The sequence below is a fragment of the Citrus clementina genome, unplaced genomic scaffold (assembly GCF_000493195.1).
Source record: "Citrus clementina cultivar Clemenules unplaced genomic scaffold, Citrus_clementina_v1.0 scaffold_8, whole genome shotgun sequence".
NCBI classification, from domain to species: Eukaryota; Viridiplantae; Streptophyta; class Magnoliopsida; order Sapindales; family Rutaceae; genus Citrus; species Citrus x clementina.
In genome coordinates, this window is record NW_006262022.1 from 15,363,228 (window position 1) to 15,430,779 (window position 67,552).

Genomic DNA, 67,552 nt, shown 5'->3' on the forward strand with positions numbered 1-67,552 from the left:
TTTGTAAATTCTGTGATCTTATGTTGACAGGCATAAGTGCAGGTGAATTTGACCAGTGGTGGTTTGCTTTAGTTGATGAGTTTAAGCTACACGAACATGGTTGGGTTAAAAAAATGTATGCAAAGCGACATAAATGGGCCAAAGCTTTTCTTAAAGGAACATTTTTTGCTGGTATGCAAAGCACTCAATGGTGTAAAAGTATTCATTGTTATCTCAATCGTTTTCTGCAGTACATGTTAAAATTATATGAATTTGTGCTATAAATTGATTGCGCACTCCGTAACATTCGGACCACCGAAGTTGAAGATGAGTTTAAAATAAAATTTAGTACTCCTGTGTTGACCACACACTTACGCAGCCTAGAAAAGCATGCTACAAATGTTTTCTCAATTAGCATATTTCATTGGATTAGGGAAGAAATTCGTAAGAAGCCACTTTAATTCAGTTTGAAGCCTTGAACCGCACTGATACTAACTACTACACGCTGACACAATTTGGGAACGTAGACATAAAGTGGACAGTGGTCTATAATAAACCCACTAACAAAATTGATTGCTCTTGTCAAATGATGGATTCTGCTGGAATCTCATGTCGACACATGTTTCATGTCATGAAAGTGGAACAATTTAGAAATATTCCTGATAATATGATTCTTCATCGATGGACAAAAAAGGTGAAGGATTATACATCGTGCAGCTTAGCCCGATCACAAGTTGATAGTGAGATTTCTAATGTTGCCAGATTCAGTTCTTTGAGCACTGCAACTAACAAAATGTATTTCTATGCGGCAAAAAATGAGCACTCGTATAAAGAAGCTTTAGCTGCGATCAATCAATTGACATCAAAATTTCAAGAACTGTTTGGAGGACAGAGAACTTGCCCTCAAAGTTCTGTATACAATCCACTAACAAAATCCATGGTACTAGATCCAGTTGTGGTGAGGACAAAAGGTGCTGCGACAAGGTTAAAAAAATCCCCTTTAAATAACATGAAGTAGAGCGTTTGTAGACAACCTGGCCATACAGCAAGAAGCTTTCCTATTGCTAGTAATAGCGCGAGGTATTTAATATGTTTTTATGTTTGTCTTTGACTATTTGATCCATTTATGGTCTCAGTATTAAGTTTTATTCACGATTGATTATTTGAAGGAGTAGCGAAGCCAATGTTGCTAACAACAACAGTTGGGGTACATCTATATTAGCTGGCTCGAGTGAACATTTTTTATTCTACAACAGTGAAGCCTCGTATGAAATTGAAACTCAAAATGAATGTGGGAGTAGTTCTCAACCATGCTCTGAATCCACATATCACTTGTGGAATAATTCATCAATGCCACCATCGATGGGAAGGAATACCTTTACATTTATTCCATATCCCACCATGCATTCTGATATGTGGCCTGGAGACAATTCTTTTCACTAATTGGAAAACATGTAATGTATGTAATTGAAGCTTTTCACTATTCGAAAGACATTTATTTAATTGAAGCTTTTTTTAACGATATATTTAATTGTAATGGCAAAATGTTTTCCACAGATAAATCGGTATACCACTTCTAATCACATGCAAAGCTGTTTATCGTATAGATTTATCAAACCGGTTAGCCAGTTTCGAGCAAGAGAGCTCTGGAACAAAATCGGCTAACCAATTTGATGCAATCTGGCAAGTCGGATTTGTTCCAGAGAGCTCTGGAACGAAACCGGCAAACCGGTTGACCAAAATCGGTAGGTCAGATTCATTCCAGAGAGTTCTGGAATGCAACTGGCTAACCGGGAGCTCTGGAACGAAACCGGCAAACCGATTGGCCAAAATCGGTAGGTCAGATTCATTCCAGAGAGTTCTGGAACGCAACTGGCTAACCGGTTGGCGCGATCTGGCAAGTCGGATTCGTTCCAGAGCTTTCACGCCTATTTTATATGTGTTTGCCTTCTACGTAGACAATATGGCCCTTGCCTGGGCAGTATGCTCAGCAAATGTGACATTTGCTTGAGCAAGCAATCCAGCTCGTTCTTCATTAAAGGCCGAGTCGATAAGTTGAACTGCTAGTCTTCCACGAACATCTTGGGAATCATGCTACGCATGAAAAATATTTTGGAATAAGTTATTTTACTTGATCAATACAATAAGGAGACAATGAGTTAACATGTCTCTATTAAAATTTTTAATTGTTACCATATATGATTTGTTAGGAATGAGCCCTGAAGTCTCCATGAATTTGATGATATAGATTCCACAATAAAACCCATTTGGTTGTTTCGGAACCCCCTCACCATACCGAATAGGGAACCAAATGAACCGTGTTGATGGCTTGGCATTTGGAGGTAACTTAGAATGAAAAATGGAATCAAGAGAATGTAACTGCGAAGTTCAAATCAAAATGGCAAATTATATTATTGAATAATAAAAACCTACACCAAATTGAGGAACGACATACACACACGTAACATACTATGCTTTCAGCTTGTTGCTCGCGTTTTCGATTACTTCGATCATCAGGAAGAGGGTCCCAAACCTCACCATAGCCTTCTTTGACATTCACGATGAACAGGAACCAATGAAAGGCATCATCGTTAATTGAAACATAAATCTAATAAAAAAAATTAGTCACCATCGATAATTGGAACATAAATCTAACAAACAAAAATATGTATCTTTCTCATAGAAGATGTTTTACAAAAAGTAAAATTATAATCAGTTGAGAGTGTAGAAAGTAACCTTTTGGCACCTTTGAAAGTCTGGCATGAAAGGTTTTCCGACACTTGCTGCTTGTGCAAAACCATCAACGTCAGCTCCAACGGTAAGTCCTGATTGCTATAAAAGAACAATAAGTAAACAAGTGATATGTCAATAAATGCACAAGTATTGAAAAAAAATCTTATTGTACAGAGCAATGTTTGAAAAATTATTATAGATAAACAACAACTTCAATTCACATAGAAATAATAGTGATGGATACTTACTGTATATATTGTTGGTAAATATCAGTTTATTGGTGCATCACTGCGTCTAACCCGTTCACATAGTGTGAGGTGATTGTTGTGCAAATTTTATTGAACTCGCAAGTGCACAAATCTATTGTAGAATAGATTAATGGTGACGAGTGTCGATCCCACGAGGAGGTGGATTTTAATTATATGTAGAATTAATTTTGTATGAGGGTGGTTGGATTTATGGTGAAAGTGACTTATATTATCTTAAGATTGGAATTGAAATGGCGAGAATAAATTGAAGAGAAATCTATTGAAATGACGTACTTGGGTATCTGGATCTGTATCAACATGCACCATGGGCTAAATTTCCTTATTAATGCCAATTAAATCATGAGGGGGGAATCCACACCTCATGAACCACACTCTAATAAATATGGTGCTAAGGGCTTATCGTGCCAAATAATAATAACCTTGTACTAGGGAGCCAGTGAAACCAGAGCGGTATCTAGACAAGATTATAAATTTACCAAACTAGTGAAACAGCCAGTGAAACTAGTGAAACATCCACAAAAACTAGAGGAGAAGAGAAAATAAATTTACCAAATAAAGCCCATGACACATTTTGAGACTTCACCTTCAACCCAAGCTTGAAAGAAAATTAGGTACTCATAATTGAACTAGGGGCAAAATGGAAATTTATTAAAATACGTAGAAAATACAAGATGGAAAAGGAATTACAGAAAATGGAGCCCAAAAATGAATTCAGAGATATCAAATTAGGGGGAAAACCCCCTTTTTATAGATACATTCAGTAAATCATGGCCATCAGATTAAAAACAGTTTGGACGCTTAGGATTGTGCCACGTCATCAGTCAACAGTACGCGGTTTGACCACTCGGTTTGAATAGTGACACGGTTTGACCACGCGGTTTGAACAATCAACCAGCTTGAATAGTGACGCGGTTTGGTTGAAAATAATCTTGTGTATATGCATGTATTGTACGCGCGATTTTTAGTCCACTAACATACTGCCACGTCACCGATCAACAGTGCATATAAATTTTATCCAATAGAATCGTGACACCTCATCAGTCAATGCCACATCATCGGTCAATGCCACGTCATCGTTCCGTATGTGTGAACAATGTCGTGAACAATATTATGGACAATAACATGGATAATAGCGTACATGTGAATAGTGCCGTACATGTGAACAATGACATTTTCCTTTTATTCTCCTCTTAAGGTTTTTTACTGTCCTGAGTTCAAAGTGATGTCTGTTTTGCCGTCTGATTTCTTGTTCATTGTAAAATGATCATTATGCCCCTAAAATACATAAAATACATAATTAAAATAAAACACACATAATTAAATCACAAGAACCTTGAATACATAAAAGTAAGGTTGTTAGTAAGACTTGAAATATAAAATGATGATTTTCTCCTTTATAAATATATATTTTCTAACACTCAACACACCCTCCAACCAGCTTATTGCTAGTCCCTAGCAAATAAAACGAAAACAAAATTCAAACCCAAAATATTTTTTTTTAAACAATCTTGTTTATTCAATCAGACTAATGATAGCAATCAAATAAAAGTATAAGCATTATCTCCAGTCTAAAGAAACATCACACCCACATAAAAAATCCCTATGAATCAGCCCAGTAGACTTTGTCACAGCTGTTTTCAAGAATGACATGTCAAACCCCAAAATCTCACTGGAAGTAGTGACACTCTCGCTAGGAAATTAAACCCAATAAAAATAGTCACTTTAATGAATGCTGAATTTGAGAGAAAATAATAAAGAAGTAATGTCACACGCTCTCACCAAGATGAAAGAAATATGCCACCAGCTCAGAAATAATACGATTTCAAGTCAAACAAAAATGCTAGTCAACCCAATTTATTTATTTATTTATTTATTTTTATTTTTTATTATGCACCACTACATCTTTTTAGCCCATATAACTAGCTTCTACTTCAGACTATAACTCCCTAAAATCAGGAAGGATTTTTATTAGGACGTAACGTAGGCTAGGGTCATGGCTAACAAAGGAGGGAAAATAAGGAAACAAAAATGTATGTTTGAAAAATAGGGGACTTTTGGAGACTACAAGGTGCTTTATAATTTTTTTTTTTGGTATTTTCTTTTCTTTTCTTTCTTTTTTTTTATTGTATTTATTTATATATATATACATATCCTTTTTTTTAGTACCATTATTAAGAATACATAATTATCCATATTTTCAAACATAATTGGGTGGTGGAAAACGTAAAACATAAGGTGATACTCCACATTGGAGTGGGAAAAGATGATAGGTTACCAAAGAAAAATGTTTTTTTTTAATATATAGGCTCAAAGGGGTTAACTATGGATACTTTATAATAGGGTTGGCTAGAAATGCTCAAACGGATCAAAGATGACCTTTCTATAGTCTTTTAGGGTTCTAAATAATCTTCCATATCTACTAGTTAAATGGACTTCCAAATGTAGCAACACACACACACACACACACACACACACACACACACACATATATATTAGAGGGTTGACTCTAAAGAAATTTAGAGATCATATATAAAATAATAAACTGCTAAGCTGTATGAAGAATGGGCAAAAAAGGTTACTCTCTAAGAAAAATGACAGGCTCAAAAACTCACTTGGAATCTATCATGACATGTGCATTCCTTCAAGCAACTCATATTTGTCTCCAACATTAACATGTAGAGTAGCAAACATGGCGTAACATCACTTAAGACAAAAAATAATACAAATACTAAAATTTGAAATTCATCATGTCATCCAATATTAAAACAAATCACACAATTTTTTTTAAAACAACATTCTACCCCCCAACCTATTCTAAACATGAAAGGAAAATATGCATGCAGAAATGTGAAAATAATGCGGAAAAACTAATTAGAAAAGTTACACTTAAAATGATAGAAAAAGAAAATGGTTTTTTTTTTAACTAAGAAGATGCGTTTCTAGAGGCACTACACTCCATATTCAGTCATCTTCGACTCAAAAATTTGAAAATTATATTTATAAAGGATAAATTAAAAAGAAGTAAAAAAAATGAATATCAAAGCTTAATAAAGAAAAAGAAAATGTCTGAAATTTTTTTTTTTTTTTTTTAACGAAGAAGATGCGTTTTTAGAGTAACTACACTCCATATTCAGCCATCTTCAACACAAAAAGTTAGTAACAATTAGTTTCTACAACAAAAAATTAGTAAAAACTTAACCAAAATTCCACAATTGTCGATTTCCACAATTGTCGACTATTCCCTCCCCCCAACCAGAACGAAACATTGTCCTCAATGTTTTAAAGGAAAGAAGTAGAGTTTAGAAAACATCACCTAGGTGGTGCAACACAAAAGAAAATATTTACAAGTGGAGAGTTAAATCTAATTTATATTTCTTACTGCGGCTACTGTTACTATCATTATTTGGACGCTCCAACACAAAGGTCCATGGGTCTGGCTCTGGTTTATAAGCTTGTAACAGATCAAGTAGCTCATTAGTAGTGTGAGCACAAATAAAAAGTTTTTTCGTTGTGGAAGGAATGAAATAATTTTTTATTGCATGGTTAAGAAATGCGATGAAGCCATCATAAAAGTTATTGACATTTAACAAACCGATGGGTTTCTGGTGAATGTGCAGATGGGCCCAAGATCCTAATGTGATAAGTGCCTGTAGAGTTGCAAGATATCTTGGTAGGAAAATAAAAGCATCAACATGATTAAGCATTTCAGTTATTCTTTCTTGCATACTTGAGACGACTAACTCTTCTCCAGTCGGTGAGTCAGACAAACTGTCCAAAGTTTTTAGGGCCCTTGGAATGATGCCTAACACTTGGCTTCCTCTGACAAAAGCAGCTTCTGAGACCAATTTTGATAACCCTCGGTTACCTCCTCCATACACCAAGTGTAATTTTCTCTCTGCTATACTTCGACCAAGATCTATGGCTGCCTCAACGAACTCTTTATGTTTGCAATAGTTAAATCCAGAAAGCACACAAATGTTCTTGAATTGTCTATTGGGAGTAGCTGCCATTGGGATACTTCTCAAAATAATTTGTGAGTGCTTGACAAAAAATCATATTTAATAATCTTGGTGATAGTGGGTGATAACTCTAGGAAATGAGATTTATTACATCCATTCTAGACTTGAATAAAAGTCATTTAGAAAGCAAATAATGTGTTTTGATTACATTTGGTGACCTTTTGCATAAACATTCATTTTAGTTGAGTCTTAACAAGTTTTGCTTGAATTATAGTAATTTGTGCTAAAAACAGGTTTTAATTTGTAGGTTTTAAATTCATGAAAGGATGTGGAGACATTAGATGAGAAAGAGGAGGAAAGAAAATGGCCACAAAAGAAGAAAAGCACAATCGGAAATAATATAGTATTGTTGCGGATGTTAGAGCAGCCAGTGCTGCAACAATCTGGGAGCAACGCGGGAGAAAATATAGGCGCGGGTCAGCAATTAAATCACGATCTGCATGTTTCCTAATTTAAACACATGCACGTTCATGGGCTTTGGCTTTAACTTAATTTGCAATATATAAAGGAGGCATGTGCCACATAGAAAGCGGCGGAAGGAATTATCATCCAAAAACAATTACAAAGGCAAGAAGAAGAAAAAGATCAAGATTAAGGAGTGTTGTTCGACATCATTGAAGAACCGAGGAGGATCATTAGTCTTTCATTATGCTCAACTCATATTATCTTTCTTCCTTTAATTGATTGGATGTATTCTGTGATCAGTATATTTATGTTTACTTTTCTCATTCAGAATATGAACTGAATTTACTTGTAATTGAATGACAATTAATCCAATGGGTTCTTGACTGTTCTTATATGTGGTTATGATAATGTTGTAGCATTATACTCTAATAGTTTTTATGAACATAACTGTTATTTCGGTTGACCACCCATTTAATAGTTTCAGTTAAGATAGAGCAGCAAAAGGGCATGTCTTAGCAGATATTATTAGAGTATTACTTGTTCTTAAATCGAGTTTCCTGAATTAAGTTAACTTAAATCCCATAAGGGCGATACTTGAAATTAAGTTTTGTGATATCCTAGACATAGGTGTTCACCTTGTAGGGTAGAGAGATTAAAGATCATAAAGCCATACCTTAATTTATGAGCAACTGGTCATTGTTAGTAGATTTAAGGGTATGAGATTTCCAACATGCGATAGCTGCGGATGCAGATTTGTTCTGCCCAGTGCTGCACCACTTATTATAACAACTGGTGCTAATTCGGTAATCAACAGTCACCCTATTAGGAGAGTTTGATCATTCAACTATTATATTCTCAATTGAATATTAGACACATTTAACTTAGTTTATTTTATTACGGTATTGTTTTATTTCCATTCTCTCGCAATTATTAGTTACGATAAAATTATTTGGCAATTGATTGTTTCGGTCTTTAGTTGACTTGCATTATTGTGATTGCTTTAGCATTTTGAGTAACATCAATCCCTGTGGAGACGATCTTGAACACTCATCACTTTATTACTTGTTGTGTATACTTGCACATTGGCGTTGATAATAATTGATTATATAAATCAACCAACAGTGGGTCACAGCTGTGTATGAGGTAGCATGTCAGTGTCAATTAACGTGTAAAGCACATGGCTTGAGAGTAAAAAAGCAAACAGTAAAAAGAAAAAAAATGATAAAATAAAATTATTAAAGACAATAATGCAAATGATAAAACAACAGTAAAATAAAACAACAGTGAAGTAAAATGATATTTACAGGTAGTTGCGACTGTGGCTCACATCTTCCTCTGGTTTTACGTCCAGAAACGGCTTGAACGTCCTCTATGGGTCAAGGATAGGCTTCCCATCCAGTTTTCTTATAAACTGGCAAACAGGGTCGTTTATAGTTAGATTCCCGAGACTATATCGTGCATGCTCTTTCTGGAATAATGGCGATAACTGGAGAATCGCTCATTGCATATATCCACTAGGATGCGTTTCAAGAGACAAAAGGATATCATCCAATGACTCCTTATTCAAGTCATCCCTAATGAATTGAATCTTATCTCCCCTGTTATCAAACACCATTCCAAAATAACATGGTTTTTTATCGCAACTCATTCTGGCACACTTATGACAAGCAACTGAAATTCTTCGAGCTCTTCATTTTCTTGCATAATTTCATTTACCACAACCAGGCATGTATGCAATAAATTTTAAAGGTAACTCACCTGCCAATCGTACTTTAGCCTTGATTAACCAACGGATGTCAGTAGGTATGTTATTCCTCATGAGCAATCGCATGCATTCGAACCGAGCTTTATGGATTGTAAGGAGGGTATTCTGAGGAAGTGAAGGGAATCGATTGTGAAGCTTTGCTAAAATCTCATTTTTGTCCATACCTTCGCCTCAGAATATAAGTTATTACGGGAAACTGAAGTAATCGACTTGATTGTCATGGAGTACTGTTATCCGCCACTTCATCGGGGTAACAAACTAAAGCACACAAACAAAGAAAAACAAACTAAAACACATAAAGAAAATTACAATCGTCCTCTTATTGAATTTACCTCAAGCTCCATTTGGATGTTGTAAACACTTCTTTCAATGTCTTTGAGTTGGCTTTCTAAATCCTCAACATAGAATACTAACTCTGGTGGTTGCAGAGCCCAAATACGATGTGTTTTATAAAATCGAATCTGTCTTTTGAGATGAGATTTTACACGTTAAAGTGGTCTAAAAATGTCCAAGAGGATCTGTTTAGCTATGGCACTCAGGATTAACAATGATAAGAGAAAACTTAATGGTTAAACAAACACACTTATGCAAAAATAATTTCAATTAGCAAAACAATAATAAAAAGAAAAAAAATAAAATAAAATCACCGAAAAGAAAAAAAAAACTCAATTCAAATCTGGTGGGTCACTCAAATTTATTTCGGTGTCCTCTCCATGTGGTTAGTACTCTAGATATGGTTTTAATATTTTACCATTAACTTTAAACGTGACACCATTTTTTGGGTCCTTAATTTCAATTGCCCCATGTGGAAAAAACAGTATGAACAATAAAAGGTCTAGACCATCGAGAGCGTAACTTACCTGGGAATAGGTGCAAGCGAGAATTGAATAAAAGCACTTTCTGACATGGAGTGAAAGGTTTTCTCATAATTTGCTTGTCATGAAAGACTTTCATTCGTTGCTTGTAAATTTTGGCATTTTCGTATGCATCATTGCAAATTTCTTCAAGTTCTGCCAGTTGTAATATTCTTTCTGAGCTAGCTTGCTGCATGTCAAAGTTGAATTTCTTGATGGCCCAATATGCACGATGCTCGAGTTCCACAGGTAGGTGGCAAGCTTTTCCATATACTAGCTTGCAGGGTGACATCCTAATTGGGGTCTTGAAAGTCGTTCTATATGCTCATAATGCATCATCAAGTCTTAATGACCAATCTTTTTTGTCTAGCATCACCATCTTTTCTAATATGTGCTTTATTTCTCGATTGGAGATCTCAATTTGGCCACTAGTTTGTGGATGATATGGGGTTGCCACTTTGTGAGTGATTGAATACTTTGTCAAAAGAGCTTTGAATGCTTTGTTACAAAAGTGGGTACCACCATCATTGATTATCGCTCGAGGGAATTCAAAGCGTGAAACAATGTTGCTTTTCAAAAATCCTATCACCACCTTGTGATCATTGGTTTTGCATGGAATTACTTATACCCATTTCGATACGTAGTTAATAGCAACCAATATGTATTGATGGCCAAAAGAAGTGGGAAAGGGTCCCATGAACTTGATACCCCATACGTCAAAAATCTCAACCACTAAAATTAGATTTAGTTGCATCATGTTCCTTCGTGTAATGCTCCCCATTCGTTGACACTTATCACATGAAGAACAGAAAGTGTAAGCGTCTCGAAATATAATTGGCCAATAGAAACCACATTGTAAAACTTTAGTTGTTGTTTTCTTAGCACTGAAATAGCCTCCACAAGCTTGTTTATGGCAGAATGAAATAATATTCTGAATTTCATTTTCTGGGACACATCGTCTAACAATTTGATCAGCACAATACTTGAACAAATAAGGGTCATCCTAAAAGAAATTCTTTATTTCTACAAAAAATTTGGGTTTGTCTTGCTTGGTCCAATGCTCTGAAAGTTGACCTGTAACAAGATAATTAATGATATCAGCATACTACGATAATACTTCTACACTCATCAATTGTTCATCTGGAAATGACTCATTCAATGGTAATGATTCCATAATTGTGTCAAAATAGAGACGAGAGAGATGGTCAACCACAACATTTTCTGTGCCTTTCTTATATTTAAATTTCAAGTCGAATTCCTATAAAAGTAACACCCAACAAATTAGTCTAGCTTTTGCATCTTTCTTTGTGAGAAGATATTTAAGAGCAGCATGATCCGTGAATACAATTATTTTACAACCAATGAAATAAGATCGAAATTTCTCTAATGCAAACACTACTGCTAGCATTTCTTTTTCAGTAGTTGAATAGTTTAACTGTGCATCATTCAATGTCATACTAACATAGTAAATAACATAGGGAATTTGATCAACTCTTTGTCCTAATACTGCTCCTACTGCATAATCAGATGCATCACACATGAGCTCAAATGGTAAGCTCCAGTTTGGGGGCTGAATGATGGGTGATGATGTCAACAACTGCTTTAAGTTTTCAAATGCCACAAGACATGAATAATCAAAGACAAAAGGTATATCCTTAGCAAGTAGATTGCATAAGAGTCTAGAAACTTTGCTAAAATCTTTAATGAAACGTCTATAAAAACCAGCATGCCTAAGGAAATATCTTACTTCTCTGACTGTTTTAGGTGGAGGAAGATTGGAAATGAGATCCACATTTACTTTGTCAACCTCAATACCTTTGCTCGAAATGATGTGACCGAGAACAATACCTTGTTTTACCATAAAATGGCACTTCTCCCAATTTAAGACTAAGTTCTTCTCGATATATCTCTGCAAAACTAGTGTTAGATGATGTAAACATTGATCAAACGAGTAATTAAAAAGAGAAAAGTCATCCATAAAGATTTCAAGGAATCGTTCAACCATATAAGAAAAAATGCTTAACATGTATCGTTGAAATGTAGCAGATGCATTACGTAATCCAAATGGCATCCTCCTATATGCAAAAGTGCCAAAAGGGCAAGTGAAAGTGGTATTCTCTTGATCTTTTGGTGCTATGGAATCTGATTATATCCTGAGTAGCCATCTAGAAAGCAATAAAATTCATGGCCTGCTAATCTATCAAGCATTTGATCGATAAATGGTAAAGGAAAATGGTATTTACGTGTGATAGAATTCAACTTTCTATAATCAATGCATACACGTCATCCTGTAGTCACTCTAGTGGGTATCAATTCATTATCAGCATTGGTAACTATTGTGACTCCTGACTTTTTTGGGACAACTTGCATAGGACTAACCCATGAACTATCAGAAATTGGGTAAATGATACATGAGTCTAATAGCTTAAGAACTTCAGTTCTAACAACTTCTTTCATGTTAGGATTTAACTGACGTTGCATTTCCCTAGTAGATTTAGCATTTTCATCAAGGTGAATGTAATGCGTGCAGTCTATTGGGTTTATATCTTTGATGTCTGCTATGGTCCATCCTAATGCTCCTTTGTGCTCTTTTAAAACATCCAACAACTTACCTTTTTGTTCGTCATTTAGGGATGCTAAGATGATTACTGATAAAGTACTTTCTTCTCCCAAAAATGCATATTCCAAAGTGTTGGGTAATGGTTTGAGCTCAAGTTTCGGTGGTGATTCTAATGATGAGATGAGTTTCTTCTCTGATGGTGCTAGTTGTTCAACTCTTGACTTCCATTTATTAGTGTCCATAGATGATGCTGAGTCAAGTAGAGCATTGACATCATCGACTGATCTGTCAATATCAAAATCCAAACCAAAGTGAGTTAAACATGTTTGTAAAGGATCATCACTAAGGTTTGAAATAAAAGTATTATCAACCAATGCTTCTATTAAATCCACATCAACAATTCCATCATCTGCATTGTGACGTTGTTTGACAATGTTGAAGATGTTTAACTCCATAGTCATGTTGCCAAAGGACAACTGCATATTTCCAGTTCTGCATTAAATGTGAGCATCGACAGTTGCCAAGAAAGGTTGGCCTAGGATAATGGGGATGTGCTTCCTTGAATCCTAGATTGGTTGAGTGTCAATTACAATGAATCAACAGAAAAATAAAATTGTCTACCTAGATAAGCACATCCTCTACAATACCACGAGGTATTTTTATTGACCTATCTGCAAACTATAACACCACTGGAGTTGGGTGTAATTCTCCAAATCCAAGTTTCACAAATACTGAATAAGGCAACAGATTTACACTAGCTCCTAAATCCAACAAAGCATTCTCAATTGTGTGGTTCCTTATGCTACATGAGATAGTGGGGGAGCTTGGGTCTTTACATTTTAGAGGAATTTTGTGTTGGAGTATAGAACTAACGTTTTCTGTTAAAAATGTATTTTTTTGAATATGAATGTTTCTCTTTTTAGTACAAAGGTCTTTAAGAAACTTGGCATCAGATGACACTTGTTTTATAGCATCAAGCAAAGGGATGTTAACACTTACCTGTTTAAAGATTTCAAGAATCTCACCTGTGGATTTTCCTTTCTTCCCCTTAGCTAACCTCTGAGGAAATGGAGCTTTGGGAACGTATTCTCGTGGGTTGGTTTCTTCTTTCTCCTCCGATGGTGAGTTATCAACATTCACAAGTACAATTTGATTTGCTTTTGTAACCGGCATCTCCACTTTGTTGTCGCCGTCTTTCCCTTTTCGTAAGGTCATGACGGCTTTGACCTCTCCAGGCTGTTGTGGTGAACTGGTACTTACTTCATACACTCCTTTAGGATTAGGCACTGGTTGACTTGGGAACTTGCCTTTCTCAACAGTCATTGTCAAGGTTTGAACTGAAGAAGCAAGTTGTCCCACCATCTTCTCAAGGCTTGACACTGATTGGGCTTGTGAGTTGAAGCCTGCTCTCATCTCATTTCGTAGTTCATCGACAATGCGGTTCTGTTGCTCAATCGCGGAGTGAGTAACATTCTTGTAATTCTGGAATGAATCCTCCCATGGTCTGGGTTGAGAGTAATTTTGGTTTTGATTGTATGGTCTAAATGGTGGCTGAGAGGCTTGAAGAACTTGGGGAATTGGTTGCATTGGTGGAGCTGGAGCTGCTGGTCCATTCTGTTTGAATTCTTAAGACCATGAAAAATTGGGGTGGTCTCTCCATCTAGGGTTATATGTGTTGGAGTATGGGTTGTAATTTGATGGTTTTTTCATTACACCTATGACATTGGCTTGACCTGAGTATGAGTCATGCTCATGTGGTTATGTTGATTTAGCAGCCATTAACGATCAATATGAACCTCATTCACTCCCTTAATTTTTTTAGTATTCCTAAGTGATCGACTCTATTGTTGGGAATTATCCACTTGTCGCTAGAAGAATTCCTAAATCTCTGATGCACTTTTTGACATTAGCTCTCCTCCACTTGTTGACATTAGTCATTCTTGCACATGCGATAATAATCCATTTAAAAAGTATTGGCATTGATACCATTTCTCGTACCCATGATGTGGACACTTCAAGAGTAGCCCATTGAATCGCTCCCATGTTTCGAAAAACTGCTCGTCTTCTCTCTGAGTAAACTCTAAAATTTCCTTGCGAATAGCATTGGTTTTATGTACTGGGAAATATTTATTTAAAAATTTTGTAACCATTTGTTCTCATGATGTAATGCTATTAGCAGGCAATATATTGAGCCATGAACGAGCTCTATCCTTTAAAGAAAATGGGAATAGTCTAAGTTTAACATCATCATCCGAAAAATTCTTATATTTAAATGTTTGATAAACAGTATGAAAATAATTCAAATGATTATATAGGTCCTCATTTTCTAGGCTATAGAATGTTGGGAGACAATTTAGCACACTAGGTTTTAATTCAAAACTCCTAACAGCTGCATTTGGGTATCTTATACATGATGTGCTCAAATTAGTTAAGGGACTGAAATAATCCTTAAATGACCTCTCTGGTGGTGCTTGTTGTTGTTGCAAATCCATTTCACTTTTATTTTTAATTACAACGTATTTGTGTGTGTGAAGTGTTTTTTTAAGTTCAAGGTCTATAGACTCAAGATTAGGTAATAATGATCTTCGACCATGCATGCAACGAATACAAAAAAAATGAGAGCAAAATTAACAAAAATAAACAAGAAGGAGAAATTACGGTACTAACCTTATCACGCTGTTACAACTTTTCTATAAAAAAACACACTTAAAAAAAATACGTGAAATAAATTAACTAAAAATAAATTAATAAGATAAACAAAAAATTACAAAGAAAAATAAATTGAAAATTAAATTACATAGTTTTAAAGAAGAGAAAAAGAAAAGAAATTCTTATCTCTAAATGTAGATTCACTTTTTTTTTCTTTTTTTTTCTTTTTTTTTTTATAAAAAAATTATAAGAAAACAATTAGAAGAAATTATTCAAAAAAATTAATTTTACGAATTAAAATAACTTACCTCCCCGGCAACGGCACCAAAAACTTGTTGTGCAAATTTTATTGAACTCGCAAGTGCACGAATCTATTGTAGAATAGATTAATGGTGACGAATGTCGATCCCACGAGGAGGTGGATTTTAATTATATGTAGAATTAATTTTGTATGAGGGTGGTTGGATTTATGGTGAAAGTGACTTAGATTATCCTAAAATTGGAATTGAAATAGCGAGAATAAATTGAAGAGAAATCTATTGAAATGACGTACTTGGGTATTTGGATCCGTATCAACATGCACCATGGGCTAAATATTCCTTATTAATGCCAATTAAATCATGAGAGGGGAATCCACACCTCATGAACCACACTCTAATCAATATGGTGCTAAGGGCTTATCGTGCCAAATAATAATAACCTTGTACTAGGGGGTCGGTGAAACAAGGGCGGTATCTGGATAAGATTATTATTATTTGTCGACGAGAAGTCAAAACATCCACAAAAACTAGAGGGGAAGAGAAAATAAATTTACTAAATAAAGCTCATGACACATGTTGAGACTTCACCTTCAATCCAATCTTGAAAGAAAATTAACTACTCATAATTGAACTAGGGGCAAAATAGAAATTTATTAAAATACGTAGAAAATACAAGACGGAGAAGGAATTACAGAAAATGGAGCCCAAAAATGGATTTAGAGATATCAAATTAGGGGGGGAGGCCCCCTTTTTATAGATACATTGAGTAAATCATGGCCATCGGATTAAAAACAGTTTGGACGCTCAGGATTACGCCACGTCATTAGTCAACAGTACGCGGTTTGACCACGCGGTTTGAATAGTGACACGGTTTGACCACGCTGTTTGAATAGGGACACGGTTTGACCACGCGGTTTGAATAGGGACACGGTTTGACCATGCGGTTTGAACAGTCAACTGGCTTGAACAGTGACGCGGTTTGGTTGAAAATAATCTTGTGTATATGCATGTACCGTACGCGCGATTTTTTGTTCACTAACATGCTGCCACATCACTGATCAACAGTGTATATAAATTTTGTCCAATAAAATCGTAACACCTCATCAATCAATACCACATCATCGGTCAATGCCACGTCATCGTTCCGTATGTGTAAATAGTGTCATGAACAGTGTTATAGACAGTATCATAAATGTGAATAGTGACGTACATGTGAACAATGACATTTTTCCTTTTATGCTCCTCCTAAGGTTTTCGACTGTCCTGAGTTTAAAAGTAATGTCCGTTTTGCCATCTAATTTCTCGTTCATTGTGAAATGACCATGATGTCCCTAAAATACATAAAATACTTAATTAAAATAAAACACATGTAATTAAATCACAAGAACCTTAAATACATAAAAGTAAGGGTGTTAGTAAGACTTGAAATGTAAAATAACGATTTTCTCCTTTATAAATATACATTTTCTAACACTCAACAGTGATATGCTATCATGGTGAGAATCTAAAACAGTGGTCAATAAGTGACAACTTAGTATTCAATTTTGCAATAAGCCATCCAAACATATAGTACGATAATGTGAGTGCCAATACACCACAAACTCTCCACTCAGAGTCGTGTTAGGCAAAAGGCTCATGAAATTATGCCTGAAGATAAATTGATCATCAGTAGAGACAATGATTTCGCTGAAAACACAAACAAGTAATAAAGTGTTAGCTAATCAATATATATGTACAGGGGAATAAAAAATACAAAGCCCTATAAACCACAAGTACCTTCCGTTACCACCTTTATCAAATGCATATTGAATGAGCTTCAATTGGTCAAGAGAAAGGGGGTTATTTACATAGAAAGAACCAGCTTTAAACTTAGCCTTCGCTCTCTGAGACACTTTATCACAAGGAGAGAGTTGGTATCGTCCCAGCCTTCTGTTCCGTGCTGGTCGTGTTGTTGGTACGCTCATGCTGGTGAAGGTCTGGAACTCTTTCTTAGTGTCAAGTGGTTCAGCTATATTCTATATATATCTAGGGTCAAAATTAATTAATTATCATTAAAACTAAATTACAACTAAAGATAGCTTAGACAAACCTCTCCCTCCTCTCGAGGTATTGGCGTTAGATCGAGATGATGTCCTTTATCAATTTGAAATGAATCGAACGGAGTTTTACTAGTATGTGCAGTAGTCCCAATACAACCCAGCATAACATCAAAGGCTCATAAACTTGCTTTCACTCTACGATCCACGGTGTCGTCATTACTGACCAAAATCATTTTCCTTCAGTTTTTGACATTGTTTTTCCATCCGGAGATGTACGATTTTGACTTTTCAAACTTGAAGGTGGATCAGGAGCAACTGGTTGTTTGCTTGATCCTCCGTGATACTTTGATGTCAACTCTCCCAATATTTTCTCTATGTTTTCCAATCTTCGTTCAATGGTTTGGAACAACTCTTTGTTTTGGGCAACGAATGGCCCAAACCTTTCCATTAGTAACTGAAAAGCATCATTATTCGCATTGTTCCACCCAAGAGGTTCTGCTTGTTGAGGCTTATGAAGCCGATCATAGTCACGCATCGAAACCTAAAATAATTCATAAAATAATAACAATTTAGTCCAAAAATATGGTAAATTGATTTCATTAAAATAGTATACATGTATTCTATACCTTATTGCTTTTGATGCCACCAAGCTTTTTTTGCCATTTCAAGAATCGTCGAATCTCATCATTATTCCACACACTGATAGGACACATTATTCTATCAATAAAAGGTCGATCATATACAACAGAGGAAAAGTAGAACAATTGTCCATCAATGGCAAAGTACGTATGTTATGGACTGAAATAACCAAAATACAAGAAACAAGAAACAATATATTTTTTCTTAATTAAATATGAACCTTTAAGAAAAGAACGCAGTCGCTAACGGAGCTAACTTTATTCTCTTTAAACTTTTGCACACCTTCCCATAAAAAGGTAAAGCACCAACTAGCCCAATTTTTTTCTCTAATTGAATTTGTATCTTTCAATGCATGAAGATACAACGGATTAATGTATATTGCACTTGTGGGACATAATATGGTTCCCAACGCAAAAGGACTAAAAAGTATCTTAAATTCATCATCAGAAGTTGAACTATTCATTAGCCTTTTTTTCACCTCTGCTATATGAATTCCTCTAGGTCCACTACTATACACTACATGCAAATTAGTTATATCAACTACTTGGTCATTGAAGTCCACGCGTGTGCCTCCATCTCTAACCCCCATTATAGTTGCAAACGTTGTAGGGCTTAAATTGTATTCTTTCCCATGTAGAATTATACTTTGCGTACCTACATCACATTGTTCAATTAGTGCTGCACATAACTCTTGTCTTAAGCGTCCACATTTTAGGTCAAGTAGACTTCCTAAGCCGGTTTCATTTACTGCTACTTGTTGGTCACTTGAAAAAGATGAAACCACATCGGAGAATGAGGCTACACGACATCGAGATAGAAGGTTGCCACCATCAGTCTTCTCCTCATCAGATTCCTCAATATTTTTACTCGTACCACTATTTTCACCACTATTTGAGCTAGATATCTCATTCATATTACTAACCATCCATTGATGCCTCTCCTCGGGGGTTAGTTTCTTCCAATTTTGTGCAATATCAACTCTAACCTACAACAATGATAATATATATACGATCAGTGGCATATCATTTTAGGCAAGAGAAAATTGAATATCCAGCAGGTCATTGTTTTTGCTATATACCGTTGTATCCACCTTTTCTACCCCTAATAGCCTTAGTCGTTTTGCTTCTGCCTTACTGTGATCAATATTTTAAGTTACATTAATTAAAAAAATTGAACCTTTTAACATAATGGGTACATAAATGCATATAAATTATACTTACAAATAGTATATCCATGTTTTTTTTTTACTGCTTGCTTTTCCTGCCATAATGATTTTTCTTTCGATTTTTTCCTCTTACCATCAACAGATTCCATGTCTTCTTGTAAAAGCTACAAGAAAGCAGTTAATAAACAACAATTACTGCCTCTCGCACACGTGTTAGGTGCGACGGTGCCTATCGCACCAAAACACACCTCACACGTGCGATGGGCATTAACTGAAGTGCATCTTGCATCAAACGAATGCATACGTCAAACTATCACACAAAGCTACCACACTCGAATGGCCAAGTCTAATTTTTTTCATCATCGAATTATTATAAAAAAAATTTGAAAACACGGCTACAACATTTTGTCAACAAAAAAAAAATTAACTTATTATCTTAAAAGATGACAAATAGTTCTATAGTTCTTTGTGGCATTTTGTCAAATATTATGTAAGCATTATATTTCTACACTATATCATTAACAAATCGTTTTCCCCAAATATAACAAATTACATATCTAAATCACTTTAATAAATACAAGGCTAAGTTAAAAGTTGAGTAACCTTGATGAGAAGAGTGAAAGTCAGAGCCGGGAGCTACAGTGAAAGTGAGAGCAAGTTCGGGCGTGAGTATGAGTTGGAAGAAAGGCCAAGACCAACAACAACGAGAATGAGAGCCTGAGTGTGAGCAAGAGCGAAAGCGGAAGTGTGAGCTGGGGTGGGAGAGTGACCAAGAACGAGACCGTGATAGTGTGGGGAACGACAAAGATCTGCTCAATGTTCGGGGGGGGGGCGAGAAAAGAGAAAGAGAGGGAGGGAGGAGAAAATGCTTTTGATTCAACTGGTTGCCTTATTTTTTTTTTCTGTTTTTATTTATTTTCTCTTTTTTTAAATTAAAACCATAACCGTTGGATTCAAACAAATTGAATCCAACAGCTCAAGTTTGGCCCCTGTACCATACAGGAATTTTATGCGCTGCATGGTAGCTGTGTCCCCCAAAAAATGTCAATTTGCTTTCCGTAGAATAAAAAAGAAAATATAAAATAACACCCCACTTGGCATAACCAACGTTCCCACATGGAAGCGATCACGTGCTAGTCAGAAGACAAATTCTCGCTCAAGTTGTGTCCTTCCACGCGTCGATATACCAGAACCTACTATGTACGTGGACCAATCCTATTTGAGAAACTGATCGGATCTCATCTCTTTCTCTCGTCCACGAATTTTGATTTCAACCAGTCTACCACTTCCAATGTTTTGATCTCCTCGCCACGTGTCATCATGTACGTGACTCTCTTTTTACTTGCCATAAAAAATGAACAATATTTTGTAAAATCATTAAAAAAAATAACAAATTTGAAGTGCTTGGTTGAGAGAGAGAACTCTAGAACCTACGAGAAAGGATTTGCTTTGGAGGTCAGCGGCGTCGTGTTGTCGGCCGTGTAGTTATCGCTCCTGTCTGAGATCTTCAAATTCACCGGAGAACCTTTTTTTGTGGCAAAATTTTGACTTTGTTTGAGAGTTTCAAGTTTCAGGTGAGTTTTTCAAAAGACTTTGATGGAGATAAAATGTAAGAAATGGAAGAGATTTAGGAGTTTATCTACTATTTACTACCGAATATAGTCAGAAGAATAAAAAAAATTAATAAAATTGAAACTTATATTAGAAATAATTAATACTATGTAGATTTATTCTTAACGCTGTGACTAGTAAGAATGAAATTTTATTGACCAGATAAGATTTGAAAATTACTCTCGTTTGCATATCGTGGGATTAAAGTTTGGGATATTTGTAGAGTATTAGGTTGAGGCTTGAATTGCTGAAAAAAAAGTCCATGATCTGCCGTTTAATTAGGGTTTATTTGGTGGTAAGAAATTTGTACTAATCTCAAGTGGTTCTAACATGCTTGAATAGATTAATGGTGGAGCAAAGGATAATATTTTGGGTTTTTAGCTAAATAAGGCAAGAAAAGGCACAGAATTTGTTTCTATTCTGGTAGCTGTAAACATCAATACATGAACAGCAATAGTGTTTGAGTTTTCTTTTACACTTCTAGAGATTTGAGTGGTTGAATAATGGGATGAGGGTGTAAGAGTTTAGCTATTAGAAAATAACAAACTAGCTACGAATCAATTGAAAGAAGAGAGTCAAGATTAGCAACAACATAAAGAAAGAGAAGAATTGGAGAGGGAAGAAAAAAATGGAGGGAAAGTTTGCAAGCATTCACACCTTCAATAGATTAAGTAACTTGTACCTCATTATTAAAATCTACTTTTTACAAAAAGTACATGTGCATTTGTTACTAGGATTAGTAGAGTTCAAAATTGAAAATTGGGACCTAATATGGAGATAAAGGACTCACATGGACTCTAATCAAACGGCCTCCTAGAGCTAGAGTACTGAAGTTGATCTTTCAAAATTTTGGAAATACCCTAATAGGCAGGAACACATGAAATTATGGTTCTGCTGCTAATTGGATAAATATCAATGATTCTTGAACCTCAAATCGAAGAATAAATGGAATAAACTCTAGAGCAATTATGATTTGACATTGAAAATCTTCCAAAGTGTTATCCTTGGATTGGTGCATAATGGCTGCATGTAATGTTATGAGGTATCATTGCTAGAATTATATTGAAAAAGCAGACAGAATTCATCTTTTTGGTTACGTTGAATTAAATCTTGACTGTTAAAAGTATTGAAATGAATCCTTTTGATTGTTCTGAGGAATAGGTGATATTGCCTATGGTTAATGAGGATTAAAATTGATCTTTCAAAACCATTGGTCCTTGAACATAAATTGTTTTACATTATTAATTAATTAAGAATTTGATTCATGATCTGCTATTTGATTGGCAAATTTGTGGAATGCGGTCGTTGAATTAGGTTGTTTCACAATGCCTTAAAGCATTATATTCTTGATGAATGAAAAAAATTCTCCTAAAGTGGATCTGATGATTTCACTTAAGTTAATTGAGTTCAGCTCTTTTTTTTATTACTATGGTATGTAAACAGCTTAATATATGATATTTCTAATTTTCTTTTCCTTTCTGCTTTTTTCTGCTAAATTCTTAATTTTTGCTTATCATTAAATAGACTTTAGGCCTTTTCCAGTCCAGAAATCATAGTGCGGGATAGATTTTCTGGCATAAACATGATGTTGGATCAGGCAATTGCATGCAACTTTAGTGGTGGGTAGAGATCTTGGAGGAATGTCTGACTTGTGCATTTATGAGGTAGGATTTCCCTTTTCCCTGTGGAACTATTAAACTATCCTATCACTAATGTTGCAAAGTAGTGCACCGATCTTCTTTTTTATTTTTATTTAATATTGTGTTTCTTCAGCACTATACAAACTTTGTATATCACTTTTTTGTCACAGACCTAGGCAAAATTCATTAACAATTTCTTCCAATGGAGATTGTTGTAGGACACTGGTTTCTTCTGTATTGGGGTGGACTGTACGTGCTTCTTGTTGAGTTTGCGATGTTTTTTTATGAAGACGGTAGTTAGGTCTTGGGGTTAGAAATTGTGAACGAGGTCCGTGGTCTGGTAGTGCATGGGTACTGGGAGAAGTTCTGGGACTGTAAAGGTGGCCAAAATCAGTAATGTTGCTCTGATGATGCTTTTGGGTGTGAGGTCAAGTAGTTTCCTGTAATTTGGTTGGTCTAATGAGATGCTATTTGAGGAATTGTAAATCAGATAAAGAAAATAAGTTAGAGAAATGATAGACAGAATCACAGAGAGAGAAAATGTAGTGGAAAGATAGAGAAGAGATGATATGCTACTTAGGTTCTCCTTGTTTTTTACTTTAGACCCTGAACATAGCATCGGATAGCTTTAAATTTGCCTTTAGCTCTGTTGGTTTAAAGTTTTAGATGTATGACACCATTTGATTTAACAACTCCAATTGGTACCATTTGATTTAACAACTCCAATTGGTGCCTAGCTTGTCAGATTTATGATATCTTTATCTCTAGTCAATCTAAAATACATATTGTTTTGAAAAACATCTTGTAGGTCAGTAATTCTACCCCCTTTTTATTTTAGTAAATTCAATACTTCTACCATGTCGACATGCAGAAAGTCATTGTATATATTTGTGCCTCATTGGGTTTGTCCGGATCGTATGATTCTACATCACTGTCTTTAAATCTAGAAAAAGGTCTGCGTAGTCTTTAGTAAATTAGGTATGTACATTTAATCAGTCTTTTTTTCACTCTGTTGTTTTGGTTCTTCATCTTTACTAGGAAAATTATTTTATTATAGAACTCAGTTCCAAAAAACTTCCAATTATTCCAGGATCTCAGGAGAAAGATGATAACTTGAGGACATATTGTGGATAGCTCTATTATCTTGGTTGTGGATAACAAGTTTGCGTTACTGCTCATTGTTCTGTTGTTTCTGGAAAATTGATGTGTTCATCATTACAATTTGCAATTCCCATGGTAGAACGTCATTTCCATCAATTGGTTTGTCATTCTTCTATAAGTCTGGTGCTTGTTAATTCGGAAAATAGTAAATTGCTGTGTTCCTCATGCTAGCATCTGAAGTCTTGTCCTTATGGTGGTTCACAACTATTGGTCATGTTCTTGTTTGGTCGGTATTTGATTGTTTGAATCCTTTGTAAACACATCGGTGAAATCCTTGCAGTTTATTACTTTTAGTATTGAGTTTGCATGTTAATGTAATAGATTCATCTTACTGTAAAATACTATTTATTGCATATCGATTGTTTCATAACTTCATATCTTCCATAATCTTGTTAGAAGTTAATACTTCCATTCAGGCCATCTCTCCATATGTATGCCTGTCTTGAGTTATGCTGTAAATTTTCTAGGAATGATCTCACGTAGTTTGCATGCCATGTTGTAGTCCATCAATCATCAAAGCTCATACACCAGAATGCTTGATATTATTAAGCATGGCTGTCTTGGGTAATGCTTTATATTTTCTAGGAATGATCTTGTGCAGTCTGTATGCCATGTAATAATTCATGAATTATTGCAGCACATACACCAGAACTCCACGATAAGATTAAGCATGCTGATAATGGTTATCTGAAATTTGTTGAGTGTAGGTTAAGTTGAATTTGTATGGAATGTTTTTGGAATATGCATATGATTATATTATTTACTTTGTTGTTTAAGTGTACGTTTAATGAGAATTCGCTGGCTTTTTCCATACCACTTTTTATGTGAAGATTTTTGTTAGACTGCACTTTATTTGATATCATAGACATGCTTTCTGGTGAAGCAGGGGATTGGGGGATATTGTTTAATCATCAGTTTTACCAAGCTAAATGCTTTTGCTTTATTTATTGTCCCTTGTCATTTTAGGTTGGCACCTTTTTGAGTAATTATATCTTTTTTTCTTTAGAATCAATGATCATTGGGTTTGACAAGGGGTATTTTTGTCTGGTTTTGTGGTAGCTGTTCTATCTCTTCAGCCATTGTGCCTAATATGTTTTGTCAACCTCAATGACATGAATATTGTCCAAAGTTTAGGCTGTGCTAATTGTCTGCCATTAGGAAATGCATGCTTAATTTTGTATGTGGTATTATTATGATCGTTGAAATGTCTTCCTCTTCCTTATTGAAGGATGTGGGCTTGTATGTGTTTATATTAGCAATCTTTGGTAGTTTTACAAGGTTAACAGCAGTAATGGGTTTTCCTCTGTTTATTGTCTGTTTCTTGTTCCTACCTCATGTGAAAGAAGCCTTTGTTTGTTCTTCTCTTTGAAGATTTTGAATGCTAACCTTGGTTTGATTTGTTCAATAGAAATATTGCAGCTTTTTTTTTTTGGGGGGGGGGGGAGGTTGGCAGTAGTTCTTTATAAATTGACTAATTAAGCTTTATTTTTTTTTTTGCCATTTTGAGATTTTACATAAAAGCTAATGGGAACAAAAGGATAAAGTAGTATTTACTATTAGATGGTTTATGTATGTCTGTGACAAATATCATAGATTGGAACTTTTCTGGTTTGTCATTGACAGAAAAATAAATCACAGAAATTTATCCTTAACAGTTAATACAATATTTGACCACGTCTTAATGATTAGTGGGTGAGTTCATTATTACTTGATAGGACATAGCTTCTGATGAAGACATCATCAACTGAAGGTCTATTTCATTGAGCTTTTTTTTTTTAAAATAATATTTTAAAATCTTCATTTGCTATGAGGTGTTGTCTGTGTAATCTGTTCTCTAAGGTCCTTTTCTTAACAGATGTCAATGTAAAGCGAATATGGTATTTATTTACCAATAAATATTTTGTTGATGGGATGATGGATAATTAATTTATATTTAATATGTTTCAGTTTTGGGGAAGTTAAAATGTAAAGTTGCTTTGGCTTGTAATTTCAGTGAGCACAAGATGGTTACTTATTGAATTAATTATTAGTGCCTTTATATACTAAAAGATATTAGTTCTTGTCCGCATATTTTTGCTATAAATATGTAAACTTTCTCTTTTCTCATTTGTCCAACTCAAGCAGACTTAAACTTTTCAATGATATGAGAACAAACATTAGTATGATATGAGTATTGGTTATTTTGAAGATGATTTTAGCTTCTAGCAAATCCAATGGCTGTTCTTTAGCTTGCCTATCTTTATTGGTTTATATGTCCATTTATATGTATTTTATGTGGTTTCTTGACAAATGGATGCTTTTCTGCTGTCATCCACCTTACGAGAGTTTTGTGTTCTAGATGTTATTTCTCTTTACAAGAGTTTGATCACAATGTGGTATTTTGACTAGATGTTTTCTAATGATGCAGCTTGAAGACAATGTGTGGGATGAATTTGGTGCTAGTGGTGACCATATAGTGCCACATCCCAATAATGATTATAAGGAGCAATTTCCAATTCATAGTGATAATCGAAAAAAACCACGATGTGAAGTGATTGGTATTGTGAACACTGCGAATAACACAGCTATAGATCGTATTTGTGGAAAGGAGGAAAACCACTTACCGTGTATGATTGGGGAGGATAGAATGTTGGAAAAGGGTTCGTGGTCTGAGACACCTGCTGGTACATTTCCTGCTTTATGTGACAGTGACACTGCAAAAGAAATGACAAGTTCAGCATCTGATGATGCAAGGATGTCAGGTCATGGATCAAAAAGTGAGAAAGTAGATAAAGTTGGTGATTTCTGCGAACAGAATCCTATCTTTGGTGATAAGTGTACTGCTGTTGATAACAACTTGTACCGCTATCCACTAAATCAGATTTCGCAGTCAGACAATGATCTCAGCTTTCTTGATAATGATTGTGAAGACAAAGAGAGCAGTGACCTCTTGTATTATGGGTGGCCTGATATAGGAAATTTTGAAGATGTAGACAGGATGTTTAGGTAGTATTCAAGCATTCCTCATTTTATGTGATTCTTTTTCTTTAAAATTTACCAATTAATTTTCATGAGATTTCCTTTTCTTTTATGAGGTTCTGTATCATTGAATGGTGTATTCATATCGCATATGTTGCTCTAAGTTTTTGAAATAATAGTAGTTTTTTTGAATCTTTCAGAAGTTGTGATTCAACATTTGGGTTGGGCAATCTAAGTAATGAAGATGACTTGTGTTGGTTTACACCTGCAAATGCTGCTGAAGATGTATTGAAGTCAGGTTCTAAATTGAGTACCTTGTCCGGACATCCGGAAGCTTCCAAGGAAAATGGTCCTGGTCCAACTAATGATTGCAACCAAAAGAGTTTCACTGCTGGTGACAGAAGGAATTTCAAATTCATGGATATAGATGATTCTGCTCTTAATCACTTGTCATTTGGGAATGCGTTAGATACACAATCAGAGAGTAAGGATGATACCATGTTCAGTGATCAGGTTAGTAAAGTATTTATAATTTACTTGCAACTTATTCAGTTATTCATTAAGATTATAACTATTGTTAGGTTAGAGTGTCTAGAATTTTTTGGTCTAGTATTATGGAATCCTGAGGCTTTGGTACAACTCTTGCCAGCACTTGGAGATAAGGGTGGGCCAAATATCCGACCCGACCTGATCCGACCCGAAAGATTTCGGGTTCGGATCAGATTGGATTGTTAGTCAACCTTGATCGGGTACCATTTGTGTCAACCCGATTAGATCGTAATCGGGATCAGATGAACCTGATCCGATCCGAAAACATGATCAGGGTGACACAAAATTAAAAAAAAAAAAAACAGAGATATAAAATCAAAAATCATAGCCCCAAACCTTATCCTAATTCCTAAACACTCAGTGTCACACACACCACTCAACACTCACGATCCACACACAAAAGCCATTACAAACAAAAGCTTAACCACAGCATATGGCACAACTGCACAAGCACTCAAGCAGGAAGCAGCAGTGAGCAGCCCACTGCCGACCGGTGCGTCATCCACCCACAGGCGACGGCCTCCCTTGCTTTCAACTTGGAACCCACCACCGACAGCCACAAAGCCCGTCGCTTGCAACCTGGAACCCACCACCAACAGCCACACAGCCCGTCACCTGCAACATCCTCCTTCAAACAAACAAAACACACACACACACACAAAGTTAATGCCTTAATGGAGCAAGCTGCAGCTGGCCACCACGCAGCAACCACCAAGGCTCTGCGAGGATTGTGATCCGATTCCGATCGACCGATCTACTGCTACAAGGTACCAGATCTGCTGCACCACCTCCAAGCCTCCGTTCCTCCACCACCACCTGATCTGATTCAAGCTCCATTAACCCAGCAAGCAGCAACCCGAATTTCGGCTGTTGAGTCGAGTTTTGGAAGCTTTGAGTTTGAGCTTTGAAACTTAACGGTGATGATATTTGTGAAAGTGAAGTGTTAATAAGTATTTTTCTAATCCGACCCATCTCTAACCCGAACCTGAACCGGAACCGATCCGAACTCAACCCGATCCGATCCGATCCGAAGTATATTCGGATCGGGTTATGGGTTCGGGTTGAATTCGGATGAATTTTTATTCAACCCGAAACCCGATCGGGTTGATCCGAACGCGACCCTAACCCAATTTTGCCGAGCCCTACTTGGAGATCAGCTTTTGTTTTATACCATTCCACTTGTCACCTAATTAAGAAAGACCATTCCTAACAGGAAAAAAAAAAGAAAAAAGGAAGAATGAGCAACGGGATAATAAGAGACAAATGGATATTAATTCTCTCGTAAGCTGCCTATCCTCAGTTAGATTCTCTTGAGTGATAAAAAATTGTGCATCCTAAAGGGTTTGTATTAAATATCAGGCTATGCATTGGTGTACTTTCTGATAAGTTGACATGCAATTTTGGGACCTGGGACCTGCTTCCAGTGCTCGACAAGGCTGAATCTGAAATCTCTTTTGTTTATTTTGTTTGGTTATTTACATTTCTGTAGTGGATAGTTTGATTATTTTCTTTAGTAATCCATGCATTATGTCTATTCTAGTGGTGGTTTGCAAGAATAGCCTTTTGGGCATTAATCTTCATTGCAGAATCTGATTTTGTGTTGCATGACAAATAAATATGCAACAGAGACAGCTGGAGCACCATAATAAATCAGAAGGAAAAAGAAGATTCATGGAAAATGGTGGTTCTGTTAACCATTATGTTAGCCAGGACCAACCAGCCGATAAGAAGCATCTGTTTGGAGATTCATCTTCCCAAGTCTTCTCTCCTTCGGGCCTTTGGCAACGTAAACAAAACTTAGCACCTGATTCATTGAGTTATATGCAAAGTCATAATCCTTACTTGCACCTAGACTACAGTCATCCATCTGATAAAATTTCAGTTTGTCCAACTCCTCCTGGTATCAAATCTGACAACAATAGTAACATGTCTCCTTCTCCAAAGGAATCTTCATATGCATCAAATCAGGTGCAGTCTGTGGAGAGCTCTCATGGCCCTCCATTTGAGGCTCCTTCTGTGACAACAAATGAGAAGAGAGAGAAGCCATCACATTGCCAGGGCGTACAAGTGCCATTCACCAGGAATTTCAAACATGAAAATATGGTGAATGCAATGGAATTTGATAATGCACTTCCAGTGCAGAAACAAGTTCACAAGACAGAACAAGAAACTGAAGGTCATAGTGATGTTGAAGGTGTTAGCATAAGAGTTCCTGCAGAATTGGACTCTTTTAATGCTCAAGAAAGCTCTTGCGTGAGCTCTGTGTTGGATGAAATCTCTCTGGAAGCAACTAGTTTTCGTCAGCTTCAGCAAGTCATGGAAAAGGTATCAATTTAAAAGCTTTACAGTACAGTTTGAGCATGTGCAGCGAATGACTTATTTACTTTTTGATCTACATGTCTGAAAGAGTATTAGTGTGTGCATGCATGGGTGTCTCTATGGATGCGTATTTAGGTGGTAGTAAAATATCTTACATTTATATGAGTGTGCTACTTTGGCACTCGATTAATCAGTATGTTCTTGTGTCAAATCTCACAATTCCATCACCAAGTCGAAAGATTCGAAGTTTGCAGGTGTTCATACAAATTGAGATAGGCTGTTGTAGTTGCATGATGCTCAGAATTTAGGAGGCTTATATATATATATATATATATATATATATATATATATATTTCTCATTAAGTGCGGATATCCGCTTTTCTTTAATCTGGACATGGCCAATCTCTAGCGATTGAATAGTAACAACAAAATCTTATGAGCTTTAATGCACCAGAATTTTTTTTTTATTTTAAGAAAATGCGGATGTCTGCACCTTATAATATGCATATATAACCTATTGTAAAGTTTAAAATTTTAAAATTCTTCAATGGAGAATGCTTGGTGAAAAAGTGCAAACGAAGTGTGAAATAGTGCAAACGAGAATAGAAAATTAAAACACGAAGAACAATCAAACAACTCCATACCTATGTGATTAGAAATATTACAGATACAAATAGGGATTGTCTCCCTAAAAAGTTCCACCACTTGAGAGAATCACAGTATAGATATTCCTATACCCCAATTACCATCATACCTTCATCCAAGTTGGAGGGCCAAACCACTAAAAGGTAAATAATAATAATAATAATAACAATAATAATAAATAATCATGAAATATTGCAGAAACATAAGTGAGAAATAAGTCGCATGATTATTGTACTGATATTATCCAAGACATACCTAGAAGGCTACTGTGATCTTTTAAATTCTAGATCCTTTTTGTATTTGCCTTTCCATTTTTCTCTCCTTTGACTATATTTTTGGACTTCTGGTCCTCCTTTCCAATTTTTATCTTTCTACTTAAATACACTAAGTTTCTCCTAAATGAAAAAGTTGTTACCTTAAGTTTTGCATATACTGCAGAGGTTTAAATTGGGATTATTAAAATAAATGTTTGATCCATGGATGGGATATTTTTGGACACTCAAAAGTGCTAGGCACCGATGTTTAACATTTGTAAATTTTTAGTGACTTGCATATTAGTATTTTATTTGTCATGACATAATCAGAAAATTGATGTTTTCACAATATGTCTAATGAGACTACACTTTCTCTGAACCTTAAACATAATGTTGTCATTTGAGGAAATGACGTCTTTGACCAATGCATCATCAAGGTTTCTAGCTAAGCAATAGGGAAAATTAAAGATGAATGGTGTAACTTGAAGAAATAGTAACAGGGCCTTGTGTTAGTTTTTGGATTGGATAAAGATCATTTGGGTCAAACATTTTGGGTTGGAATAGTTCATTATCATGGTGGTCAGGCCTACTGCCTGCCTATAATTTACATGGGAGGGCATATATTAACTTTGTTTGCTTATATATGCCAACATGGGTGAACATTTAAGTAGGTTTTGGCATTTTTGATGAACAGTTTAAAAAAAGGTTTAATAAGATTACGTTTGTAACCGAATAATTTTCAGTGTCCTATAATCACTATTTGAAGGGCTGCTTGTAAATTCTCTTTGTACAGCATTTATCAACAGTGGTTGAGACTTGAGAGATAGGTGGGGAAAAAGGCATTATATACTAGATTCCAATGGCTACTTTGAGTAATTTTTAGGAGATGATGACATTGGTATTGATGCTGAATTTAGAGAAGAAAGAGATTCTTAGAAAAGCATATACAGCATAAAAATGATTGTGATATGTAAATTAGTAATTTGTTGGAATTTTCAAATTCAGCTGTGGATCTCTAGATCAATTTAAAGTGCGGAAGAGGCTAGACAAGAAAAACACGAATCTCAATGCATTGTTATATATAGAGAATCATTATATGCGGGATCTCAATTGGAGTGTTTGAATATTCCTATGGCCCAAATTGGGATCCTGCACTTTAACTGAAGTGTGGGATCTCTTATTTCCTAATGACACACACACACACACACACACAGAGGGGGGTGCATAGTGGTGTAGGCCATGGTTGGAGGGGATTGGCAGGGTGTCAAGTGTCAATTCAATTTAGTGATGAAAATTCCAAAAAAAATTTCTCTAATTCTTACTATTCAAAAGAGTTGTCAATAGTATTTGCAATTTTGACATCTAAATATTTTCAACACATCATATGTAACTTTTTGTTCGATATATCAATAGTCAGCTTGAGTACGAGATTTAATGTATGTGTTAACGTGGAAGAACATGAAAGCATATGTACTTCTATGTTCAGACCTGGATATACAATGTTTCTTTCAGTTCACTGCTGCGATGTTTCTCTTTTTGGTGCTTAATATTTTTGAAATTGCTTAATTCATTGCAGTTGGACATTAGGACAAAACTTTGCATAAGGGATAGTCTTTACCGCTTGGCTAGGAGTGCAGAGCAAAGGCATAACTGTGCAACATCCAGTGCTAGTATTGGAGTTGACGGAGATGCAAGTGGTGCAGTGACGGCCGAAGAAACAAATAAGTATGTAATTGGACTCATCTTTGATAGCCATCTATTTTTATTTCTTGTTATAATAATGCCATGCTTTTCTCAGTTCTTGCATGTGAAGAATGTTTATGCAGTCACATCCTACTGTGATATGGCGAGACGAATCTCTAGGTTTTGTGTCATTTTCTTGTAAACTAATGGTTGATATTTGGGTGTACTTGAGTACTCTAATCAAATATATCTACAGGTATTGGATTACCATTTTCGTTCTTATACCTTGTCAACAAAGCATTCTTTGCTTGTGAACTCGGAGAACTAAGCTAGTTCACTATTAATATGTATTCTTTACGTGCAAAACCATTTTCCAATCCTAACAAGCTATCTCTTATTTTAATAAATTGGTAAACAATTTCCTAGTTTGATGCAGGTTTAGAAGCTTTATTAATTATTTTAGGATATATTCTATGTCTAGTTCAGGGATACTACTAGTTTGAGTTGGATTACTATTTTTGCTACTGGCTTGTGCGTGGTTAAGGTTCGTAGCTAAGGTGGTTGGGAGCAATTCCATGTGCAAGATCCCATACGGCTAGCATTATAGTGTTCTTGGTTAATATATGGTAGCCTTAAACATGTGCAAGGCCTGAGTGAAAAACCCAAGAAGAAGGCCATCAGGTTTATGCCCAAAGGAGACAATTTCATGCCTGGTGGAGCTAGGTTGGGTCACTTGCTTTCTAAGTTTGAATGTGACATAATCGGGGTTGAGCTCCGCATGAGGAATTTGGGGTGGATTTCCATAGACATTCTTTTAAATGAATAAGAGCAAGTCTATGTGCAAGATCCTACATTGCTAGGGTATAATTCAGGGTTGCATTAAAAGCTCCAAGAAGAAATTTACTGGGGCTGTGGGGTTGTTAAAAGGAGTTTGGCTTATTTGAAGTTCCCTTGTGAGCTCTGTAGAACCCCAAACCACCCCAACCACCCCCCCCCCCACCTCTCTTTTTTTCTTTTCTTAGCCCAACAAAACTCCATAGATTGGAACTGGATCACATAGGATATTTCTTGGAGTTAGCAATTTTGTTTTTGAGTGGAGCTTTTAATTATTAAATTTGTTTCTTCTTTCAATAGGTTTTGGGTTGCTTATTTCAAGTAAATTCAGCTACATTTGGACTGCTATAGATAAGCTATGACCTATCTTTTTAGGATAGCCTATTCTTGATTGATAAATTAAGAAACCACTAGTTTTCTTCTTCTTGTGTGTGCAGTCGATTAACCTTTTAGAATACAAAACTATTTTTATTTATTGTTTTTCTCTCTCTCTTATCTGTTCATTTTCTCTCCCTCTGCCATTCTAAGAGATCTTTTCTTCTCTCTGCTAATTGTTTTGCTATTGTTTTTGGTTTTGTCACTTCTCTTTCTCTCTCTTGTTTATCTCTTGTTCTTTCTTTACAATCATTAGTTCTGTCCCATGAGCTGCATTTCCAAACTCAAGCACAAATGTTCCCTATCTCTTGCAGAGTCTATGTAGACCCTCAATATACACAAAACTGCCCTATGTGCCAACCCTGTATCCTTGCCGTATTTGTTTTCAACTCATATGTCGAGACAATTTAAGTATGAGAAAATGGTAAAAATGACATCATTGGCTACTACATCTGAGAATTTTTAATTGGCTAACTGCAAATAGCCCAGGACTGTGGAACAAAGGATTTTCCCATTTGGCTGCACAAATTGAGGGTACACACTACTGGCAAATGGAACTGGAGCACATAGGAAATTTCTTGGAGTTAGCAATTTTGTTTTTGAGTGGGGCTTCTGATTATTAAATTTGTTTCTTCTTTCAATAGGTTTTCAGTTGCTTATTTGAAGTAAATTTGCCTACATTTTGACTGCTATAGATAAGCAATGACTTATCCTTTTAGGGTAGCCTATTATTGATTGATAAATTAAGAAACCACTAGTTTTCTTTTTGTGTTTGCAGTCGGTTAACCTTTTAGAATACAAAACTGTTTTATTTGCTGTTCATCTATCTCTCTATCTGTTCATTTTCTCTCCCTCTGCCATTCTAAGAGATGTTTTCTTCTCTCCTAATTTCCATGGTGTTTTGCTATTGTTCTTGGTTTTGTCACTTCTCTCTCTTTCGTTTATCTCTTGTTCTTTCCTTACAATCATTAGTTCTGCTCCATGAGCTGCATTTCCAAACTCAAACACAAATGTTCCCTATCTCTTGCAGAGTCTACGTAGACCCTCAATATACACAAAACTTCCCTATGTGCCCCCCCTTGTATCCTCGCTGTATTTGTTTTCAACTCATATGTCGAGACAATTTTAAGTATGAGAAAATGGTAAAAATGATATCATTGGCTAGTACATCTGAGAATTCTTAATTGGCTAATTGCAAATAGCCCAGGACTATGGGGCAAAGGATGTCCTGGGCAAAGGATCTTCCCATTTGGCTGCACAAGTTGAGGGTACACACTGCTGGCAAATGGAACTTAAAGTCTACTCTCAGGCTTTTGTTGGTTGGAGATTTTTCTCTTAGATCTGGTATCACCTTCCAGAAAATAAAAAGTGGGGAAGTAAAAGATGGCCATACTTTAATTATTCCATCAATACAGAAGGGTTTGAAATTGGATGTTAGAGCTTACGCTTGGCACATGGCACTCCCCACCTTGTTGAGCCAAGGTCCATGAAACTTGAAATTGGATTGAACTTATTCTGTGAAGCCATCGTTTGACGGTTTATTATAGTCCCCAGGTTGGGAATTATTTTCTGTTTGGTGTTTTCGTTTTGAAGCGCACTGCTGATAAAACCCCTTTTTGTTTCTTCTTGTAGTTTTACATTTGTAGTAGTTATCTTTTGAGTTTATTTTCTTCTTTTCCCTCCAATATTACTAATTGAGTTTTATTCAGGTGCACTGGATATATTGATATGGAAACTGATACAAATCCCATTGATCGAACCATAGCGCACTTGCTGTTTCACAGGCCTTCAGACCCGTCTGTAATGCATGCGACGGATACTTTGTCCTTGAAGTCTAATCCTGTGGTAATATTTTATACGCTTATTGCAGATTTTGACTCTCTGACAAGTTTTGTGGTTGTTTTGCTTACTGTGTGGTATGGTTTTGACAGATTCATGGGTCCATCAGTAGTCCTCCGGTGAAGGGTGAGAAACTGGCTTGCAGTAAAGATACTAGTGCCGGTGTGGATAAATATTTGCTGACACATGATATGAAGTAATGACAAATCATTATTTTGAGCATATTTAAGAGTGAAAGATATCAATTTTTTCTCAGTACATGATCATGTATAATATCATATCACAAGGCTCAGCATAGATGTTAGGTGTTGTATGTTTTGAATCTCAGTTCCTAGATTTGTTTTGCATTTGTCAGTGCATGATATAATGAATACCGCAAGAAAAGTATCTGCATCTTTGTAACGCATTTTCATAAATGCAATTTCCTCACTCTGTCCGCTTGATGGTGTATGGTATATGCCCCTAGTAATAAGCACTTTGCTGTGTTGATGATGTTACAAAATGTCCTGAGCCCTCTTTGTGTGATACCAAGAGGTAAAGGATGAATTGCTCTGCTCTGCCTCTTTCTTTGAATCGTTCCAAGGTTCCTGAGATGGCTGTGGCATAGGCTTGCATCTTTTTTTCAAACACGAGAGCAACATTGTGACGTGTATAGCGCTGTAATTATACAAGAGTGTTGTTGGTTGTTTAGGGTCAAACCCCAAAAATAAACTAAACGGCGTCGTTTTGTTTGTTTTTCTTATTCTTTTTTGCTTCTCCAAAACGCTGCCGTTTCACTTACCATTTTTAAAACGGCGCCATCTTTAACTATCGCCAATAATATCTGCAACCCACTGATGTAGTTTCTGTCTCTTTCTGGAAACGAGATCATGTTTATTCTGATTTGGTGGACAGTTATCATCATTCAACCATGTTTCACTATACAATGGTTCAACATTCTCATTTTGACCTAATAGGAGAGTTAACATTCAATCAAGTTAGACTTGTGTTTTACCGCTATAACAATATTTTTACGGAATTAAAACATAAATCCAATAAACTAAATCAGATCAGATGAAGCAACTTGGTTGACCAGATATAATGGAAAGATCTAACAAAAATTCAGAAAGCTACAACAAAAATAACAAATAACAGTAATAATTTGTTTCTGTTTCTATACTTTTCTTCCATCTACCTGGCTTCCAATATTGGCAAAATAGAGAACAGCCAGGGTTCTGTAACAAAACAAACCTCCAGGTCTCCGAGTTTTGCTTCCCTCCATACCTTTCCCCAAGTTGGACATATCCTGAAAGGAGGTTGAAGCTCTCTTCAAATCTACACCTACTAACAGAAAAGACAACTCACAGTTACTTGCATTAAAAGATTAGACTTCTTTTTTTGCACTTTCAGATGGGGAAAAGTAGCACAACACAATGCATTTGAAATTGGAGAAAATACACAGATGATTGAAATGTTTTAGTGAGTAAGAATGCAAATTGTGTATGACACAACATATACACATATGTCCAACGAACAAGAGCAGCTGCAATTGACTGTATACACATATGACCGTAAAAAATAAATATAATTTATCAACAGAGAGCAGCTGCATAAGCCCAGAAATAACAGACAAAGAGCAGCTGCAATCGACTCAAATCACAAATCTCTCATGCCCAGAAATAACGAACAAGAAGAGTGCATAAACAGACAACTGGAGATAAAATACACCTTACATTAATTCAAAAAAGAACAGATAATAGCTGCAATTGACTCAAATCACAAATCAGAAATCTCTCATTTCTTCAACCTCACAAATCAGAAATCTCTCATCATCATTCATCCTCAACCTCAACATTAGCAAATTCAAAATTGTACCCAAATCAAGTGCGAAAGGGAAATCAATTGCAATTTTCCGAACAAGTTTCGGCTACCAGTGTTTACAGTGACCGTGGCTGTGAGTCTGTCGTGGTGGATCCCGAATGGCTGGACCTCGGTCAGGGAAGGAAAGTAACGACGGTGACCGTGGCTGTGAGTCGGTCGTGGTGGATCCCGAATGGCTGGACCTCAGTCAAGAAAGGAAAGTAACAATTTTTCCGGTAAGGAATCCCAGGTGAAACGAATTCTTCGGTAAAGAAAGTAACGAATTCTTCTATCTCTCTCAGGTGAATCGAATCCCAGGTGAAACAAAGATACGAAGTGGAAGAGATTTACGGTGAGTGAGATATTCTATCAGAAACGGTAGCGTTTTGGAGAAGCAAAAAAGAAAAACAAAATAAACAAAACGACGTTGTTTTGTTTATTTTCGGGATTTGACTCAGGACAAACATCATTTTCCATTATACAAACATGTTTCATGAACATATTTGGCATCGCATTATCATTTCTGCTCTACTCAAGGTTGCAAGGAATCATAATTGCTATATAATTTCCGTTTGATTGTGCGCGGTCATAACATTTATGGAATGAGTTATTTGTATTTTAAAAATTACTTTGAATTCTCTAATTTTAATAAAATATTTTATTATAAAATTATCTACAATGTAATTACTATAAAGGATAATTTATTGTAAGTGAATATTACATAATTACTTTGAATACTTATATAGTATGGTCCGGTTACGGTGCAACTGTGGTATCGTGCCATAGTTGCATCCAGCCGTTGGATGCACTTGAATGGGTGGGATCCATTGACATCCAACGGCCGAATGCAACTATGGCACGGTACCACAGTTGCACTACAGGTTTTCCCTATATAGTATACTTATTATTTAGTTCATACTTCTCATGTCTTAAATGTTGAAACTTTTTATCTCAAATGTCAATGTTTACATGAACAATGAGAAAATCAATATTTTGAAAAAATATGACTAAGTAATTATAATACTTTTATTTTTAAAATAAATTAAATATAAGTAACGTAAAATAACTAGCTCTATTATATTTGACCTTCTTCTTCTCCTTCATCTTCTTCTTTTTCTCCTTTTCTTCTTTTTTTAATATAATATTTATTATTATTATTATTATATTCTCGTTGCAAGTCATTGTGGGTGTAAAATATAATATTTAAATAAATAAAAATATTAACAACTAAAATTGTGTTAAATAATTTGCTCACAACTTGATTTTATTATATTGAGTAGTTTTATTGGTGTTTTAAGTAAATAAAGTTAATTGATTTAAATAGTTAAGTAATGATTTTTTTTTTTTTGGATTTTCAAAGATTGTACAAAACTTGTTTTTCTCTAAATTAGTAGATAAGTGTACATAATAATAAAATAATTTTTAAAGTGCACATAACCTTATCCATATTTACATGTCAAGGCATCAACAATAGCATTTTTGAGTGTTAGGTATTCGACTTGGCGAGTATGGGATGAGACTTAATATCCAAAAGACAAACTTGATCGTCTCATTGTTAATTGATATATTTTCTTTCGGGGCGTGATTTTTGGAATAATAAATAAATAACAGACAATTATAAGGATAAAATGAGCAAAATACTTGGAGTAGTATAAAGATGGCATTTGGAAAAATTTACTATATTGGACGGGTATTGAAATCAATGGTCAAAGTTGGACACTTCAAAATGTTTATGAGAAAGAATAAAGCTAGTATAAAAAGAATATTCTTGTCCCTTTTTCCCCAAATATGACACATATATTTTAACCTAACTTTAATTTTTTTACACTCTCTTTATCACTAGCCTCTATCATATAAATGTCTGATTTAACTCATATAATAGGGGTTCTCTTCTCTCTCTCTCTATCTATCTATCTTTTAGATCGTTACCCATTTCTCCATTTTTGAGGGGTCATTTCTATCCTCGACCATTATCTTCTCCACCATATTATCACTCTCTATATCTTTATTCACCATCTTCATCATCAATACTGAACATCTCTATACATCTATTTAGCTTATATTATTCATCTTGACTATGATAAGATCTTATGTAACCTCTTATTTATATATTAGATTGGTGATGACTTACTCCTGTAGGCATAGGTCAAAGGCAAACCACGTAAATATTATGTGTTCTTTATATTTTTGTTTACTTTTTTATATTTTCAATTTGATTTCGAGATTGTGTTTTATGTATGAGCTTACCCCAATTACGCTAAGTATTTTGTGAGATCATCTGAGCTCTCCCTATTATTCCCCATCTGACAACCTCAGTTCACTGTGTATATAAGTTTAGCTTGTCACCTAGTGTACCTTAGCTAAACCATATGCCCCAAATATAAAAAAAAAAAACACACTTAGTACAAGCTCCTCTCAAATGTAAATTTATTTGTTTGAATCAGATATTCAAATTTAAGAACCATTCAATTTTGTTCGAATCACATCCTAACGAAAATTTCGTAAAAACAAAAAGGAAGTCTAATTACAACATGCAAGGTTAAAAGTAGCAGTTGGGTAATGGAGTCAATGCTTTTCAGAAAAATGAATCTGAAAAGCTCAAGTCTAAAGTGAACGATGAGAAAGGTGATGACTAGAGAATGGCAGTGAAGGATTAAAAAGTTGGGTTTGCATATAAAACACAATACAATATGTGGGTGTGTTAAGAGTTTGAATAAACAAAGGAAAACGGTAAATGAGTCTAATTTTGTTTGTTCTTAAAAGTAATAATATTGGGAAGGGGGTGTTATAAGGATAACGAGGGGGGCTTTAAAAGCACTACTCTAAAATTTATTGGCTTAATGGTTGAAGAATAGTTAAATGATATACTCGTGGCTAATTAGGGGTGTTTGCGGATTGGACATCAATCCATATCCGATTCATGATTTTATGGATTATAAATTTTTAATCCAATCCAATCCACGGATTGATGAAATTCAATCCAAATCCTATCCATACATATGTGGATCGAATGCGGATTTGACCTAATCTATATCCAATCCATCATTTTGCGGGCTAAAAATTTTGAATCATGTCCTATCCATGAATTAACTAAATAAAAAAATAATATAAAAATAATTTTACTACCGATCAAATTCAAAATTAAATAAGATTAAATAAATTAATTGTTTAAATAAATCTAGAAAATACTTTCAAAGTTTCAAAATATAACACATCAAAAAGAAAAAAAATCATTTATTTAGATCAGTACATGAAAATTAGAGGATGTCGAAGATGAAGAGTATATAGCCCCTAGGGAATTGACTTTAGTAGCGAGGAGAGTTTTGAGTGTGCAAGTAAAGGAAGACGAAGCAGCGCAACGCGAAAACATTTTCCATACTAGGTGCTATGTTCAAGACAGAGTATGTAGTATGATTATTAATGGAGGAAGTTGTACTAATATTGTTAGTACTATCATGGTAGAGAAGTTAGAGCTTCCGACACTTAAACACCCATGACCATACAAACTATAGTGGTTAAATGACAGTGGAGAGGTGAAAGTGAAAAAGCAGGTACTAGTGACTTTTCGCATTGGCAAGTATGAAGATAAGGTGCTTTGTGATGTAGTGCCAATGCAGGTTGGACACTTGTTACTTGGGCGGCCTTGGTAATTCGACAGATGTATGAAATATGATGGCTTCACCAACCAATATTCATTTGTATTTAATCAACGCAACATCACTCTTATTCCATTGACACCAAAGCAGGTTTCTGGAGACCAAGTGAGCCTACAGAGAGAAGGTAAGGAAAAGAAAACAAGGGAAAAAGATAATGAAATTCAAAAAGAGGCCGAGGAAAATGTGAGAGAACAACCAAACAAAATACGGCAATTGAGCGAAAATTAGATGGAAAACAAAAGAATTTCTACGCAAGAGCGAGTGAGATAAAAAAAACGTTGTTTTCACATCAGCCGATGATTGTACATTTGTATAAAGAGGCATTTTTAAACATTAACGAATTTGACCCTACTTTTCTTAGTTCTATTACTTCTTTTTTGAATGAGTATGAGGATGTCTTTCCTAAGGAAACACCACATGGTTTACCTCTAATCCGAGGGATTGAGCATCAGATTGATTTTGTGCCCGGTGCAGCCATTCCAAATAGACCAGCCTATAGGAGCAATCCGGAGGAGACCAAGGAACTTCAAAGGTAGGTTAATGAATTGATGGAAAAAGGGTACGTGAGAGGAAGCATGAGTCCATGTGCAGTTCCTGTTTTATTAGTTCCTAAGAAGGATGGGACGTGGAGGATGTGTGTTGACTATCGAGCTATCAACAACATAATGGTAAAGTATTGACATCTCATTCCTAGGCTAGATGACATGCTTGATGAATTACATGGGTCTTGTGTATTTTCAAAATTTGATTTGAAAAGTAGATATCATCAGATTAGAATGAAAGAAGAAGATGAATGAAAAACTGCTTTTAAAACAAAATATGGTTTGTATGAATGGTTTGTCATGCCTTTTGGTCTAACTAATGCCCCGAGCACTTTTATGAGACTTATGAATCATGTCTTGCGAGATTTTATTGGCAAGTTTGTTGTTATTTATTTTAATGATATCTTCATTTATGGCAAAAACGTAAACGATCATATAGTACATTTGAAATCTGTTTTAGATGTGCTTAGAAAAGAAAAGTTGTTTGCTAACCTGAAGAAGTGTACTTTTTGCACTGACAAACTTGTGTTTCTAGGATTTATTGTGAGTGCACATGGTATGCAGGTTGATGAGGAAAAAGTACGTGCAATCCAAGAGTGGCCGAGTCCCACAAGTGTAAGTAATGTGAGAAGCTTTCATGGGCTTGCTAGCTTCTATCGACGATTTGTGAAAGACTTTAGCACATTAGCCGCATCGCTTACTGAAGTAATAAAAAAAGATGTTGGATTCAAGTGGGGAGAAGCGCAAGAGAAGACATTTTAAATAATCAAGCAAAAGCTGATCAATGCTCCTTTATTGTCTTTGCCTAACTTTAATAGAACATTTGAAATTGAATACGATGCCTTAGTATTGGTATTGGCGCAATCCTAATACAGGAAGGATGACAAATTGCTTACTTTAGTGAAAAGTTGAGTGGGACATCCTTAAACTACCCCACTTGTGATAAGGAGTTGTATATGTTGGTTCGAGAGTTAGAAATGTGGCACCACTACCTACGGCCTAAGGAGTTCGTGATTCACACCGATCATGAGTCCTTGAAACACCTTAAAGGCCAACACAAGCTGAACAAGAGACGTGCTTGATGGGTAGAATTCATTGAGACATTTCCATATGTCATTCGTTACAAGTAAGGTAAGGAAAACATTATTGCAGGTGCGCTTTCCCGCATGTATGTTTTAATCTCAACACTTAATACTAAACTACTTGGTTTTGAATATATTAAGGAATTGTATGCTGATGACCATGATTTTAGTGTTGAATACCAAGCTTGTGAAAACACCGTAGTCGGTAAATACTTTAGGCATGATGGCTATTTATTTCGGGAGAATAAACTGTGTGTGCCTAACTGTTCTTTGAGAGATTTGTTAGTGAGAGAATCCCATAGAGGAGGGTTAATGGAGCATTTTTGAATTGTAAAGACTCTAGCAGTTTTACAGGAACACTTCTATTGGCCATATATGAAACGAAATGTTGAAAGACATTGTGGTAGATGTGTCACTTGTAGGCAAGCCAAATCGAAAGTGCAACCTTATGGCTTATACACCCCTTTGTCAATACCTAGTGCACCTTGAACTGATATTTCAATGGATTTTGTGCTAGGTTTACCGAGTTCTAGACAAGGGAAAGACTCAATTTTTGTGGTTGTAGCTAGATTTTCAAAGATGACACATTTTATTCCATGCCACAAAATGGATGATGCTTCTAATGTTGCTGACCTATTCTTTAGGGAGATTGTGAGGTTACATGGTATGCCCAGGACAATTGTTTCTGATAGGGATGCTAAGTTTTTAAGTTACTTTTGGAAAACCTTATGGGCTAAGTTAGGAACTAAATTGTTGTTTTCAACTACTTGTCATCCTCAAACTGATGGTCAAACAGAAGTTGTGAATAGAACTTTATCTACTCTGTTGCGAGCTATCATTAAAAAGATTATCAAAACTAGGGAAGATTGTTTACCACTTGTTGAGTTTGCTTATAATCGTTCCGTTCATTCTGCTACTAAGTATTTATCGTTTGAAATTATTTATGATTTTAATCCTTTAACCCCATTGGATTTAACTCCATTACCTGTTTATGAGTGTGTTAACTTAGATGGCAAGAAAAATACTGAAATTGTTAAACAGATACACGAGAGGGCGAAGTTAAACATTGAACGGAGAACTGAGCAATATGCTAAACAAGCCAACAAAGGGACATAAGCTAGTCTTTGAGCCCGATGATTGGGTGTGGTTACACATGCGCAAGGAACGATTTCCAGAACGAAGGAAATCTAAGTTATTACCTCGAGGGGATGACCCTTTTCAAGTTTTGGAACAGATCAATGACAATGCATACAAACTGGATTTGCCTAGTGAGTACAATGTAAGTGCTACTTTTAATGTTTCTGATTTGAGTCCTTTTGATGTAGGTGTTGATTTGAGGACAAATCCTCTTCATGAGGAGGGGAATGATGAGATTAAGGATAAAACTATCACAAGCATATGGGATGAGGCATATTCAGATCCTATTCAAGTTCCCGTCGGACCCGTTACAAGAGCTTGAGCAAATAAATTCAAAGAAGCGCTTAATGGATTGATTCAAGCAACTTGGGCTCAATCAAATTCGTGGAGACCCATTGAAGGAATCGCGCATGATAAATGTATAATTCAGGCTGTTGAAGTTTCCAAAAAGTCACTTCCATGAAATAGGGAGTTGGCTTGCACATTATGGCGGGAAAATATATTATTTTCCTTTTTCAGATACTTTCCCGTTTCTTGAGGAGGCTATTAGGGGAAAAAATCAATTATTTCTATTTTAAATGCCTAGTTTCCATTTAATTGATGTAAGGCATTTAAGCCAATTAGGATCCTGATTTGATTTAGATTCTTTCCTATTTACTTAGATTAGGATTATGATTTGGTTTAAATTCTTTCCTATTTACTTAGATTAGGATTCTGATTTGATTTAAATTCTTTCCTATTAGAGAAGATTCAGATTTGATTTTTGAGTTAGGATTTATTTTCAAAAATTCTTGTAACCAACCCTATATAAAGTACTCATATTCAATAAACATGAAAGAAGTTTTTTTTTTATGCAATTTGTGAGAGAGTTAATTTTCTTTGGTTCTTTACGAACTGTTTGAACTTCTCGGATATCCGTGGCGTTCAAACTCTTGACTTATAAATAAGACAATCCCTATCTGATTGTGGCGTCTTCACATACCAAGGTTCGTACTTTCAATAAGCATTGGGTCGAGGTTCCATTCCATTCCTGATTTAGATTCGATCTTGAGAACTAAATTGATTAGGGTCGTGTCAGTTCTTGACGGGGTTCATTTCAAACTCTGTTGGTGTATGCTAAACATGTGTTTTAATACTCAAAAGTTTTCATAAAATTCCATTAGTATTGAAATTATTAAAATAACCAAAATTAAAATCAATTTATTTTAATTTATATTTTATTTTAAATAAAAATGCAATTACCCACTTGAAAGAAATTTTCTTTTAAAATTTATTTTACCCTTCATCCCATTTCATAAATTATATTTATTTCTCTATTTATTTTTGTCATAAGTGAGTGTAGAAATATGAGTTGTGTAATAACTGATTTGATCTAGGACAGTCCTAATAAACTTCAGTATTATTTTAATTGCAATATATATACACAATAGTGTTAGAAAAAATTTTAATTTAACTAATTTCACCACACTAACATCTTCAAAGAATGATAAATCTAAGTCATATCCATTATTATAGTAGGTAAGATCTCTCAGAAAAATATACAATAAAAAAGTATGGCCACCCACCAATGACATATAGTGAACAGAGTGCGTATGGAGGGTTTTTTACTTAAATATACCTCATTTGTCCTTAAATACCAAATCTATACCCTATTACATACATATCCCTCATGAAGGTGGAAAAAGTCAAAAATACCCTTAAAACAAATCATGAATCTACACCATTTTCTTCCTCTCATGGTTTCTTTCTCTCACTATTCTTTTCTCGTGGTTTTCTCTTCTCACCATTTTTTCCTTTCTAAAGGTTGCATTCTCTCTCACCAATTCATTTCTTACCTCCAATCCAAGGTTTTTGATAAAAGTAAACCATTCAAAAGGTGCATTGTTAAGTGGTGGATAAGTTATGTTTGAAATGCAACCTTTTTTTATGTTTAGGGTTTGATTGATTTCATTAAAAGTATAATTGCTAATAATTTATGAGTTTTAATAATACATTATTTATTTTTGTGCTTACACACACACATTATTGCATAAAATGCAGGGATTTAAGACTCAATTTAAGTTATGAGTGATTGAAAAATCAGTTTAGGAAGAAGTCGAGCACGAAGTTAGGTAAGTTGAGAATTTAGTCGAGTAAGAAGTAAAGGAGATAAGTAAGTCGAGTATCTGGTCGAGTAGGAAGTCAAGTAAGTATATTAAATGAGTTGAGTATTAAGTGAATTAATTTTTAAAATAAATTGAGTAAAAGTCGAGTAAAGTTTTTGAACAAGTCAAGTAATAGTTATGTAATTTTTTAAAAGATCAAGTACGAAGTCGGGTAAGTCTAGTATTTAGTCGAGTAAGAAGTGAAGGATATGAGTAAATTGAGTAGGAAGTCGAGTAAGTACATTGAATAAGTCGAGTAGTAGTAATTTTGAAAATAAATTGAGTCAAGTATTAATAATTTTTAAAATAAATTGAGTAAAAGTCTAGTAATTATTTTGAGCAAGTTGAATAACAATTATATTATTTTATAAAGAAGTCGAGTTTGAAGTTGGGTAAGTCGGGCAGTTAGTCAAGTAAGAAGTGAAATAAGTGAGTTGAGTAAGTCAAGTATCTAGTCAAGTAAAAAGTCGAGTAAGTAGATTGAATGAGTTGAGTAGTAAGTCGAGAAAAAGCCGAGTAATTTTTTAAACAAGTCGTGTGAGTATATTGAATGAGTCAAGTAAGTTTTTGAACACGTCGAGTAAGAGTTTGATATAATGTTGAGTAAGCTGTAAGAAGTCATTTGATCTAGTCAAGTAAGTATATTGAATGAGTCAAGTATTAAGTCAAGTAATATTTAAAACAAATCAAGTAAAAGTCGAGTAATTTTTTTGAACAAGTCGAGTAACAGTTATGTTATTTTTTAAAGAAGTTGAGTACGAAGTGGAGTAAGTCGAGCATTTAGTTGAGTAAGAAGTGAAGTAATGGAGTTGAATAAGTCGAGTATTTAGTTAAATAGGAAGTCGAGTCAGTATGTTGAATAAATCGAGTAATTTTTTAAACAAATCGAGTAAACGCCAAATATTATTTTTTTACTTCTTTTGATCTCGCTCGACTTTGTGATTTAAAGAATCAGTTTTGTTTTGTTATGATTTTATTGAGGTTATTGTTATACTTTCCTCGATTTTTTTTAAGTATATATATGTAAAATTAAAAATTTTAATGGTTTAAGGTATATTTTAGGTATTTTAGGGGAAATGGGGTATACCCCACGCAATTCCCTCGCATAATGGATGGGTGGATAACCAGGTTACGCCTTTTATCACCTCGCACTTTGCCACCTCTACTTATCGCTTAATACAGCATTCTCATAATCACTCCACAATTCTAGAACACAATTTGTATTAGTTACCTCAGCAAGTAACTGCATGTAGAACTTTGAAGCGAATTCTCAGAGTGGTCGTTTTCAAAAATTAATATATAATAAGAATCTCAATGTTCTCGGTTTCATCTGTTGTGAACTCAACTTTCGATACAGAAACTATTCCTGCGATCATTTTGGAAGTACATCTGTCATGTATTTCCAATTTGGTTTAGATCCAAGCCACTTGTTACAAAGCATGTACAAGGAGTAAGCAAACAGCAGATAACATCAAGTAATGAAAGCCAAAACATGCTCTATACCATAAATAAACGTGGAGTATTTAGCAATTGACCATCTCTAAGGTTATAGAATCGTTTCTTTATAATCCTAAAGCATATATTGCACAGCCAGACAATATCCGCAGGGTACAACTTATTTTGGTCAATCAAACTGCTGCCGGAGCTGCATCTCTGTTTCACTTTTCCAAGTAGCATGAGATGATTGTCCCTTCATCCTTTTACTCTTCTCCCTATCTTTTATGATAGAGCCCTTCTTCTTGGACTCATTGCTTATGTCTGCAGGAGGGCGATCACTGCATACTGGGCAAACCATCCCACGTGTATTTGAAAAGGTCTTTGGTATTCCACACTGCAAGCACATCCTACAAAGAGGAAATTACATGTTACAAGATAAACTTCAAATGAGCTTAACCCCAATGTACAAGACAGTACAGATATAAAATAAACTGAAACATTATTTATTTAAATTAGTCCTGAGGGAGCAGGACATGAGAACATAAATTTATTTAGTCATCAGAGTGATAGTGAACTCCAGGACCCACATGAAAGGCCAAAAAGACATCCATGCTCATAAAATGTAAAACGTACTAATTTATTGCTCAAGATTCTGGGATTTTCATGGGTCCACACAAACTGGAAGCCTAGTAAAATTGTTAAATTCTCTCTCTCAAGTTTGTCAGCACCCACCTAGTACATAATTTGCAAGTTTAATTCTACTCAGGGATTTGTAAATGCAAGAATAGATCCAACAACTGTTTGTCACAATTCAGACCTTGCATGAATTCTCCGCAACTGAAGATAAAAATTTCACCATCTTACGTATGCATTTAAATAAGGAAATTACACCTGAGAAGCTCTGCAGCATCTTCTGCATTGGGATTGGTTGCAGTCGCCACACGCTTGACTCCTTGTGTTGTGCTTGAAACTGAGGCTGGAGGCTGGTCACCCTCCATATCACTTCTCACTCGGTCATGGATTCCAACAAGTTGAGCCTTGGCCTCCATCACAGCACCTAAGACAATTAGAACCAAATCAAAAGGAGTTGACATCAAGTCAAAGACAAAACCCTAATTTTAAGCCCTTGGAAATGCAATCAACATCCAACTCCTCAATCCTAAAAGTCTATTGTGTATTTACAGTTAGCAATAAGACAGACATCCATAGAAGCCAAATTTTAAGCTATTGCAAGCGCAACCACCAACTCCTTAATCCTAGAAATCTATGGAAGTCTAATATTAGCTGTGTGTACTTACAGTTTAATATATAGCAGCGAAGAAGAGCAGTAGTTTTCATACAGGAAAAGATTTGATACATTAAAGGCAGTTGTCACAAAAAGAAGATTTAAATAGCATTTATTGAATAATGCACCAGTATTTTCCAGAGAACTCTGTCAGGATTGAAATGCTTGTTTTTGCTTTTTTCTTTCTAAACATACATGGGACCAAATATAAATAAATTAAACTGATGCAACATGCATAAGCATAACTGATATCTGGAGGACTGGTCATATAGGTGACACCTTATCAAGCTTTACACATTTAAGGGTTTAAAAGGAATTTGGAAATAAGACTAAAGATCATGGCAAAAAATGTACATTATAGGTTCTCATAACTGATCCTGCATGTTAGTTAAAGTGCGGGATCCCAATTGGATCTTAAAATCTGCACATGGTGGATTCTACCGTGCGCAGATTTTAAAATAAAAAAGTAATAGGCCGTTGGATTTCAAATCCAAGGGCCCAAACTGGGATCCCGTACTATGGTTATATATAGATAACAAAAAGTTAAATTTATAAGCTCAGAAGCAGAAAGTTAAAATCTAAAAATTGATATAAACTAATAAGAAAGATGGTAAGCTGGTGACAATGGCTTATAAAAAGCTAACTACAATTGCTTTAATATCCCTAAAATCTCAGACCTTTGTCAAACATAGCATATAGATCCTTACCATCCGTTCAAGTGGACTCATGGGTGCATTTTTCTCTAAGTTCAGTTGCTTTGAATTGATCCCACAAGCAAGGTCCCAACCAAAAAAAAAAAAATTGTCAATAGTTTCAACATCCCTAGTACAATTTCTTCAACTCCTTTCTAGCAATCTGATTGTTTCTAATGGCAAGTATAACCCCAACCAAAATCATTAATGAGCCCATACACTGGCAACTAGTTTTGCTACATTTTTAACATCATATTGTGACAAGATATAAATGCCCATTCGATTGTTGATCAGCTTGTTTCTCAAAATCTTCTATTCTTCCACAAACCTGTCCAATAACTTCAAACGAGAAAACTTAAGATGTCACTAATTTGTGAATCTAGTGGCAACTTAATAAAGAAGCATTTGAGTGGATTATATGTTAGTCATGGAAGTCCCTTCCAATGCATTCATATAAATAAATGCTCAACACACAACCTATATGAAATCATATTTTTCTAGCGTAAAGCCTTCCAGTGCATTCATATAAATAAATGCTCATCACACAGCCTATATGAGAGCATACTCTAGCATAATAGCTAAGGCAATTTGAACATAATAAAGATGGTATTATAACTTCTTTTCAACTCTTCAAAACCTGTTATTTAGATAGTGATCAACATTAGCAGCAGAAATCAAGATATTTGCGACTTTATTGGACTCGCAATCTTATGTTTTACGAGAAAACTTAAACTCTTTAAGAAAAGTGTTCTAAAGTGCAGGACTTTACCATAAATGCTTATGAGAAAACTCAAACACCTCAATTTTTGTTTTGTGATGATTAATAAACAATGAACTTTGGATAAGCCAAATCGGATTGCCAGTTATGAACTGCTCATATCATAAGAGCATGAAACACCACACCAAGGGCTGATGCATTTAGCAAATGTCAATCTATCAGTGAAACACTAAAATAACCTAATTAGTTGAGAAAATATCTTATTCCACCAAATGAAGTATCTTTTTTTTTTTTTTTTTTGTGGACAAGAAACTATAAATTATATTAATGATGAAGAATCATTACAAGGAGTGGACCAACCGTCCACTGAGAAAGCAAAATAATGAACACTTTTCTACACTAAACAAAATATGCCAGTCCCGCCAATCCCCCTCTACAATACCAGACCAACCTAGACACCTATCTCAAAACACTATCCCAGCTTAGATGAATGAATTAAAAAGATGAATCTTGGAACTCTTTACAAACTGAAGCCCAAAGCAAAGCTAGAAGACAGATTCTATCCTACAACTCAATATTATCTGCTTGTTTCCTTAAAAAATAAGAAGATCTCTTTCCTGCCACATTACCCAAAACAGAGCTGCCACAGCACAGATCCAAAGAGTTTTTGCCTTTTTTTTTTTTTTTCTTTTTCGAGTTTTGGCCATTTTTCTTTTACCAAAAACATAGGTATTCTCCATAAGAATAGAGTGACAAGAAGGATTGTTCAAAAAGAAAGTATTCTTTATACTTCAGATAATACTAAGACTTTATGCTATTATTTGTACACTAGAATTAGCTTCCTTTTCAACTAGTTATAATAAGAAATCAGATTAGCATCTGCAATTTCCTTTGACCAAATGAAAGAATTTGACAATTACCAGCTGGTAACTCTTTCTTATTCTTGCGATTCCTGCGCCTGCTTTGCTGAGAATTGACATCAATTGAGGAAGCCTTTACCTCGAGAGAATTGTTAAGAAACCGTGGAGGTCCTGAAATCTCTCGTAACCAAAAGCCAACCAATATCAGACGCTAATTCAATTCAGCTAATTATTATTATTATTTTAAAAAGAAATGAAAAGAAAACAAGTAAGAATAAACCCTACTTGAGAGAAAACGTCGAAGGCGGAGGGAAGGCCAGAATCAACGGAGTTTCTAGGGAGGTCATAGCGGACGGTACGCTTAGCTGCGGCGGAGGCATTTGCTTCGTCGTCTGAAGAGCTCTGATAATGGATTTGTTCATCGTCCTCTTCTTCTTTTTCTTCTCCAGCAGAAGAATAGTCTTGGATAAGCGACAAGCTCATCATCCCTTCTCCCAGCTTGTTTCCGCTTGCTTGAATTCGGCTCGGCAATTTCTAAGTTGCTACATTTGACATTAGGGCCTTCTTAGTTTATGGGGGTAATGGGCTGGACAGGTTCAGGCCTCGGCCTTTAAGGAAAAAAAAAAAAATTAAGGATCGAACGAGTCTAGCATTTAGCACCCTCAAAAGTCCTTATCAAACCTTTTATCACGTTTACGATTTTACCCTAACGAAAATTAGAGTAGACGACAAAGACAAGTTTGTTCCAATCGTCTATGCAATAAATATATATATATTTTTTAACGTTATGCAACTAGACGTCATAAACACAAAAACAACAACAATAATAAAATAAAATAAATAAAAAATCAATAGATTGTTTGATTTATTCTAAGTATGGCTGACATGATAAATTGAGTTATTAGAAATTTAAAGAATGATAAACTCACACTAATTATTCATTCCCTCATTTTAACAATGGTGGTGGATTTTAATTATTTCTTCTAATAATGGAATTGTTAAAAGTGATTAAATTCATAACCTACTTCTCTGATGGAAGGAAACGCAGAGTCCCATTTACTAATCTCCATTTAATTAGAGCGAATTCAAAAAGTTTTGAAGTTACTAAGTTTCACTATATAAAGGGTTCCTATCCTAGCCAAATTATGTCCATATAGTAAAAAAGTAATTTTTCATCACAAGTTTGTCTAAAAATAGAATAGGCAAGAAGTCGCCTTTGTGATATATGCTTAGAAAGTTTCAAAAACTTAAACAATCATGCCCAGAGGTATGCTTATGCTTATTTTAAATTTTATCGTGTGGTATCAAAACCATTTCCGATCCATATTATTCAATGTATGTCTTTATGCTGTTTAAAAAATATATCGAAATGTAAATTTTAATGTACTCGCAAACACATAAATTTATTGAAGTATATACTAGAAATAACAAGGTCAAACCCATAGTAAGAAGATTTTTTTTTGAGAAAATTAAAACTAAAGATGCAATTAAAATTAAAATGAGTAAAATAACAAAAACATTTAAGAGATAGAAGCTATTAGGGTTTCAGAATCCACCATAGTTCAACTTAAAAATTATTTAATTACCAATCAATTCCCAGTTTTAGAGTGACAACTCGAAACTAATCTATGTCTATTCATGAATATAATGATTAAGCCCAATTAGAATTAATCTTATGCATGTTTTTTTTTTGCTTAATAGTATGATATCTAAGCATCCTGGGCAAACATATTGAATAATAGATTCAGAGTTTTCCTAAGTACTATATATAAAAAATTTAATGAAAGACACATAATCAATGATACTTACATATACAATTTATAGATGTAAGCATAGGTTTAATCAAATATTAATTTAGTAGTTAATAATGCATGATAGAATTGGTGAGAAGATTTAATTATATTTAACTAAACATGTGAAACAAGAACCATAATCATTAAAGCACACATATAATGAATTAATTGAATAAAAGATAATTTATCTCATTGAACAAGACTTCATCACACATGAATTGATGAGATTAAGGATAAAACTATCATAAGCACATGAGATGAGGCATATTTAGATCCTATTCAAGTTTCCATCAGACTCGTTACAAAAGCTCGAGCAAAGAAATTCAAAGAAGCGCTTAAGGGATTAATTCAAGCAACTTGGGCTCAATCAAATTTGTGGAGGCCCGTTGAAGGAATTGCACATGATAAATGCATGATTCAGACTCTTGAAGTTTCCAAATAGTCATTTCCATGAAATAAGGAGTTGGCTTGCACATTATGGTGGGAAAATATATTATTTTCCTTTTTCATATACTTTCCCATTTCTTGAGGAGGCTATTAGGGAAACAAATCAGTTATTTCTATTAGGCTATTAGACATTTAAGCCAATTAGGATCCTGATTTGATTTAGATTCTTCCCTATTTACTTAGATTAGGATTCTGATTTGGTTTAAATTCTTTCCTATTTATTTGGATTCTAATTTTGATTTGATTTAGATTCTTTCCTATTAGGGAAGATTTAGATTTAGATTTGATTTTTGGGTGATGATTTATTTCTAAAAATTCTTGTAACCAACCCTATATAAAGTACTCGTATTCAATAAACATGGAAGAATTTTTTTTTTATACAATTGGCGAGAGAGTTAATTCTCTTTGGTTCTTTACGAACTCTTTGAACTTATCGGATTTTCGTGACGTTTAAACTCTTGACTTATCAATCAGACCATCCATAGTTGATTGTGGCATCTTCACATACCAAGGTTCGTGCTTTCAATAAGCATTGGGTCGAGGTTCAATTCCATTCCTGGTTTAGATTTGATCTTGGGAACTAAATTGATTAGGGTCGCGTTAGTTCTTGACGGGATTCGTATAATTTGGTATCAGAGCCTATGCTCTAAGGTCAGATCCATCTATCTTTGTTGTTTTTCATTTTTGTTTGAATTTTTCATCTTGTTCTAGTATATATAAAAAAAGAAGTGACAGTGCCGTGAACAGTATTTTTAGGGTTTCCTTTTAAAATCAATTTTGCATCTTTGTGGTTTAATTCTCCTTAAATCCATAAGTTTTACCTATTCCTTTTCCTTAAAAAAAAAAAGAATCCAACCTCCTCTTAAAATCTTTCATTTTTTTTTCATTATTTGTGTCTTGAAAGTCTAAAACAAGTTTTACCCCATCGGTGAAAATTTTGCCCAAAATCAAAACTCGACTTTCATACTCATTACCTTCTTACTCTTGAAATTAAATTCTCCTTAGTTGTCATCTTTGTGAATTGCTGCTGAAATCCTGATATTGGTTTGATTAGTTTGATAAGAACCGAGTGAGGATTACTAAAAGTGGAAAAAGGCAAGAGAGTGTGAGCATATTAAAGGGTAAAAGCCAATAATTTGAGTGAAACACGAGTGGAATTGAGTGAGTCATTTTTCTTGAGTGAAACACGTAAGGGAGTGAGGTGAGGTCCTTCCACATTATTTCCAACATTCTTTTGCAGATAATAGCTATGTCTCACAACCTATAACGAAACACAAATGAAGAGGACCAATCCGCAACTACTCAGAATTTACAAATTCAAGCATTAATGGGAGAGATGAGAAGGATGATGAGGGCTGAATTAGAGCTCATCCACGAGCATTTGGATCAGGTGGAGAACGCACGTGTAGGGCAGTCACAACCTGTTTCCAAAGCATGTAGGAGAGAAAGAGCTCCAACTAGAGGAGAGATTGATGACTATTATAGAGATGAGTATGATGAAGGAGAGGACTCAGTGGGTAGTTATAGGAGAGATAGATAAGGTAGGAGAGCTAGGAATAGAGATGATGGATTGAGTGACATAAAGATGAAGATTCCATCTTTTCAAGGAAAATCCAACCCAAAAGCATACCTTGAATGGGAGAAGAAAATGGAGTTTATATTTAACTACCACAATTATTTAGAGGCAAAAAAAGTAAAATGTGATTGAGTTTTCTGACTATGCTATTACTTGGTGGGATCAGCTTGTTATAAGCAGGAGGCGAAATAAGGAACGTCCAATTGTGACATGGGATGAAATGAAATCATTGATGAGAAGGTATTTTGTACCTAACCACTATTATCGAGACTTGTACAAAAAATTACAATGTCTTACACAAGGTAGCCGAAGTGTTGAGGATTATTAAAAAGAAATGGAGATTGCCATGATTAGAGCAAATGTGGAGGAGGGTAGAGAAGCTACCATGGCACGATTCTTAAATGGACTTAATCGGGAGATTGCAATAAGGTTGAGTTGCAACATTATGTGGAGATTGAGGATGTAGTCCATAAAGCCATCAAGATTGAGCAGCAACTCAAAAAGAGAGGTAACACTCGTGCAGTCCCAATCTCGAGTTCCACTCCTTCGAAGCCGAGCTATGTGAAACGAGACGAGAGGCCACAAGCATCTACTACACCTAAGCTAAGATCTAAGCCCTCCAAGCACAATACACAAGGTAACATCGTGACTTCTACCATTAGGAATTGTGGCATTAAGTGTTTCAAATGTCAAGGCAAGGGGCATATCGCAAGTGAATGTGTGAATAAAAGAGTTATGGTATTGCGGGACAATGGTGCGATTGTAATTGAAGATGAGACGAAAGAGAATGAGATACCACCATTAAAGGATGTCGAAGATGAAGAGTATATAGCCCCTGGGGAATTGACTTTAGTAGCAAAGAGAGCTTTGAGTGTGCAAGTAAAGAAAGACGAAGCAGTGCAAAGGGAAAATATTTTCCATACTAGGTGCTATGTTCAAGACAAAGTATGTAGCATGATTATTGATGGAGGAAGTTGTACTAATGTTGCTAGTACTATCATGGTAGAGAAGTTAGGGCTTCCGACACTTAAACACCCACGGCCATAAAAACTATAGTGGTTAAATGACAGTGGATAGGTGAAAGTGAACAAGCAAGTACTAGTGACTTTTCAGATTGGCAAGTATGAAGATAAGGTGCTTTGTGATGTAGTGCCAATGCAGGCTGGACACTTGTTACTTGGGCGGCCTTGGCAATTCGACAGACGTGTGAAACATGATGGCTTCACCAACAAATATTCATTTATATTTAATCAACGCAATATCACTCTTGTTCCATTGACACCAAAGCAGGTTTATGGAGACCAAGTGAGCCTACAAAGAGCGCGTGAGGAAAAAAAGGAGAGAAAAAGAGAGTAAAATTCAAAAAGAGGCTAAAGAAAATGTGAGAGAAAAACAAAAAAAAATACGGCCATTAAGCGAAAATTAGATGGAAAACAAAAGAATTTCTACACGAGAGCGAGTGAGATTATACTTTTGTACAAAGAGGAATTTTTAAACACTAACGAATTTGACCCTACTTTGCCTAGTTCTATTACTTCTCTTTTACAGGAGTGTGAGGATGTCTTTCCTGAGAAACACCACATGGTTTACCTTCAATCCGAGGGATTGAACATCAGATTGATTTTGTGCCCGGTGTAGCCATTCCAAATAGACCAGCCTATACGAGCAATCTGGAAGAGAGCAAGGAACTTCAAAGGTAGGTTAATGAATTGATGGAAAAAGGGTATGTGAGAGAAAGTATGAGTCCATGTACAACTCCCGTTTTATTAGTTTCTAAGAAGGATGGGATGTGGAGGATGTGTGTTAACTGCCGAGCCATCAACAACATAACTGTAAAGTATCAACATCCCATTCCTAGGTTAGATGACATGCTTGATGAATTACATGGGTCTTGTGTATTTTCAAAAATTGATTTGAAAAGTGGATATCATCAGATTAGAATGAAAGAAAGAGATGAATGGAAAACTGCTTTTAAAACAAAATATGGTTTGTATGAATGGTTAGTCATGCCTTTTGGTCTAACTAATGCCCCGAGCACTTTTATGAGACTTATGAATCATGTCTTGCGAGCTTTTATTGATAAGTTTGTTGTTGTTTATTTTGATGATATCCTCATTTATAGCAAAAACATAAACGATCATGTAGTACATTCAAAATCTGTTTCAGATGTGCTTAGAAAAGAAAAGTTGTTGGCTAACCTGAAGAAGTGTACTTTTTGCACTAACAAACTTGTGTTTATAGGATTTTTTGTGAGTGCACATGGTATACAGGTTGATGAGGAAAAAGTACGTGCAAACCAAGAGTGGCCGAGTCCCACAATTGTAAGTAATGTGAGAAGCTTTCATGGGCTTGCTAGTTTCTATCGACGATTTGTAAAGACTTTAGCACATTGGCCGCACCGCTTACTGAAGTAATAAAAAAAGATGTTGGATTCAAGTGGGGAGAAGCGCAAGAGAAGACATTTCAAATAATCAAGCAAAAGCTGACCAATGCTCCTTTATTGTCTTTGCCTAACTTTAATAAAATATTTGAAATTGAATGAGATGCCTCAGTATTGGTATTGGCGCAATCCTAATGCAGGAAGGACGACCAATTGCTTACTTTAGTGAAAAGTTGAGTGGGACAGCCTTAAACTATCCTACTTATGATAAGGAGTTGTATGTGTTGGTTCGAGCGTTAGAAACATGGCAGCACTACCTATGACCTAAGAAGTTCGTTATTCACACTGATCATGAGTCCTTGAAACACCTTAAAGGCCAACACAAGCTGAACAAGAGACGTGCTTGATGGGAAGAATTCATTGAGACATTTCCATATGTCATTCGTTACAAGCAAGGTAAGGAAAACATTATTGCAGATGCGCTTTCCCGTAGGTATGTCTTAATCTCAACACTTAATGGTAAACTACTTGGTTTTGAACATATTAAGGAATTGTATGTTGATGACCATGATTTTAGTGTTGAATACCAAGCTTGTGAAAAGATCGTAGTCGCTAAATACTTTAGGCATGATGGCTATTTATTTCGGGAGAATAAACTGTGTGTGCCTAACTGTTCTTTGAGAGATTTATTAGTGAGTGAATCCCATGGAAGAGGGTTAATGGGGCATTTTGGAGTTGTAAAGACTCTAGCAGTTTTACAGGAACACTTCTATTGGCCGTATATGAAACGAAATGTTGAAAGACTTTGTGGTAGATGTGTCACTTGTAGGCAAGCCAAATCGAAAGTGCAACCTGATGGCTTATACAGCCCTTTGCCAATACCTAGTGCACCTTGAACTGATATTTCGATGGATTTTGTGCTAGGTTTACCGAGTTCTAGACAAGGGAAAGACTCAATTTTTGTGGTTGTAGATAGATTTTCAAAGATGGCACATTTTATTCCATGCCACAAAATGGATGATGCTTCTAATGTTGCTGACCTATTCTTTAGGGAGATTGTGAGGTTGCATGGTATGTCTAGGACAATTGTTTCTGATAGGGATGCTAAGTTTTTAAGTTACTTTTGGGAAACCTTACGGGCTAAGTTAGGAACTAAATTGTTATTTTCAACTACTTGTCACCCTCAAACTGATGGTCAAACAGAAGTTGTGAATAGAACTTTATCTACTCTGTTGCGACCTATCATTAAAAAGAATATCAAAACTTGGGAAGATTGTTCACCACTTGTTGAGTTTTCTTATAATCGTTTCGTTCATTCTGCTACTAAGTATTCACCGTTTGAAATTATTTATGGTTTTATTCCTTTAACCCCGTTGGATTTAACTCCATTACCTGTTTATGAGCGTGTTAACTTAGATGGCAAGAAAAATGCTGAATTTGTTAAACAAATACACGAGAGGGCGAAGTTAACCATTGAACGGAGAACTGAGCAATATGCTAAACAAGCCAACAAAGGGCGACATAAGCTAGTCTTTGAACCCGGTGATTGGGTGTGGTTACACATGCGCAAGGAACGATTTCTAGAACGAAGGAAATCTAAGTTATTACCTCGAGGGAATGGCCCATTCTAAGTTTTGGAACGGATCAATGACAATGCATACAAACTGAATTTGCCTGGTGAGTACAATGTAAGTGCTACTTTTAATGTTTCTGATTTTAGTCCTTTTGATGTAGGTGTTGATTTGAGGATAAATCCTCTTCAAGAGGAGGGGAATGATGAGATTAAGGATAAAACTATCACAAGCACATGGGATGAGGCATATTCAGATCCTATTCAAGTTCCCGTCGGACCCGTTACAAGAGCTCGAGCAAAGAAATTGAAAGAAGCGCTTAATGTATTGATTCAAGCAACTTGGGCTAAATCAAATTCGTGGAGACCCGTTGAATGAATCGCACATGATAAATGTATGATTCAGGCTCTTGAAGTTTCCAAAAAGTCACTTTCATGAAATAGGGAGTTGGCTTGCACATTATGGCAGGAAAATATATTATTTTTCTTTTTCAGATACTTTCCCGTTTCTTGAGGAGGCTATTAGGGAAACAAATCAGTTATTTCTATTTTAATCGCCTAGTTTTCATTTAATTGATGTAAGGCATTTAAGCCAATTAGGATCCTGATTTGATTTAGATTCTTTCCTATTTATGTAGATTAGGATTCTGATTTGGTTTAAATTCTTTCCTATTTACTTAGATTAGAATTCTGATTTGATTTAGATTATTTCCTATTAGGGAAGATTTAGATTTAGATTTGATTTTTGGGTTAGGATTTATTTCCAAAAATTCTTGTAACCAATCCTATATAAAGTACTCGTATTCAATAAACATGGAATAAGTTTTTTTTTATGCAATTGGTGAGAGAGTTAATTCTCTTTGGTTCTTTATGAACTCTTTGAACTTATCGGATTTCCATGACGTTCAAACTCTTAACTTATCAATCAGACCGTCCATAGCTGATTGTGGCGTTTTCAAATTCTAAATGATAGAGAACTTATCCTAAGCTTAGAGGATGTTCCAAGTTATTTATATAAAGGTAATAGGTTATAATTTTAGAAGGGAATGGTGATTTTGAGAATGCAGGTTAGAAGAGTGCTCTTGTTAAAGTCTGTTCATTCAACTCTGTATCTCTTGGGTGAATTCCTTAGAGTGGTGAGTTAAGAAGCCCTGTAACTCTTGTAGGATATCATTGGGTCGTGAATGTCTGTATCCTTTTGTAATCCTCTTGAATGGTGAGCTTTGGTGAGTTAGAGAGCCCTATATCTTTTGTACAACATCATTGGGTGGTGAATTTTCTACATCCCATTGTAATATGCTAAGTGGTGAGCTTTTGTTCTTGTTTTGTCTATGTGCATGTGTTATAATTAATAATAAAAGTTAAATTATGAAGATATCACTTCATTTTTAAAGCTAGTATAGAAGACTAGTTACACATAAATGAATTGGGAATAAAAAAATAGATAAAATTAGTCAGAAGATTAATCCAAGCAGGTGCTATATTCGGTGGCTGCAACTCTTTTTTTCTCTTCTATCTCTGTGTTCTCTCATGCAAAAGCCAAAAATTTGGCTTATATATTTTTTGGTGGCCGACTTATTGATAATGAACAAGGAAGCTAATGCATTCCACATGCTTTGCACTTCGATTCCATATCAAATTCCAAATCAAATTATCGAACACCATTTATTTTTGCTTTTGCTCCTCACATGGTTTCTTGTAAATTGGGCTAATAGACTTAATTTTAATTTAACCTTGGGCTCACTAATAAGAAATCCAAATAATCTTTAGCTTCTCTCCAATTTAATTTCTTTAAGCCAAGTTTATTCCCAATCATCAATTTATTATCCTATTCAATCAAATAATTTAATTAATTAAAAATAACAAATAAAAATAACTAGCTAATATATATATAAAAGGTAAAATTAGTGGTGGGCAAAAAGTTTGGATTAATCAGATTGGTTTTTGGGTCAATTGGGTTGAAAAAAATGTCATCTGAATTCAACCCAAACATATATCCAATCCGATATGAACATAATCGAATTAGATAGGATAAAAAATTCGGGTTGAGTTCGGATCGAATCGGGATAAGCTTAACACATTAATAAACTTTGTTTTTTTTTTTTCTCATCGGTTTAGTCTCAACTCTGTTTCTTTTTCTCAACTAGAAATTGCATTCAAGTTCATAAACTTTGGTGATTACAATTGCACAATGATTTAATACGACAATATGTCAAGTAATAAACCCCATTATAACTAATTAATATAATATATAGTATACCATGAAAAATTCAAGTTGGAGGAACTTGGTGACGGTGGCTATCGGTGAAGGTGGAGCAACCTACAGGCTCAGTCACAGTTGCCAGTGAAGCAAGCGATAGTAGTGGTTGACTTGCAACAGATCGCATTGGCGCATTGTGGACTCGCGATGGCTTGGCTTCGCGCTATTGCGTCTATGAGTTGACGACCGTTGACTTCTCTACTGTCTATGCTACAGTGCCTACTTCTATCTATGTCTGGCATCCTCGGTTTGTCTGTTTAGTGTATGTTGCCACTGTGTGTGTGTGTGCCTATATGGAGTGATTGTTGTGTTGACTATGGAAGAGAGTGAGTCAAGAGGATTTTTTTTTTTTTTTGTCTCTATGTGTGAGAGTGATTGTTGTGTGTATGAAAGAGCGACTCAAGATTTGGCTCTCTAATTGTTTTTTCTTGTATCCAACCTAAGTCGAACACAGTTTTTTTAGATTGGATTAGGTCGCATCAGATTATTTGCCCCCATAAGTGTAGCATTGACGTCATTAATTATTTTTCAAAAGGGGAACAATGCCACATGCTCTTGAATATGGAAACGACTCACAAAGTCAAGGATGAATTCAAGAGCTTCGCCCCTTATGGCGTGATTAGGTTCAGCAAAGGGAGAATTTGATAATATTTGAGTGAGCTGATCAGTTGGCTTACTCATTAACAAATTCACCTATCCCTCTAGGTAAAATATGATATATATTATGCCCATCAATAAGCATATGCCTTTTGTTCGAATTTGAGCAACTGTGTTCATATATATATATATATATATATCTATCTATATATATGCAAACGCCCAAGAACTTTTATTGATCACAAAGTCATGAAAATAGGTAATGAGTGTTTCTATGTATTGATTATAATAAATAGAACATGGCCTTGTTGCAGTGACATGATTTAAATTCTGCATGTTTACATAAATAATAATCATATTAAGACCTGATTTGTTATTATTACGTACTATAGATTGTTGCTATTAATTGTGTTAACTTTATTGCATGAGTTGCTATGAGCTCAAAGGTACATGTGCAGGAACTTGTAAGTTTATTGTTTTTGTGCTTTAAAAGTTCGCATACTGTCATTGAAATATCATTATATTTTTGAAAATGGCCACAACGAATTTTATATGTATGACATCAAATATATAGCATTCGATTTGTTAAAATAATTACCCTACATGGAAATAATTATTTTAACAGTTATATGGAATAAGATATTAAACAATGTTAAATTAAAAAATATATATGTACAAATTCCTTAGGCCTGCAGGTATGGTAATTTTCTATAATTTATTGATCTTATTAATAAAGTTTTAAGTAAATTCAATATATTTTTGTAACCTCTACCCATAGCAAGGTTAGAATTGATTTCATAGCATTAATGATTATTTCCGTTTATTGCTGTTATTTCTAATACATATGTTAATGATCCATCTAATGTTGCAATGCTTAATGGATTCAATTATTCTAATTGGAAAGAAAAGATTCTTTTTACTCTGGGTTGTATGAATCTTGACGTGGCATTTCATGTGGACAATCCACCTGTGATTTTGGACTCAAGCACTCTAGAAGAGGAAGTTGAATTCATTAAGTTGGAGTAGTCAAATCGCTTGAGCTTAATGTTTATAGAGGCTCATGTATGCAAGAGTATGAGGAATTCTATTCTTGATAGCCCAAATGTGAAAGATTTTATGAAGGCCACAGAAGAACAATTTGTTACTGCTAACAAATCATTGGCCAATACCGTAATGAAAAACTTTTGGGCAAAAATTTTAATCCATCCAAAAATATACGCAAGCATATATTGAAAATGAGAGATACTGCAGCCCGCCTCAAGAATCTAAAGGTTGATATTTCTTACTCTTTTCTTGTTCATTTTATTTTAAATTATCTTCCTCTTGAATATGGAGCATTCAAGATTTCATATAGCATACATAAAGAAGATTGGTCCAACAAGAGGAAGGGAGATTGAAACAAAAAAAAGGTGGAAAATGCTCATTTAGTAACTTCTTACCAAGACAGTTATTGAATGGGGCAACTACAGTACTTGCATGTATAGATACATGGATTAAAAATTACCATTGGATTAAATAGAGTGGATGCAACGACTGAGATTCATTTCATGATTAAATAATAAAAAAATTTGAGAGAATTGGAAACTTGTAAAACCGGTAAATATATATATACATACATACATATATATATATGAAAAGAAAAACCCTAACAACTCCCTTACCTAAACGCCTCACCTCACACGCGCCTCACCACTCCCTCATCACACGCCTCGCCACGGCCACCAATGGTGGCGCGAGTCGGCAACGATCAATGGCATCAGCTAAAGGAGTTCCTAGGCAACGATCAATGGCCGCACAAGCAGGGCTGATCTCCGTTGTCAGCAACGATCAATGGGGGTAGAAGGATGGGCTGATCTTCTTCATCGGCAATGATCAACGGCTTCTTCTCGAGCATAGCCCCGCAGCCATTTTCAGCCACACATCCATTTTATGAGGCTTTAATTAATTGCTTGTCACACTTTTTATACTCTTGCGTTTTCATCTTCTTTATTTATTTGTTATGTGCTAATAATATGGATGCTGCAGCTAGTACAAGTATGTACCCATTAATTTCATAGATGTATAATTGTTCACCTGGTTTGTGACCTTTTTTCTTCAAGAAAATATATTGTAGAAATTTGTTTGCACTTCGAATTTGGACAAACATGCATGACGAGGTCTCGTTACTTTTTGAATTTTGAATGCAAGTGAGACATGCTCAGGATATTCATAATGCAGAAGGAGAGAAAAACCACCATGCTTACTTATCCTATGATTTTTTATGTACATTTTAACCTCACTTGGCTAGCAGCAGGTACTTTAACATTTCAATATTGTTTTTATAATAAAAAGCAAATGTTGGTCTTTAGAACTCAAAGACACATAGTTACAAGCCTATAGAACAGATCCTGTTCAAGTACGGTCATAAATGTTGGTCTTTAGTTTGTCTGAATTTTGAAATTTTAATGGTATACTCTAGGTTGGTCTTAGACGATAAGTTATGGAAAGCAAATGTGAGATTGCCTTGCTCGAGGAAAAGTTGCGACTCGATATTGGTTATTGTAGACCGATTAACCAAGTCAGCGCACTTCTTGCCAATGAATAGTACTGATAAGTTCTAGAAGCTAGGGCAACTTTTTATAAAAGAGATAGTGAGATTACACAGAGTGCCAGTGTCCATTGTCTCAGATAGAGATCTACAATTTACCTCTAAATTTTGGGGTGGTTTGCAGAAGGAATTTGGGACAAAGTTAAGATTTAGTACTACCTTTCATCCTCAGACTAATGGACAATCAGAAAGGACTATCCAAACTCTTGAGGACATGTTACAAGCTCGTGCGTTGGATTTAGAAGGTAATTGGAAAGAGCATTTTCCATTAGTGAAGTTTGCCTATAATAATAGCTTCCACTCTAGCATAGGTTGGCGCCTTTTTAAGCTTTATATGGGTAGAAGTGTAGGTCGCCTATTTGTTGGGATGAAGTTGGTGAAAGCAAACTATTGGTGCCAGAATTATTTCATATTACTACAGAGAAAATCAAATTGATACTGTTAACATGTATATGTTCATAATATTGATTTTGATGATAACAAACTTTAAATGTTTTTTATTAAAATGTTGGAGCTATTCATTAATAAACAAAGACCTTATAATCATTCCAATTATATTCATAAAAGTTGGATAACTGTTAAACTTGAAATTGGAAAATGATTCTCCGCAATATCTGGCTAACACTGTGATTCTGGAAATAAACGGTGAACCGTTTTCCTTTTAACGGTTAACCGATTAAATCCAGAGAGTAACGAATTGTTTAAGCTCTAACCGGTTAACAAAAATGAAAAACACAAAATGCTAGGAAGGCTACTGGAATTAAACCGTGAACCGTTTATTGAAACGATTAACCGATACAATCCAGAATGGAAAATTGTGCTCATCTTGTTACTGGAAACAAACGGCAAAAGTTTCACTGAAACAGATAAGGCTAACTTGTTCTACAAGTTACTGGAAACAAATGGCTAACCGATAAATCCCAGAGAGGTCATTTCATGAAATCTTTAACCGTTTAATGTAAACGGATAACTGAAGTTTATCTTGCAGGTCTCTGGAATTTAACGGCGAAAGGGTACGCCTAAACGGCAAACCGTTTATTTGAAATTTGGCCCAACGGTAACTTTGACCAGTTTAAACGGTTAACCGTTAATGGTTAACGGCGAACCGTTTTCGAGCAGACAGTCTATAACAGCTAGTTTTCAAAGTCAAACAAGGTTGATCACAACACGACTATTGAGCTTATATTCGAGAATACAATCTTCATAGAGCTTTAAACACATTCTTGCTTCATCTATTCACATATTGGGCATTAATTTGTAATATTAAATATTGTGTGAGAGAAAAATAATTTGTCATCTTTTATTTTGAGTGATTATAAGTGTTGGGATACACTTGGGTTAAGAGATTGGAGATAATCTCTTGTTATAAAGGTTCATTGACACCTTGGAAGTCAAGTGTAAGCATTTGAAGCCTTGGAGGTTTGCTTAGTAAAATCCTCAAGCCCAGAAAGCTTGGAGGCGTGGACGTAGGCGAGGTTGGCTGAACCACGTAAAAATCTTCGTGTTTGAATCTCTCTTCCCTTATCTTTTTATATTATAATTGATTTAATTGTTATTTCTTTAAATTCATTTTAGATTTGCATAATAGTTTTTTAGAATCCCAATTCACCCCCTCTTGGGTTGCACACTTGTATTTCAGATACGAGAGCGTCTCCGTACAGCTCAAAGTAGGCAGGAGAGTTATGCTGATCGACGTAGACGTGATTTGGAGTTCCAAGTTGGGGATTATGTTTTCTTAAAAGTCTCACCTTGGAAAGGAGTTTTCTGCTTTGGGAAGAGAGGTAAGCTTAGCCCTAGGTTTATTGAGCCTTTCGAGATTCTAGAGAGAATCGGCACAGTGGCATATCGAGTAGCCTTGCCACCAAGCACATGGCCGATCCTTCTCATGTCTTAGATTACCGAGATCCAGATCTCTAATGATAAGTCATACGAGGAGCAATCAATAGAGATCCAGGACATGAAGCAACAAATTTTAAGGAGAAGAGTCATACCACTAGTGAAAGTTCGTTGGGCAAATCATTCTATAGAGGAAGCTACTTGGGAACGAGAGATAAAGATTAAGGAGAAGTACCCTCAACTTTTTCAGGAATAAGGTGAGGTTCTAAATTTCGAGGATGAAATTTCTCTTTAGGGGGGAGAAATTGTAATACCTGTTGTTTTTATTATTATTATTATTATTATTTATTATTATTATTATAAAAGGTTTGGCCTATAAAAACCTCTTTTACGTTATTTTGTTTTTTCAAAAACACTAGAGGCTGATAAAGAAAATAATATAACAGCCAACATAAGAGTGAATTCATATTTTTTAATAAGAAAAAGAGAAGATTTTGATTGTGCTCTTGTTTTCCATTAAAGGAGGTCTTAAGCTTGGATTTTGACTTGAAGGTAGGAAAGAATTTATAAGACTTTGAACCTCTGATTTTGATTGTGATTTTATGTGATTGATTGAATGATTTTGTATGTGTTGTATTTATAAAATTGTGAAAAGTATGGTCATGTATTGATTTGTGTGTTATTGAGTGGAAGTAGTGTTGTTATATTATCCTGGGAAATGTAAACAGTATAGATTAAACTTCATGCGATTGCTTTTTTCATTGAGTATCATGCACAAAACTTTTTAGATTATTAAACTAGACATCTTTATCTTCCTATCTATTAGGGGTGTTCAGAATCCAATCCAATCCAATCCGCTTAATCCGTCTGATCCGTAGAAATCCGATCCGTAGAAATCTGATCCGTAAAAATCCGATCTGTGGATTGGTGGATTGGATTGGATTGAAAATTTGATAATCCGCAATTGGTGGATTGGATATGGATCTACTTCTGTAAATCCGCAAAAATCCGCGAATCTGCAAAAAAAAAGAAAATATTTATTTAATTAAAAAATAAAACTTGTAAATATGGCATTAGTACTTACTAGTAAATAAATAAATTAAAATATAATTACATTAACAGTATATTATATTTTATTTGATAATAATAAAAAATAAAAAAATAATTAAATAAACAAATATAGTTTGTAAATAGTTAATTTCCATGTACTGATATAAGCGAATGAGATTTTTTTCGTTTTGCTGTGTTATATTTTTGAAATTTTAAATGTATTTTTTACCTTTATTTAAACAATTAATTTATTTAAATCTTATTCAATTTTAAATTTGATTGGTAGTAAAATTATTTTTATATTAATTTTTTTTATTTAGTTAGTTCGTAGACTGGACAGAATTAAAAATTTTTAGTTCGCAAACCAATTCGTAAAATGGTGGATTGGATATAGATTGAGTCAAATCCACATCCGATCCACAGATGTATGGATTGGATTTGGATTGAATTTCATCAATCCGTGGATTGGATTGGATTGAAAATTTATAATCCGCAAAATCATGGATCGGATATGGATTAAGCTCTAATCCGTAAAATCCGATCCGCGAACACCCCTACTATCTATATGTTTTTGAAGTTGGAACACTAATGCTGGAAAATTTTGATTTTCTACAGTAATTCTCACTTCTATAATTTATTTCATAACCCAAACGACTTCTAAAAATTCTGGAAAGTTTTATTACTACACATATATATGTCTAGTTTCTTTATTTTTAATGTCATAATTTTTGGCTTTATATCAAAATCACTAAAAATCTTGGGTTGGGTTGGCTTAATCTAGGAAACTGTTTTCCAGAATTGCGAGAGCTGATATTAAAGCGAGTTTTGGTTACTTTTCCATCACTAGATGCCTTATAAAT

At 35.0% G+C, this 67,552-nt stretch overlaps 2 protein-coding genes, 1 long non-coding RNA gene and 2 pseudogenes across 5 annotated transcripts; 3 read left to right on the forward strand and 2 right to left on the reverse strand.

Annotated features, from left to right (window-relative positions):
- The first annotated feature begins 20,668 nt into the window (after positions 1–20,668).
- LOC18034060 (protein LNK1) lies at positions 20,669–35,654 on the forward strand. 3 transcript variants are annotated; one of them, XM_006423837.2, is made up of 8 exons: positions 20,669–20,910; positions 22,472–22,611; positions 26,156–26,733; positions 26,907–27,219; positions 28,882–29,580; positions 32,050–32,198; positions 35,075–35,210; positions 35,297–35,654. In XM_006423837.2, the coding sequence occupies exons 2-8, from the start codon at positions 22,588–22,590 to the stop codon at positions 35,402–35,404; spliced, it is 2,007 nt and encodes a 668-aa protein (XP_006423900.1). In that variant the 5' UTR covers positions 20,669–20,910; positions 22,472–22,587; the 3' UTR covers positions 35,405–35,654. The 3 variants fall into 3 exon arrangements, with proteins under 3 accessions (XP_006423900.1, XP_024035103.1, XP_024035104.1); XM_024179335.1 differs by having other exon boundaries at positions 22,479–22,611; XM_024179336.1 differs by having other exon boundaries at positions 22,490–22,611.
- Positions 35,545–37,444, reverse strand: LOC112096196. Its single transcript, XR_002904308.1, has 2 exons — positions 37,059–37,444; positions 35,545–36,527 (listed from the first exon to the last, which is right to left on the reverse strand). It is a non-coding gene; the product is annotated as an uncharacterized LOC112096196 (long non-coding RNA).
- Positions 37,445–40,995: 3,551 nt separating this feature from the next.
- Positions 40,996–42,650, forward strand: LOC112096394 (annotated as a pseudogene).
- A 4,218-nt stretch (positions 42,651–46,868) lies between these two features.
- LOC18034108 lies at positions 46,869–51,170 on the reverse strand. The gene is made up of 4 exons (XM_006423839.2): positions 50,882–51,170; positions 50,657–50,774; positions 47,933–48,098; positions 46,869–47,448 (listed from the first exon to the last, which is right to left on the reverse strand). Exons 1-4 carry the CDS (start codon positions 51,080–51,082, stop codon positions 47,229–47,231), a joined length of 705 nt encoding a protein of 234 aa, XP_006423902.1. The 5' UTR covers positions 51,083–51,170; the 3' UTR covers positions 46,869–47,228.
- A 2,993-nt stretch (positions 51,171–54,163) lies between these two features.
- Positions 54,164–58,741, forward strand: LOC112096396 (annotated as a pseudogene).
- The last annotated feature ends 8,811 nt before the right edge of the window (positions 58,742–67,552 follow it).

Excerpts from the sequence above, each read along its gene's own strand:
- LOC18034060 (XM_006423837.2), top strand. The coding sequence starts at position 22,588 with ATGTCTGACTTGTGCATTTATGAG. Across the intron at positions 32,199-35,074 it reads ACGGCCGAAGAAACAAATAA|GTGCACTGGATATATTGATA; the intron begins GTATGTAATTGG and ends AGTTTTATTCAG. Across the intron at positions 35,211-35,296 it reads CCTTGAAGTCTAATCCTGTG|ATTCATGGGTCCATCAGTAG; the intron begins GTAATATTTTAT and ends TGGTTTTGACAG.
- LOC18034108 (XM_006423839.2), bottom strand. The coding sequence starts at position 51,082 with ATGATGAGCTTGTCGCTTATCCAAGACTATTCTTCTGCTGGAGAAGAA. Across the intron at positions 50,775-50,881 it reads CCTTCGACGTTTTCTCTCAA|ATTTCAGGACCTCCACGGTT; the intron begins GTAGGGTTTATT and ends TGGTTACGAGAG. Across the intron at positions 47,449-47,932 it reads GATGCTGCAGAGCTTCTCAG|GATGTGCTTGCAGTGTGGAA; the intron begins GTGTAATTTCCT and ends TCCTCTTTGTAG.